Source organism: Xenopus laevis, chromosome 8L, assembly GCF_017654675.1.
Source record: "Xenopus laevis strain J_2021 chromosome 8L, Xenopus_laevis_v10.1, whole genome shotgun sequence".
Classification (NCBI taxonomy): Eukaryota; Metazoa; Chordata; class Amphibia; order Anura; family Pipidae; genus Xenopus; species Xenopus laevis.
The window spans coordinates 86,396,403-86,457,350 of NC_054385.1; the positions used below are offsets into that span (position 1 = coordinate 86,396,403).

The 60,948-nt window shown below is 38.8% G+C and overlaps 3 protein-coding genes across 3 annotated transcripts in view; 2 read left to right on the forward strand and 1 right to left on the reverse strand.

Annotated features, from left to right (window-relative positions):
• wdhd1.L (WD repeat and HMG-box DNA binding protein 1 L homeolog) overlaps positions 1 to 17,766 on the reverse strand; it is a 54,188-nt gene extending 36,422 nt beyond the window's left edge. Inside the window, 14 exon segments of the mRNA NM_001088026.1 lie at positions 933 to 1,174; positions 1,295 to 1,479; positions 2,604 to 2,788; positions 4,001 to 4,187; positions 6,656 to 6,797; positions 6,988 to 7,094; positions 7,667 to 7,759; positions 8,570 to 8,665; positions 9,326 to 9,376; positions 10,182 to 10,293; positions 12,771 to 12,922; positions 14,592 to 14,703; positions 15,230 to 15,309; positions 17,640 to 17,766. Coding sequence (NP_001081495.1) covers positions 933 to 1,174; positions 1,295 to 1,479; positions 2,604 to 2,788; positions 4,001 to 4,187; positions 6,656 to 6,797; positions 6,988 to 7,094; positions 7,667 to 7,759; positions 8,570 to 8,665; positions 9,326 to 9,376; positions 10,182 to 10,293; positions 12,771 to 12,922; positions 14,592 to 14,703; positions 15,230 to 15,306 — 1,741 coding nt within the window. The 5' untranslated portion in view covers positions 15,307 to 15,309; positions 17,640 to 17,766.
• An 8,791-nt stretch (positions 17,767 to 26,557) lies between these two features.
• socs4.L (suppressor of cytokine signaling 4 L homeolog) lies at positions 26,558 to 35,182 on the forward strand. Its single transcript, XM_018230528.2, has 2 exons — positions 26,558 to 26,984; positions 33,279 to 35,182. The coding sequence occupies exon 2, from the start codon at positions 33,349 to 33,351 to the stop codon at positions 34,654 to 34,656; it is 1,308 nt and encodes a 435-aa protein (XP_018086017.1). The 5' UTR covers positions 26,558 to 26,984; positions 33,279 to 33,348; the 3' UTR covers positions 34,657 to 35,182.
• An 18,755-nt stretch (positions 35,183 to 53,937) lies between these two features.
• MGC99269 (uncharacterized protein) lies at positions 53,938 to 60,176 on the forward strand. The gene is made up of 3 exons (NM_001095799.1): positions 53,938 to 54,163; positions 57,176 to 58,555; positions 59,735 to 60,176. The coding sequence occupies exons 2-3, from the start codon at positions 57,354 to 57,356 to the stop codon at positions 59,778 to 59,780; spliced, it is 1,248 nt and encodes a 415-aa protein (NP_001089268.1). The 5' UTR covers positions 53,938 to 54,163; positions 57,176 to 57,353; the 3' UTR covers positions 59,781 to 60,176.
• Positions 60,177 to 60,948: the final 772 nt, after the last annotated feature.

Below are 60,948 nucleotides of genomic sequence, written 5' to 3' on the forward strand. Positions count from 1 at the left end.
GAAAGAGTATTACGTTTTCCATTGAGTAACGCAAGATCATTTAGATACATAAAATGGCCACAAGGGAAGCATTTATTTTTACAGAAGGAGAGGGAGAAGTAAAATAATGGGCTATGCGTGTAGAAGATCTATGTGAGATTTTTGAGGGACACATTGTCAATATTAACTGCTGGAAAAGTGTTGATTTCGACTAAGGTAAATGAAAAAACAGTATCTAGGTCTTTTTAATTTTAATATTTTTCTGTCTTTTTTTTTATCTTATTAAAGAATTGTCTTATACGATATTATTTCTTTCTTTTTTTTTTTAATACAAGTACCTTTATCAGATCTGTGGGAATCTGAACAATACCATATCTATCCAGTCGGTATGCAACAGCTATATTGCAACGGACTGCAATATTCCTACCCTTCCACTTACAGGGTTAAATCAACTGCTTTGCACAATTCAAGCTCCAATAAGTGAGCTGCTCCATACAAACACATTTGAAGTAGTTTAGCTGCTCCAGGCACTTTAAACACTGAATACCCAAAGAGGAAGCCTGCCCAATAAAATAAAGGCTCCCACATATAATAAACGTGGACAAAATAAATATACAGAAATGCTAAACTAATATGTGTATTAAAATACATTTAGCCGACTATAAACATTGATAAAATATTCACACACAGACAGCACGAGAAGATTCACTTTAAGTCCATTGAATGAGCAGCTGCCCACCACAAGAAGTTAGGGCACAATCAGAGAGCTACAACAATTGGCCAGAACAACACACAATATACACTGTTCTCAGGCTCACTCTAACAAACGTAAACTGTTTTTCTGAGCTACAAATTCAAGCATCTTTAGCAAGCTATTGGCTAGCTTCTTGTGAACGTATCATTAGATATTAAAACAGATATAGACAGATATTAAAAGTAAATACTGGACTAACCTCTATGATAGACCACAATCAGCTGTTCACCATGGCTGGCCATGCAGACAACAGGGCCAAAAAGACTGATCAGCTCCTTCTGAACACCTCCAACTGAGAATATACGGATTAAGAGTGCACTTGTGGCACAAGCCACCCAACCCTGTCCAAGGCAAATGGCTTGAATGTTTTCACCCTTTGGCATGTCCACCATCCACTCCTTACTAGTGTCCCAGGAGCTGAAGTGTAGGCACTGCAATTTGCTGCATTAAAAATAAAAATCCTTAAATACAGTTTGCCATAAAAATTTACTCCACTTCTTGAATTATATATTATTTTTTTTATTCCAGTAATATGGCACTTTACTCTTAATAATTACTTACCTGGCTAATTCCTCTGTGCTCTCGCAAGCAAGAAGAACTGCTTCTTGAGAAACATCAGCTAGGGTATGGTTTAGTGAGTTTGTCAGGTGAATGGCATGATGTATGGAAGTGTCATGAAATTCCACATCAATTGCATTGTCTTGTTCGTCATTATAACATCGGATAACCCCAACTGAATTCCACACCTAGGATAGATTATCATAAATTGTCCTGCTATATGCTCATTTAGGTTTTAGTTTATGGAGGCAATCTGATCAAGGCCAATGTCACACTTGCTACAACAAATTTTTTTGTAATTTCCTCCAATGTCAACAACATTTTTAATACCCCAAAACACCTTTAAAAGTCCTCAAGGCTAAGGCCATGCTCTCAGTCTGTATATTTTTTTTAAGGCTGAAAGAAGTGGATCCACTCAGTGCAACATCTCCATTGATTTGAATAAGATGCACTTGTGTTTCTGGGAACTAAAAAGTAAAAAGGTCATATATTCTTACAACAGTTAAATAGTCTAAATGTTGGGATATGGATGGGCAATTTAGCAGTAAAAATCATTCCCAGTTTTGCCAGCAACAGCAAAATGGTGCATCCCTGTCAGTTTACTATTACGTTTATCTAGACTACAGTGGCAAGAGTGCTGAAGGCTGATGTCTGGTTGCTTTTTAATGCACTTCCCACTGTATAGTCCACCAAATGGCAGAATCCAGAACTATTAATATAAGTCAGGGGCTGAAGTGAACATATCCCAACTGCATAACGTAAGCAAATTTTCTAAACTGAAGTTTTAAGTTTAATGTTCCGGTCTCTGGAGTTTGAGTCTGGCAGCTCGGTAATCCAGGTGCAGATTCTGAACTGTTACAATTTGCTACATGTCTCAGCATCTTCTGTAGAAATTAGCATCTGTTTTATTAACTATGACAGTTGCCTTTAATGAAACTCATGGATTCTTCTCAGCAGGAACAAAGATAAGAAATGTATCATCTTATGTATCAATTTACAACAGTTTACAGATTCAGCAGCCTGCTTCCCAGAGCTGCTTCAAAAAGACATAAGAAGGTAAAAAAATTAAACTTAAAAAGTTCGATAATAGAAAAATGGTCACTGACAGATAATAGAAAGTAATTTAAAAAAGTCTATTTCTGGTGAACTATCTGAAAACAACTTTACAGAAAAAATGTTGGATGGTTAACAACCCCTTTAAATAACACTAAAAGATTAAATAGCAACATGCACGTTTTAGTTAAAACATTTTTAAATCCTATGTTTTAAAGTAAACTGTCTAGATTATGTGATCAAGGTATCTGAAATTTACCATGAATCTGTGCATAAGGTGCACAGGGGTAGAGCCAGACTGGAAAGGCTTTTGTTGAGGTGTGGGCATGGGGCCATTATAAGAAGGCTTAACTGAAGCAACAGATGTAAAGTTTTGCACACTACTAGCTTGATCATCCTCCACTACTGGATTTTCATTACCAACTAGCTTTAGAGATGGAACATCTAGTAAAATAAAAAAAAAAACAGAAGAAAATATTAGCATAAGTAGAAGTATACAGCCATTAAATCACCATGTAACAAATGTTATATATTCAAATGTTATATATAAGTACAGAAGCTACAAAAGTACACAAACATAATTAGCTAGCAATATGGGGTCAGATTGAATCTTTGGAAAATCAAATAGTACAAAATATGGATTCTTTGTGTTCAGAATTATCAGCAAACAATAGTTTAGTAGCCCTTTTGTCATTGTTTTATATAGTCATACTACACTGTATAGCACTCTTTTTATTGAACTGTTAATAAACTGGGACTATGCTTCATGCTTCGGTGCCTGGGAGGCGAATTCTTGTCCATATAACACCCACATGGGGACTGCATCACAAATATTAGTCTAGTACAGGATTATCTGGAATGCATGGGATTTAGGGATTTCTGGATAAAGGATCTTTCCAAGTCTGCTTAAAATTAATTTAAACACTAAATAAACCCAATAGGATTGTATAGCCACCAATATGGATTCATGCAACTTTGTTACTATCAAGTACAAGGTGCTGTTTTATTATTTCAGAGAAAAGGGAAATTCATTTTAAAAATTAGATTTATTTAGAATGGACTCTTTGGGAGATGGCCTTGTCATAATTTGGAGCTTTCTGAAGAACGGGTTTCCTAATAAGGGATCCCATACTTGTAATATATCTTTGGGCGTATTATATTTGCGTTGATCAAAGATTCACCCATTACACGTTTTTGGATTGTTTTTACCCTCATATTTGGTCTGTCCAATTACCTAATAAGTTCAAGTAGAGGGAGAGGTTTTACAAGGTAAAAGCTGGCATAAATTGGTAGTTCACCTTAAAATTTACTTTTAGCATAATTAAACAATGGTACTGTGCACATGCCTTTTACGTTTTTCCGATAAGGATTAAGTTTTATTTTTCTGTAATAATACTGTATTTAAAAGTATTATATAGATCTGAAATTCCTTTAAGTTGAATAAGATACAAATCACTGAAAAACAGACCTTAAAAAATGGTATCTGCTCTGTGCACATCTATATCACGAAATTTCTCAATGATTGGCAGTCGTTATTCATTTACGTGCCATCTTATTACTTTTTGCAGCTTACCTACACAAAATTGAAGATAACTGAGCAAATTCTTATTAAAAAAAAATAATAAATTGACTAAACACCAATCAGCTGTTTTCTACCTGATGAAATATCATCATCAAATATTGCTCCTCGGTTTCGCGGACGTCCAGTTAAGGCTGTGAAATTGTCATCATCATCTTCATCATTTACAGCCCCTTCATGTCCAATCATGTCTCCATTAAGAAAATCTTCATCATCATCACCATCAAAGAGTTCATCATAATCCTTGGTTTCTGCACTTGAAACCTAGAAAAATTGCGCACATTTTGGAATAAGGAATATTGAATGTCTAAAGCACAAATAGACTGAACACTATAAACAGTATAAATTATAAAGCTTTCCATGTGTTTAGTATAAGAAGACTTATACCACCACTGCTCAAGGGAAAATATCTGTAAAATATAATTTAAGGCTAAGACAAATGATCTAAAAATAATTTATAAACTTTGCTTTGACCAAGCTTTACAGTCTTCATTAACATTATACAACCATTGCATTAAATGGGTTGTTCACCGACAATTTACAATTTGTTTTCATTTTTTATTAATTGTGGTTATTGAGTTATTTAGCTTTTTATTCAGCAGATCTCCAAAAAAAAAAAAGTCCCAATGGCATTAAATGTGTAACCTTACAAAGCATTTCTTTTTTACAGGGGGTCAGTGACTCCCATTTGAAATCTGGAAAGAGTTAGATGAAAAAGGTTGCTTAGTATTCAATAACAAACTAAAAGTTAAAGGTGAACCACCTCTTTAAACTACACAAACACTGTCATTGATATTTCTGTTTACTACCTAATGATTCACTAAGGAAACATCAGAAATATATATCAGCTGAAGGCTTCTGTCACATCCAGCTGCAATGGCAATTATAAGCATTATGACCAATGTGCTTGCAATGCATTGTAAGTGAAGTACAGTGCATTGGGAAAAATGACAGGTGAAAACCTGTAAATGAAATGTTATTAGAACGGAGCTAATTATTTTACATGCCCATATTTGTAATCATAATGAACAGACTGACAGCACCATTTTGAAGTTAATAAAGCAAACGTCTAGCCATTATTAAGGTTAAAGATTTAGTGAATTATCAGTTATTATTATTGTTATTATTGTAGAGCTAAAACAATTGCAATGCTATCTAAGTGGATTTTTAACAGATACTTGATAGAGCATAACAAATACTTGAAAGAGCATAAAACATGTGTAATAAGCAAAAGCAACATAAATCGATGTTCTGTATTCAAAGTGACAATTTGTTAAACTATGCCTTTACTGTGACTGATTTAAAATACCTTCATCAGTCCAACACATCAAAGTTGGCTTCTTCAGGCAAATGACAGCTAAGATTTAAGTAAACTTGAACTCAAAAAAATGAATTTTGCTTTATTAAAGACAGCATAATTCTAAGCAACTTTGCAATATACATTCATTACACATTTTCTATGGCTTTTAAGTTATTTGTATATGTATTGCTACTGAAAACAGTGTTTGTCCCTTTCTATTCTCTGCCCTGATGGCTCAGACTGTTGATACAATGTAATAATGAAATTTACTGGGGTAGGGGATAACGAAAAAATCCAATATTGCAAAAATGGTGAGTAGTAAGGTACACTTACCAATACTAACAGGGGGTCCTGGTGCTCAAGCCCCAGACTTTCAGCTTGGGGGGGGGGGTAGTATCAAACATGTAGAATTCAATGGTAAGCTGGCGCAGAAACTGGACTTCACTCCAAAATAGATGCAAATAAAAAGTTTTATTACGCATCTCTGAGATGTTCCTTTTTGCGTAATAAAACTTTTTATTTGCATCTATTTTGGAGTGAAGTCCAGTTTCTGTGTCAGCTTACCATTGAATTCTACAATGCAAGACAAGCCAGCTGATTAACAGATTTGACTTTGCAGGGGAACTAAGACTTTTGCAACATTGTTTAAATAGGAGTTAACACAAATGCTGCTTTCAATAGCAATTGTCTTTACAAATAACTTTAAGAACACTGAAAATTTGTAATAGATGTATATTGGAAAGTTACTTAGAATTATGTATTTTTTTTTATTACCCACATTTTTATTTTGGGGTTGACTTGTCCTTTAATGAAACCTATATGCTTCCAACAGGGGATGCGGGCTTGTGGGAATCAAAATAGCACTGAACAGCAATTTTATATGGAAAGTGACCTCTCAGTTATGTGCACTTAAGGGGGATTATTAAAATTGCTGTCCTCACTACTACTATTCAGCAAGAAGTGGGTACCAGAGCAGAGACATAAGAATAATACAAATTTCCAGTGTGAACATTCGGTTGGTGAAGTTACTAATAAGCAAAGATTTACTGGCCAACAGCAGAAAGACAGAGGTTTCCAATTATCAGTTGACTCATGCTCCAAGCAAGTAGGTGTCTAATTTTATTTGTTATTATTTACACTCACTCTACTTTATATGACCATCTTATTACACCATAATTAAACTTCTTAAATCATTTTTTTTCTAAAGAAAACAAAACACCATTTTTGATTAGACCATATCATTAAGCCGACTACTGCCACTATTTGGTAAAGTTATTTGTATTAACCAAAGGGGGTTATGAAGAACTGTGTGTTACAAGTTATATTGTTCAAACCACTGTTTCCTCTAACGTGAATAAATTAGCAGTGTCATTTCATTTGATAGTACAGCTGCAGAAGGAAGTTTAATTATAAACAATGATGAATACAATACTTTGGCACTGGGCTGTTTTACATCTCCTTGACAGACATCTTCCAGTAGTCCTAGGTTCCCTTCATTGTCTGTATAGGCAATCTGTGGCAGATGTGGATGCCAGGCAAGAGCACAAATCGTGTAACCTTTTTCATGTTTAATTCTGTCAAAAAAAAAAAAAAAAAAAAAAAAATATTAGCAACATAAATCACCCACTATTCACAAAAAGAGTCAAAAGCTTTAATTCTTGTGTTCTTATGCCAAAGATGAAGGAAGAACCCCCCACACACCTGCGCAGATAGCCTAAAGAAAATAGTGAACTGCTGATACCAAGGAGGGAAACACTAAATTACCTTTCCAAACATGCTTTGGTTGCTATATTCCAGGCCACAATACAACCATCCACACTTCCAGCCACCAGGTACTGTCCACATGGAGACCAGGCCACAATGTTAACGGGCTAGAAGAAACAATTATATTATCAGTAATGAGAGAAACAGATCCAAACATTAAAATGGAATTAAGAATATGGTACTAATGCAGGAAACAAATACTGAACAGTAGCTGTGACAACTCAGCAACAATTTCCCCACATATTTGAGCCTGTTTTTACATCACATAGGTAAATCTATAAGGCTAGCAAAAGGCATCTGTCTTTGAAATAAGTGTTTCGTTTCTTTACCTTTAACTATTCTGATTTGCAGTAATTCAGTTTTTGTGAGGCATATCACTTTTTGCTCTAATTATTTATATTTTCAGTCATATTTGGAAGAAACTTTTCAAACAGTCTGAAAATTCCAATTTCTTCACAAAACAGCATGTCCCTTTACAGGGTTATAAAAACGACTACGTGGTTGCTTTGCTGGTACTTTTTGTACGCTTCTGGTTGACCAAGTCTGTTGGGCTTAGACCCCAAGCCTACCAAATGTGTGATTGGCTATTTAGTAGCTATATTTAGCTATAGACTTGTCTTCATGTCTCCAAGACTTGTCAATAAAACAAGAATTTAAAAAAAAGAGCACTTGAACTTACCTGTGTTATAAAATCATCTGATAGGGTACAGATATTCTTTAAACTGTCTCTGTCATAAAGATGGACTGCTTTTCCAACAGGAATGGCAACAAACTGTAAGGAGGACACAACAAAAAAGTTTTAAAAAACTAGAAAATAGAAAACTAGAAATGTTTAATAAAATATGTTTTAAGGATATTTTATAAAAAATCTTTGCAAGTGATATATATTCCAGGGTAACCTGTCTGTAGTCACCTTGATATAGTTTACAGCTTTCTTAAACATGCTTTATTGATTGTTTCTTATACCCATCTTTGAAGTCAGAAAAGTTAGGGATTGGCAGACATTATAAAACATCTACATTATTATAGCTTTTACAGGTGTCTAACCATTTTAGCCTGTAAAGAGTAAACCCAGTCACAAGTGCAAGCCTTCAATTTGCTCACTTCCTGACTCTCTCCTTTTCAACTGTATACAAGTGTTAAACCACAAGTAAAAGGAATTTAAAATACTGAGCAAATTCATTGGGGTGGAGCAAGTCATCAGCAAAACTCCCATAACTTATCAGCAAGATAAATTGACAAACACTAACTAACGAATCTGCTGCAACTTACATAGCCCCAAAACATTCACGGTAAGGATACTCTATAGTAAGGTTTACCAACTGTATAAGTGGTGTTAAAGTTGCAACACTATGGAGAAGTTATTAAAAAAAAAGTTTTTGCACTGACACAGGATTAATGGGTGTAAACAAGGGTAGCATTCAGTCAAGTGTAGCCATATAAAAACTGAACTGACCACTAAATGGAAGGATGCATTTAACTTAACATTTTTAATTAAATATATTTATTGGTTCTTTACCTCATTATTTTATCAACTTTATGTTGATTTATATTGGTAAAGTGCAAAAATTTAATTGCCCACCTTTCCACTTTTAGGTTGCCAGGCTAGACGACATATAGACTTTGCATTAAAGACATCGTTGCACTTCTCTAACAGAGGCAGGACTGCTTCACAGGTCTAGAGAAGGAAAAGCCAAGAATAAAAAACAATTTTTAATAACTCTCTTATTCATATTTTTGCCACCAAATGCCTTTACAGCACTGCAACTATTCTTACAATAAAACCTACTATTTTAACTATTTCTTTTAATCATGAAATCAAAACTGTCTGCAACTAAGACAAATAAATGAAGACATACTAACATACAAGTTATTTTGTAATAAAATAAAGCAATGGAAGAAGGAACTTAAAGTGATACTGACACTAAAAAAAACGACTTCAAAATATGAATGTACATTAAAGGCTACCTATAGGTCATGTTGATCATTTTTCACCGATAGGTCTGCTTTTGTAAGTAATTGTAGATTGAAGATACTAAACCTGAATGTCCCTTATCACCCTGTCAAATAGAATTTCTAATGAGAAAGGACTGATGCACAAATTTCAGCCCCCTCATGGAGGAACATGGGGATCAGATCGCTAATGTAAAAACATAGAACAAATCCTTCTATAGCAAAATTATAAATAACATGAAAATACAATGTTGATGTAAAGAACGGTTTAATTCTGGTATCAGTATCTCTAAGTTTTATAGTTAAACAGTAAAAGTAACAAAAGCCTAGAAGTAACCATTCGACACTGTGTACCATTTACTGCATTTATACACCTCAGTCATACCTGATCTGAGATTTTCCAGATCCTCACTGATCCATCACAACTTGCAGATGCCTTGTAAGAGGAAAAAACAAAACACACAAGTAAGTTAAAGATTTCACATCTATCTCATATTTTGCAATAACACTCATAACATTTGAAATTTAAGACTGTCACTATCAGTGAAATCACTTAAAGGGGTTGTTCACCTTCCAAACACTTTTTTCTTCCGTTCAGTTGTTTTCAGATAGTTCCCCAGAAATAGACTTTTTTCAATTAATTTCCATTATTTAATTTTTACAGTTTTTCCAAAATCTAAGTTTAAAGTTGAATGTTCCTGTCTGTGGTGTTTGAGTCTGGCAGATCTGTAATTCAGGCAGACTAATCTGTTACAATTTTGCAACATTTCATTGATACATTTCTCAGCAGCATCTCTGAAGTATTAGCAACTATTAGTATCAATTCCAACAGCTGCCTGTAATGAAACCCAGAGATTCTGCTCAGCAGGGACAAATCAGAAATGTATCAACTAAATGTACCAATTTAGAACAGTTTACATGGTCGACGACCCACCTCCCAGAGCTGCTTTAGAAGCTTACTTAAAAATGTTGGGACAAGATACTTTTTTTTTGCCCCAAACCTTTTCAGGAAGAAATGCCTCAATTTATCAAAACAATCAATACTACTGATTAAATTCTTTAAACCCAAAACATGACCACTTCATATGGTAGAACTATCCCTCAAAAGATATGTTTTCATTCCAATGTCATGCGATTACATATACATCAAAATCCTAATTCTGTGATTAATGTGACAACAGAAGGACTTTATATAGGAGTTTAAAAAAAAAATTATATATATATCATAAATATATTATTACCAAGTAGATATCCTTTGGATCGAATGAAACACTTAATACAGGTGCACTGTGCCCTCTGAGAGTTTTTTGCTGAGTGCTGTCCTCCACCTGCAAAACCTTTACCAAGAAATCCCTTAAAAAAAAAAAATAATAAATAAATGAAAAAAGATCTTCTATCAGAAAAACAAAAGGGATGCAATCTAGTACCTGTATAATAATCTTGGCCAAGAACTATTTTCAGCAATAAAGACAAAACATCAGTCAATTATATGGGGGTTATTTACTAAGCTCCGAATACCCGAAAAATATGTGATTTATTTTATAAAATCGGACTATAAAAAAAAATCAAAATTTTTTCGGAATTTATTAAACCCGAGGGCTAAAAAGCCCAAATTTAAAAACACGACATCTCAAACCTGTCGAGGTTGCATAAAAGGAGATTTTTAGTATAACTTACCGTTAAATCTCTTTCTCTCTAGGCATCGGGGGACACAGGAACCACGGGGTTAAGCTCCTCCTCCAGGAGGCAGGACACTGATAGCAAAGCTGAAACTCCTCCTTCTCCCTCCTCTATATACCGCCTGCTTAACTCCCCTAAATCAGTTAGATAGCAAGCAGATAACAAGAAACTATATACACGCAACAAAAGTCAAGGCCACGGGAGAACCTTTCCCATGTCTGGCCAACAATCGACCTGTTTCAGGGTGGGCGTTCCTGTGTCGGGGGACACAGGAACCACGGGGACTTACCAAAGCAGTCCCATTAACTGATAATTCAGGGAGGGAAGAACAGAAACCAAATGCCTGCTTCAGTCTGAACAAACTACTGATTGCAGGACTCTTCTGCCAAAACCCGCTTCAGCAGATGAAAAGGTATCAAAACGATAAAATTTAGTGAAAGTGTGTACTGAGGACCATGTGGCAGCCTTGCACAGCTGATCAGCGGAGGCCTCATTCCTCCAAGCCCAGGAAGTGCTTAGGGCCCTAGTCGAATGAGCTCTGACCCCCTCCGGGGGGCTCTTGCGGGCCGCTATGTAAGCCTGCCGAATAGTCTCTTTGATCCACCTTGAAATGGTGGCCTTGGATGCCGCTGTCCCTACCCGAGGACCTGAGGGAATTACAAACAAAGATTCGGACTTCCTGAACGAAGCTGTTCTCTTCACATATGTAGATAACGCCCTGACAACGTCCAGGGAATGTAGACGAACCTCCTTCTCGTTCCTTGGATTCGGACAAAAGGATGGAACCGCAATAGGCTGGTTGACGTGAAATGCAGACACCACCTTGGGTAAGAAGGATGGTACCGTTCGCAAAACGACCTTGTCGGAATGAAAAACCATGTATCGTGGATCTATGGAGAGAGCACTCAACTCAGAGACCCGCCTGGCCGATGAGATGGCCATCAGAAAAATGACCTTCCAGGTCAACACCGGGAGCTCAATCGACCCTATAGGTTCAAACGGAGGATCCTGAAGGGCTCTCAAAACTAGGTTGAGATCCCATGTCGGAACCGGTCGTCTGAAAGGAGGCACTACATGGGCCGCCCCCTGGAGGAAAACACGTATGTCGTCCTTTAGTGCCAATCTCTCCTGAAAGAGCACTGATAATGCGGAAATCTGCACCCTGAGGGAAGCCAACTTTAGACCGCCCTCAAGACCCCCACCGTAGAATCACTACCAGTAGGGCCTCCTAGAGGCCTAGTCCCTACCTCCTTGGAAGCAGGACACTGAAAAAACTGATTTAGGGGAGTTAAGCAGGCGGTATATAGAGGAGGGAGAAGGAGGAGTTTCAGCTTTGCTATCAGTGTCCTGCCTCCTGGAGGAGGAGCTTAACCCCGTGGTTCCTGTGTCCCCCGAGCCGTAAGAGAAAAGTTAATCGGAGCTGTTCCCGCAAAGCAAATTTTCGGGAAAATGTAATAAATAAGCTTTAAAAACCCGAGCAGGTTAGATCGGAGTTTGTAGCAGCCGATACTGAGATAAATTCGGACCTTGATAAAGTGTGTGTGTGTGTGTGTGTGATCCAAATGCTCATAGATAAAACCAAGTATGGAAACAGCTAGCTCATGTGTTTACATGTGCTACAAAAACTTCACATGACCTGTGACTAAAAAAGTTTGCAGCACAGTCTCTGCATTTGGTGTACCTTGTTTGCACATGTGCTATTTTTTATGATAATATAAGCGTCAGTGGGGACAGAAAGAATAGTGAAGGTACAGGAATTTTCGAAGATATTTTGCAACGGATCAAGTTCTTTTACAAAGCTTTAACAGCAACCAGACATTTTACATTTCAGCCTATAGAGAAACAGATTATAACAAATTATTTGAAAAAAATAATACGGTATATAATAAAAAATAGACAAAATGCAAACTCTCTCAGGATATCAGAATCTACATTAGAGGTCACCCTTTTTGGATTCAGGTCCCATCCTGTGGTCCAACATCATCTAATAAAGAGGTTACTGGGCAACAAATAAGCATTTATCCATGTATGGGTCCCACTGCTCTACCACTTTTCAATGCACTCAACTTTGAAGAAGTGGCAGTGCTTTACTGTAGAAGGATACATATATGATAACCCAGTAAGACTATTTTAGGGCTTATGAAACCTACCCTGAACCTGCTGCTATCCTGGTGCCATCAGTGTTAAAAACAACATGATTAGCATTGGTTGTAAAACGGGTTAGAATTCCATCAGGTTCTCCATCCGGAAATGTATGCAACTGAATTGCGTTGTTAGAGGCAGCTGTGACTACTTTTCCATTCTACAAAAAAATTAGGGAGAGGCACGAGGTCAGAAACAGAACAGAGCAGACACATTAACTTGTCCATATAGTTATCTATGCATAATACATTGTTATTTCATGTTAATTGTGGCACTCTTTTATGGAAACTAGACACACAGAAGTCCACCTCTCATAGTCCAATTAAAGCAAATAATTTTTCAAAATTACTTCCTTTATCTCTGTAATAAGGCCATACACTGTACTTGATCTAAGTAAGGAAGCATTTATACTAGCTGCAAAACTATTCCATTGGGTTTAATTGTTTCCTTTTGTTATTTTTATTTTTTTTTAAAAGTAGACTTTAAGGCAGGGTCATCCAAATTACAGAAAAAAACACATTATCTGGAAAAAACTTGTGTATTAAAGGAATTGTTCAGTGTAAAAATAAAAACTTGGCAAATAGATAGTTAGTTAGCCAAAAATGTAATGTATAAAGGCTGGAGTGATTTGACTTATAACATGTCAGTCAGAACACTACTTCCTGCTTTTCAGCTCTCTTGGTTTACACTGACTGGTTACCCTGGTTACAAGGCAGTAACCAATCAGAGACTTGAGGGTGGGCACATGGGTCATATCTGTTGCTTTTGAATCTGAGCTGAATGCTGAGGATCAATTACAAACTCACTGAACAGAAATGTACCATGTGGCCCCCCTTCAAGTCGCTGACTAACTCAGAGTTATAGAGCTGAAAAGCAGGAAGTAGTGTTGTAGCTGTTTTATTAGACATCTGTTCACTCCACAGCCTTTATACATTACATTTTTGGCTAACTAACTATATTAGAAACACTTTTTATTTTGCACAGCCTATCTATTTACAAAGTTTTTATTTTCACAGTGAACTATTCCTTTAAGTATTCCCATACCCGCACCCTTATCTTAGCAAGTTTATACCGTGTTACAAACATGATTCTGCCCATGCACGGTAGCTGGCTGGAACTCTTCCCATATGTCTTTTTAGCTGAAAATGGTGACAGTCCCATGTATTTGAAAGAAAATTCCTTTATGGAATCAATGCTGTGAGAAGAAAAGCCTAGTGATATTGCTCTGCCTAAATTTTTTTTGAATAATTAAGACATTTCTCTGGCCAGTTCCAAGCGGTGCAATATCACAAGATGTTCCTTTTCTTACAATTTTCAACTGACTGTAGCCAGATGAACAATAAGACCAGCAGATGGCTCTGTTGTTTTAATTTCATTATACAAGCAGTTAAACAAAATCGATAATACAATGAAACCTCAATTTTACATGCTTTATTTTCCTGCATTTTTGTGCCCGCTCCCCCATATAGAATGTATTTCTATGATTTTACATTTTCCCCAGATTTTTTTCTTGTCCCCTTAAAATCATTAAATGGGGGGGGTGGTTTCTACTGAATCTTAAAAAATAGGAAAAACTATTTATGGAAATCACAAACGTAAGGGCCCTGAACAATTTTATTTATTTGATTTAGGGTTTGCATTTCCTTTAAGGTGGTATACAAGCAATATGTAGCTAGAGGCCTGCAATTATAATTGATTAGAGCCATTAACATGTCCCCTGAAAAATGTAAAGAAAATATACAGCCTGGATGCACTTAATGTGTTAAGAGAGAGCAAAATAACCAGATATTGATGGAAATTGTTTTTTTTTTTAAATAAAGTGAGCTTACTTTTAAAGCAAATGAATAAGCCTTTTCACCAATACTAATTGACTTGGGATCATCATCATCTAAACTTTCCCAAATTCGTATATCTCCATCACTGCCGCAAGTTACCAGAAAGCTGGAAAAAAGAACAATTATGAAAAAATTACAGTAGTGTAGAGATATTTTTTATCATTCTCAATCAATAACAATGCTGAGCAGTTCAACTTTGAAGTTGCGCACTTGTGGGGGCACGCATTACATCATTTCCATCACCCTATGTAGTACTTGATTAGATGCTACCAGCATGTTTGCTATCTCTTTTTTGAAAAAGATCCCACAAAAGATCCCACATGCAGAGAGCCTAAAGAATTTAGAGGAAACACTGATTATATCATGCATTGTGTTAATCAGACAGGCCATTACATCAATATTCTCACTACAGAGTTGTGTGTATGTCATTTATCTCTCGGAATCCCATATGAAGGAACTGTATCGCAACAGCAAGTTCATTTTAAATATGAGTGCTAAATTTAGTCAGACTGCACAGAATTTGCAGTGTAAACAGGGGCAAAGTTAAAAAAATTGTATTCTGCTTCTATTCAATTTTTATACTGGAAGAAAACCAGTTGTCTAAAACTGAAATATAGAGAAATAATGCTTACTTTCCACTATCATCAAAACAGACATCTGTATGCCCCTCTGGATGGCCATATCGCATATTCTTCTTTATAGCTGGCATCTTCTATAAAAAAAAACATAAAGCAAGTAAGTATTTTAATGGTATTCCCTATTATAAATCTAATATTTTCATCCCAAACATCCGTTGGTTGCTATGGGCAGATACCCATAGCAAACAATCAGCAAAAAACATAGTAGCACAGAGCAGCTGGCAAGCACCTTGGTCTTCTCTTCCTAGATAACTTTTGCTCATGTGATCCAGTTTTGGGGAGGCACAAAGAAGCAGAACCTCTCCAAGGGCACTATCTTATAAATATGCCTAATTCTCCTTTATGTCACTTTACATAACAATGCCTTGTACACTAAATTTTACAAATTTCTTTTGAGTAGGTTTAGCTACTATTTTTGTGTTAATTTCTTGAACTGAACAATCTTAGTTTTGCTTAAGCAAAGCCTCAACACAAAGCCTCATTATGACAGCAAGTGAAGTTGTGCTAAAATTAGGGATGCACCGAATACAGTTTTTTGGATTCGGCCGAACCCCAGAATCCTTCGCGAAAGATTCAGCCGAATACTGAACCCTAATTTGCATATGCAAATTAGGGGTGGGAAAGGGAAAAATTTTTACTTCCTTGTTTTCTGATAAAAAGTCACAATTTCCCTCCCTGCTCCTAATTTGCATATGCGAATTCAGATTCGGTTCAGCCGGGCAGAAGGATTCGGCCGAATCGTGCTGAAAACGGCTGAATCCTGGATTCAGTGCATCCCTAGCTAAAATGGACACAATAGTGTGTTTGTTCACACCAGTTACTAATGGCACTTGCATTCATACAGATCCCTGCAATTCTTTATATTGAGAAACCATATCTGGATACTAACTTTGGTCTAAGCCCAGGGTAGCAATAATAAGACAGACAATAAGAAATTTTCTCCTTGATGTTTATTTTTAAGATGCATTGTCAAAATGTATACTTTGCTGTATTCCTGTTTTTTTTCACTTTCACAATAAATCTTCTTTGAGCAAAATAAAAAAAGCCATTTCATCCATCCTTCCTTTGCTAAATTGTGTGCACGTGTTCCTATTGACAATGTGGAACCCTTGAACTACTGCTACCCTGAACATGGTGGTAAATCCAGAGTTCCCCCAGCAGGTTGCATCAATAGTTGCACCAGACTTGACACCAAAAGAATAACAAGCTAATGCAGTTTTAACACGATGAGGGAAGTGACAAAATTCCCACTCTGAAAATTTTAGTTGCAACTTTTACCCAATTTGCGAATGCACAATTAAGGTGGCCATAGATGCAAAGATCCGCTTGTTTGGTGATGTTGCCAAACGAGAGGATCTTTCCCCGATATGCCATTAACAGGCATGGCTATATCGGGGGTAATCTGATTGTTCGGCCGTATGGCCGAACAATCAGATTACGATGTGCCATGAGCTCCAGCGGGATCGGTTGGGTCAAAATCAAACCTGACCGATCGACCAAACGACCGATCTCCGCCGGGCGAAAGATGTCGGCACACGCCACACACGATCCGAAAATCGTACGAATCCTCGATTTCTTACAATCGGATCTGTCTGTCTATGGCCACCTTTACATGTATTTTGACACATCAAGCGCAGTTGTGCAGTAGCCCAGTGGCTCAACTCTGGAGTGGGAATCTTTGTATGTAAATTAAATGCAGGGGCTGAACCAGGGAAGTATACTGAAGAGGGCTGGAAAGAGGACATTAATGGTACGAGTGGTTCTCATATGTATGGATTTCATAGAAAAAATCTCAGCTAAGAACTTCTCATGCTTGGTCACACTTTCTGCAAGTCTGAAGACACTCTTTGGATAAGTTGACTATAGTTCAGTACTATTGACATTTTTATGCAAAAAGATGCAGAGGCAATGTTCTGTGCAGCAAGCCCACTCATATAACAAAATAGCTCTTCAGACCACTTTTGTAATATTACAGATTTTTTCAGTTTTTCTATTGCTAAAAAATGTTACATGTGCACCCTCTGTTGTTATGTCCACACTGGGGCTGGACACAAAGGCTTCATTTAATTGACTGATGCAGGACTCCACGTAGGACACTGGCCTGCTCAGTTCTATCTCTATTTGTGTGACAGGAGAAACAGAATTGAGCAGAGCAGCTGCATAAGCAGTTTACTAATGTCTAGCATCTAACCATGCCAATACATATGTCTATCTATAGAAAATGACGCCACAAAACGGGTGAGGTGAGATGTCAGTATTTAACATGTCCATTACAAAAAGATTATTAAAAGACAACTGATAATTCATTAAATATGACATTTATAACGCAGATCAGGCCATGATAATCTGATAATGCTTTAGACAATTACAATTACTTTACATTACTGAAATGAGCTGCACTTACTTGGATTACTGTCAGTGTGCTGTACACAGTCCCGGCAAGAAACTTACACCTCCCGCCAAACTACAGGCTCCTAGACAATCCCACCGCCACAAGTCTCATCACGCGAGACTGGCGTCACGACCACACGTAGCTGCCTTGTGGGAGTGACGAGTCGGCGTAACTCAGCGTTGCGTGCTCAGAGGGAGATGCTGCTGTAGCTCTCTTCCCAAACTGTGTTCGCGCCAACTCGCCAGGCCTCCGCTACCTCAGCTCCAATTTTTTTAGAAGCCATTCAGTTTTCTGCTCAGAGTTGTGTCCCTGTTCCAGGGAACTAAAAAAAAAAACATTTTTTCCTGGTTGCTAACAGTATCTGCTGCTATGAGATCACTTCACCCAATTTTACCAAAAAGAACGTTTTTAGAGCCAAGTGAAATTGTCATTTTATTTTATTTTTTTTGCTCCACATCTATTGTACATTGTCAGCTACAGTAGTGATGTCACGTACAGATCAGCCGTGCGTCATGAAGCTATTAACGTCATAAAGTCCTTTATGCTTATGTATTGTATAGTAACATTTTTCTTTTCCAATATTTATTGGTATTTTGAATGGACAATAAGAGCAAAAACAGCAAGCAAAAGTTCATCATAGCTGTTGTCACTTTAGATAGTAAGAAGAAAAGAATTATTACATCATTCATTACAAATAAAACATCAAATAACGAATATTCATCAAGAGAAATAAAGTTATACAAAATAAGATAAAATAAGATCTTCCTCTCTACCAACCAAATAAACAAAATATATACCAAATTAATGGACAAAGTTATCACATCTTCAATCAATCTATCTCGGAACTTCAATGTGTATGCAAGGAATACATACATAACCTTCTCAATAAAGACTCTATCCTCAAACTCCAGAATTTGAAAATAGGGAGACCAAAGCCTTAGAAAATTCTCTCTAAAGCCCATGTTACCATATCTAAAACCATATCTAAAACGTATTGCTTCATCTATGCAAAGAGACTTAAGATAAGATAAAATAAGTAACGTTTTTCTCAGAGAATCATTGGCGAACAGATTAATACTTTGATTAACCAAAAAAGAAAATAAATGAAAGTAGATATTACGTCTGTTAATCAAACAAAATAATATTTGAAGTGGTTCACAAGCAATTCATAACACACTTATAAAACTTGCTGGTGTTTTCATTAGCTGGACTGGACAATTTGTTGTATTATAATTATTTCCACAAATTGCACTGGCTAGAGATCATAATGGTCTCTCCAGGGGCACCAAACTGTGTTACATTCATTATATTAAAGCTGTGAGTTCCTCCATAAGACATTTAATTTATTACTTTAAAGCACCAGTAGTATGGGTAAGCTGCGCCCATGAGGAGAGTTGAAAAACTCACCGCAGGCGTCAGCGACGAGTAGGTTACCAGGGATGACAAAAAGTCTCTCCTGGTACCCTTTAAAGCCGAATTTCCATTTTTTAAAAAGTAAGTGCTGGGGGCAAGTGGGGTCAGCATTGCAGGACCTTGTATCAAAAATGCCACTGCCAGTTACACCAAAATATATTAATTCTTAATTCCCCCCAAACCTTAACCGGACATTAGCTTCACACACTACACCTTTAGCACCTAAGATTTTTATCAGCGTCTCTTATGCTCACAACATTAACCCCAAAGCTGTCTGAAGGAATAGAATATAAGGATATTGCTGAATTCCAGGCAATGATTCATCTGCGAGCACAGCAGCCTCACATTTTGCTAGATCATAAGGCCTCTGATATCTGTGTTGTTACACATAGATACCAGCAGATATTCCATACATATTACATATACAGTAACAGAGGCAACAGGCGGGATCACTGTTGTGTTCCATTTCTAATATTGAAAGGCAAGGATAGCATATTATTGAAACATACTTTTGATGCCCATACTAGTTTTTGCTGATTTAAGAAAGTCCCAATTGACTTTATCAAACTCCACTGCATTCATTGACTGGAGCAGAGAATGTGTTCAAAGTTTTATTTTCTCCACATAATCCAGTTTAAGACAGGGACCAACTCGGCCCCTGTGTATGCACCTTGGGGAAAGTGGCTTGAGTCTCTGAGCAAGTATTTTTATGTAAATCTTTAAATCTAAGTTTTATGCTGGCCATAGACATGCAGATTTTATCCTTACGTCCGACAGATGATCCTTTGTTGCAATTTCCCGACCTACAACTAACCATTCAGATTAAATAAAGTAGTGAAAAGAACAAATCACACAATGTTCTGGCCATTAATTGACATACAGCAATTGTATGAAAGTTATATCCGACAAATAGTAATGACAGTCACCCATTAATATCATCAAATATATTATAGATGTTGTTCCTTCTGGATAGAATTAATGTAACTTATAATTTTCATTTTTCATTAGAAAAAGCATAACGTAGTAGCATGTTCTGTACAATCTTTTCATTTGTTTCTAAATAAACACTATGGAAGTTTGGTTACAGGCTTATGTACATTGCTTAGTATCATGTCCAAAGGTATATGTGGTGGACTGTACATAGATCAATTGATAAGTAAACATTCAAATAAAACTCAACAACAAATGAAAAGAAAAAGAAGGAAAAAAGAAGGGGGGATAGAACAAAAGTGGTAAAGAAATACAGAATGCTGAATATAACCATCACTGCTTAGCCATTAATGTGGTTATTTTTTAAATTTTATGAATGGAGCCAGGGTGTAACCAGGTCAATTGCTATATTAAGACTATGGAATTCCATAGCACTAGGGTTCAAGTAGCTAAAAAATAAGTTCTGCTGAGATTTGCCATTTACATCTGAATCCCATGGTCTACTGTGTACTGTATTCCAGGACCTGCTCACCTGGTTGACTCAAAACATGCTCTTTTAGCATTTATACATTGTCGGTTTAAGTGGGTTTATTGTTAGCTAGTTCAGGAAATTCCATTTGTTAGTTATTTTATTTTTATTATTTTATGTTACTAATGTAGATGAACTTCATTATACAGTAGATTAGTTAACAACCTGAGTTAGTTTAAGGAAATCCTCTTTGTTGTTTTTTTTATTTTTTAACTTTTTGTAGTGGTCTAGTGCATGTGAACAATTGAGTTAATGGTTGGGTTTTGTATTGATAATTTTTTTATGAGAACTGATCAAAGCATTTGTAGTACCATTGAAGGAGTCATAACATTCACAATTTGAACCAAAAGTCTGCAACTTTTGTTTCGTGTTTACACAGAACTGCCATTTCCGTTAGTCCTCCACTTGGGAAGTTTGTGAGAGTGTTGTATTGTTCTTACTGTGCATGTGTGAGTGGTATGCTGGTATGCTTGTAAGTAAGTTTGGAAAGTAGCTTTATAATTAGCTTATGAAAACCTTAGAGCTCCAAACAATTATGGCAATGATAAAAAGCCCTTATGAGGGGGGAGAGGTTGAAGGGTACGACAGATCTAACAGAGCTCTTTGTCTCTATTAACTATTAACGTTTGCTGGGTCCATCTCTAAAGGAATGGATCATTATAAAAATAAAAACAGGGTAAATAGATAGTCTGTGCAGCTATATAGTCTGCTTTTCAGCTCGCTGGTTGGTTGCCAATCTGAGCTGAATGCTGAGGATCAATTGCAAACTCACTGAACACTTATGTCCCATGTGACCCGCCCTTCCAGTCACTGACTAATGCAAAGTTAGAGACCTGAAACGATAAGTATAAACTGGTGTTATGTGAAAAACAATGTAAATATTCTCATCCACAGTAAAACTGCAAGAACAAAACAGCTGTGTATCAAACAAAATAAGAAGCGATGTCTGCCTTCCAGTTAGCTGTTACACAGATCTTTTCCTGTCGTCACCGCTCACTCAAACATTTAAAATGCATTCTGTGGGTGGGACAATAGGAAGGAAATGAATGCATAGAGCTGGGTCTATAGGTCACATGGGAATTAAATCTAAAGAAATATAATGCCCACCTAGCCTGCCAAGAATCTTTTGGTACTGTGTTGATATTCAAAGTTTCTGTGGTTAGAATGGACAATAAAATGAAAAGCTCCTTCCAAGAAGTGGCACTGCTTGATTGCTAAGAATTCTCAGTCTCCAACATAATGGTTTCTTTCAGAAGGAGAAAGCTTCCTGGAGAAAAAGTCTACTGTATTAAGACATACAAGAGAACCTATTCTTTGTGAAAGGATTGCCCCAGTAGCAATCTCAGAAGCATCCACTTCACTGTTGAGAGAGGTCAGGGTATATTCTAAGATAGATGCAAATGTGAATCTCTCTTTGACCATTTCAAAGGCAGTTTGTACTACTGAGGTCCAGAACCATTTTCTTGAATAAAAGTTAGCAAAGCCAATAATTCCTTAAGGCACTCTACAATTAGAAGGTTCTGGCCAGTCCAGGATTGAACAGATTTTACAAGGATACAGAGAAGTACCTCGGACACAATGAACCAAGAAATTCTGTTCTTTCAAACATGCACTTCTTAAGCTTAGCATAACTGATGAGTGCCTCGCTTAAACACTTTTTGGAGATGACTATGATATTCTGCTGGAGAAGAGGAGAAAATTAAAAACTCTCTAAAGATGTCATTCAGGAAGTGTTGAAAAGTAGCAGGGTCTTATGGGGAAACATGGCAAATAAACTTTTCCTCGAATGCTTTAACTTTATCCACTGTCTCATAATAGCTATACCTCTACATAAATATTTTCCTAGAATTACAAGTTTAGCTGACAAAACTATACACCTGGTTGAGTTGCTTCTCCACTCAGCTGTCAGCCTCTAGTACTCTCATTTAATACACATTTTGGGACCTCAACAGCATCATCTAATCGTATGCCAGCTTGTATCTTTTTTATGTTCATGCTAACTGTCAACACTTTAATTTTTTCACTTTATGCTCTCTTTTTAATTTTTTCCAACCCAGAGAAACAGAACTGTTTTTTTCTTCTTCTATCCTTTTCTTTTTCCAACAGATATGTTATGCATATATCAGTTACATTTTATCTACTTTGTATAAGTTGAAAATGCAAATAAAAACTATTTAAAAATAGCAGGACATAACATATGTAGTCCAAAAGGCATTACTATGTACTCATGCCCATAGCAGGTGCAGGAATCTGTTTTCCAGAATTAGAGTGGATAACAATTCGTAATCATGACTTTATAGAACAATCAATAATCAATGCAAGGATGGACTGCAGCATCTTCCTTTTTGACAGAGATGATCCACAAGCTGAAGAGGTTGAAAGATCTAGTAAAAGAAAACCAACCAATTAACTATTTTAATACCTTTAGTTCAGGTTCCAAGAGAGACACAATTGATTTTGTCCCAAACTCACTCTCCTGACTGGGCTGTTAACTGTGAGTGACAGAGTTACTGGTTTAAATCAGGGCTTACAAAATGTAGGCGAGTTGACATATCTGCAGGCCGTCTAAAGATAATTAGGATGAAGGCAGACTGGCAGTGCAGAGGCCAATCAGGACCATAAGGTAGTGGCACATCTTGGTAAAAAGGACCACTGGACCAGCTTAGGGTCAACCAGGATTTTTCCTGATACAGTTCAACTCTGGCCAGCTTTAGACTGAATATCATATACTTTGCTAATTTTTGAATTCAGTCCCAATTAAATTTTAAATAAAGGCAGGCAAGTTTTAGTAAATATCATATTTTAAGTTTTCCACAGGGAGCTAGGAGTCATCACATTGCTTCCTGGAATAATTTCTACAATGATTGATACTTATATAACATTTATTATAGTATATTCAACGTCTGTCGTAAGCATACTGTATATCCAGATATGGGGTCAGTTATCTGGAAGCTCATTATCCAGAGAGATCCAAAAAAATGGAAATTCTATTCACCACAGATTATGGTACAACTTTAAGACCATAAATGCTATAGAATATAAATTCTTGTTAAAGGACAAGGAAAATGTCATGTCCCCAGCCAGAGTGCTTATCTATATATATAAAAAATGAACCATTCTGGGTACCATGCTAGGGACCGCAGGCAAAGTCATTTTAATTGTACTCCAGTGTCTTCCTTGTGCAGGTTTGGGGTAGGCTGTACTCCTCAGACTTTTTCCTCTGAACTCCTAGGTCAACACATTCTGGTACATATTATTATTATTATTATTATTATGTATTAAACCACCAACATATTGTGAAGTGCTGTAAAATAAATGTGTTTATACAAAGAAATCACACAAATTACACACATAGAACATACAGTGTTACATACATAATGACCAGTACTGGTACAAAATGTGAGGAAGGCTCTCTGCAAAAGAGCTTGCAATCCAAAAGGGGAAGGGAATGAGAAATAAGTTGCGGAAATGGGCAAGATCAGAAATAAGCAAGGGGAGAGATGTATGCAGGGCAGCCATCGGGGGGGGACAGGGGGAAGAGTTGTAGGGGGCCCCCGAGGGTAAGGGGGGCCCCGGCCATGCCACACTTCTGACTGACTTTGGTATGGCATGGACGTTTAAGGGGCCTTGGCCACTAATTTTCTCATAATGTGGGGGGGGGGCTGGCCACCACTTTTTTTTTCTCATGTGGGGTCCTAGCCACCAATATTTTTTAATGGGGGGGGCCTGGCCACAAATATTTTTTTGGTTTTTTACTGTGTGGTGGGGGGCAGACCTGTGGTGTGTTGAGGGTGGACCTGGAGGTGGGCCCAGGAAATGTTGTCGTATGGGGCCCTGCGATTTCTGATGGCGGTCCTGGATGTATGGTATTACATTTGGTAGCTAAATAGAGTGAGGGTAGGCTTCTCTGAATAAGTGTGTTTTAACAGATCTTTTGAAAGCAGAAAAGTCAGGAGAAAGTTGGACAGACTGTGGGAGGGAATTCCAGAGGAGGGGTGCAGCCCTTACAAGTCTTGAATGAGAGCATGTGAGGAGGTAATGACAGAAGAGTTGAGGAGCAGGTCAGTAAAGGTGCATAGTAAGCGGTTGGGTAAGTATCTAGAGATGAGTTCAGAAATTTAGGGTGGGGAAGAGTTATGAAGTGCTTTGAATGTCCTGTTCATTATTTTGAATTTTATTCTCAAAGGTAATTGAAGCCAGTGCAGGGATTGCCAGAGTGGTATGGCAGAGGAGGAACGTTGCTGAGGTGTATAAGCCTGGCGGCAGTGTTCATTGTGGACTGAAGAGGTGACAGTCTCTGGCGGGGAAGGCCAATTAATAGAGAGTTACAATAGTCTAGATGTGATATGATGAGAGATTGAATAAGAATTTTCTATGGCATTTTAGAGTAGCCCCTCTGGCATTTGCCACAATTCACAGATTGCCAGTCCAGGCCTGCCCCCTATACTAAAATATAATAATATTGAGTTCTATCATCTAAAGAAGCACAAGGCCAAAGGCTATGTGGGACATTCACTAAGATTCGTTCACTAAGGTAGCGTTCAGAATAATTTGAGCGTCAGTGATTTGCGTAGTTAAGTCCGTTGCGCAAATTCGCCAGGCGCAAGGGTGCGAAGCAACACTAGCGAATTTACACCAGCGTCCGTTAGTGAATCGGCGAATTAACGAAAATGCGATACGCTGGCGCATTCACGCTAGCGTTCGGCGCTTCGTCGTTTAGTGAATTTGCCCCCAAGTGCTTTTATACAGGTCATGGAACTCTGTGGTACTTTTTTGTGGATTGTTAACAGAGCCAGGACACCGGGAAAAAACCTGGTCGGCCCCGACCTGGGCCCCCGCCGTGCCAGACTCCTGACATTCAGTTTTTCCAACCGAGCATCGCCTTCGCGTCACAATAGGGTCCCTGGACAGCAGTCCCGGTGGGCCCCCCAGTCCGACCCAGAACAGAGCTGTGAACCCTCTATTTAGCTGATTTAGCGCTCTGTCCCTACCGTCTCCCGTTACTCCTAAGCATTCCCCCAAGTTTCAGAGATTTTCCACAATTTCGGATGATATTTGGGCAAAAGATCAGATCAGCAAGAGAGATGTGCACATGTACAGCATGAAATCTGTGGCTTTGCGATGGGTCGCGCACATGTGAATGCCGTCACTTCTGTGCCGCAGTATCCCCCGACCACGCAACTTGAACGTTTGACAGCTCTGCTTTTAATATCCTCATATTTGACAAAAGAAGGTATGTTATTTATTATAATACACAAGTAAGTAATGTGACGGAACTTGCATCATTGAGCACCGATTTTAACTAATGACAACACTAAGCATCATTTATGGGGATATAATGTACAGGATATTTTGGATCTTGTGTAATCAGGCCCAGATTTCTGGAAAGACCATCAAGGCCCGGGCCTAGGGCAGCAGGATTTTAGGGGGCGGCATGAAGCCCAACCATACCCACATTGGTTTGGACGCTCTGGGGCTGATCATGAGATACAATCGTTTTTAAAATTTGCCATGCTCCAATCCCCAGTGCTCACGACCAGGGGCGATCCTGCCCAATTTGCCACCCGAGGCGGCCCTTTATTTTTGCAGTCCCCCGCCTCCCCATCACACTCACCTTGAGAGCCGTACGGGGGTCGGGGGGTCCACGTCGCAGTTGCGCTCTCTGCACTAGTTTTCAACCAGGAAGTTCAGCTCTTAGTTACCAGGAGTGGCATTTTTGCTGCCCCTGGCAACCAGGGGGGCGCTTTCGCCTGAGGCGAGTGCCTCAACTGGCCTTATTGGCGGAACACCCCTGCTCACGACCGGATGATGAAAATTTGTGCATATGCACAAATGAAAGGGAGGGGACAGGGGTGACAGCAGCGGGGCTAGGGGCGTCCGCTATGTAAATCCAGCCTTATGTGTAATATGTATGTAAACATAAACGTACTGATTTATGAACATGGATGTGGAGTTATTTGTGGGGACATTGTCTGCAAATAAATTAATTTTACATTCACAAGTGATAATATTCCTTTCCCCATAAGTGAATTGTTTGCAGCTGAAAAACTCATTACATTGTTACCATCTACCTACCCCTCCCCATTGCACATGCACCACACTAGGGAAACGCTTCATGAAAGCAACACTATTCTAATTACTGATGGTTTTTATTATGTCTAGCGTTCTTCTATTACATCCACCCCAGCTCCTCCTCCTCCCCTGACCCTGGCTCTTCTGCTGCACTGGAACCAGAATGCGCTGAAAGAAACCAGAGCCTGCAGCTCGCAGAGTGACTAAGGAGTTAAGCAGAATAGCCGCTGCCGTGCATGCCGGGAAGTGCCTGAGTCTGGGTAATGTAGTTGTGCACAGGCAGGAAATGGCTGCTGCCTGCTCCGACTTCTGCTACTTCTCCCGTTCTGCTGCCACAATTAGCACTTTCTTTCTTTCGATGGCTCCATAGAATCGGTCAGGATTGCCAGGCTCTGTCCTACTGCCAAGGAAAGGTAAGGAATGGCTCCCTCTCATGCCTGTCAGTGAGTCCTTTTCTGGGCTATCTTTCCTCCCCTGCTCCCTGGGAACACAGCTGGGCTCGGTCCTTTTGTGCTGCAATTTCCTTTGCCTTAATTATGTCCGTTCTGTTCGGATGTCGTGTATGTCTCATTATTGTGGATTTTAGCCTATTTTTATGTATATTCTCATCGCCAGCAGCAGTGCTTCTTTGTGTCCCAGACATGATCAGTCATCCCTACAGCTGGACACTGGGTAGATAAACATTATCAGACTACAGAATATATTATAATATAAATATATATATATATATATATATATATATATATATATATATATATATATATATACAATCACAAATTAAAAGAAAATCACTCTACAGTTATACTAGTTGATCTTGAGGTTTTATAGTCAATGAGACATAATCATCTCTGGCAATACCCAGAGTTATGAGTCTGATAATATCATTACTTTCACTTTGCTGGGAATAAGCAATTGCACTTCTCTTATTCTTATTTCTGCTGTTTGTGATAGAACTACAATATCGTACAGGTTTGGGATTCCTTGTTCAGAAACATTGTATCCACAAAGCTCAGAGAAGTACATCTATTTTCAGCAGTTTATTAAAATGCTTTATTTTTTTCTCAGTAATATTAACACAGTACCTTGTACTTGATCCTAGCTAAACTACATGAATCATAGTAGCCTTACGGTATGGTGATCCAAGTTATGGAAAAGCTACTACCCCATTACCCAAGCATTCTGAATAATATATCCCATACCTGTATTTTGTACTTAGTTAAATAAAATTGTCACTGTACATTATTCTGATGTAACTGATATATAATGGATGATAATTACTTCAACTCTGGGTGTCTTGCTCTCTCCAGCTGATTTTTATTATTGAAATCTCACCATATCCTCTAAATAGCTTGCATCTGAGGGTACATATAACTAGTTCAGCATCAGGGTTGCAGAAAATATAGATTCCAGTCACATATAGGGCCCTCAGGAGGACCTCTATTAAACTATATATACAATGAATACTATACATTGCAAAGAAATCTGCTGATGTCATTATGCATACATAGTAAATTGTTATGGTTCAGCTGTAAATAGGAATTTATTTTTTACTGCAACAGTATTTGCCAGTCATATTCTGTGCCCCACTAGTGGGGAAATAGATGAAAGTACACAAATGGTTCAGAATGTGTACCAGAGTTTTCCTGCGCATCCCTCAGGGATATGATGGACTGTTATGTGACTGTAGATATTCAGGAGAGAATGTATTATGCAGAAGCTGGAAGATGTGCTCCTTGGCAGACAGAAAGTTTCTGAGCGTACTTATTTTAATTGATGAGTATTACTTAAGGTGATCAGTAGTCACCACACTTCATTCAAGATAATGTCTGAGCTGGCGAGTCTTCTAGTTCACTTGGCACTTATCATGAAATCGATAGACCTCATGTTTGCTGATTGTAATTTAAGAAGAGGGTAGTACTGTATTAGCAGTATAATAAATAAGAGAGTTAAAAACTGCCAGCTGGCAATGCAAGGGCCCATTTCCATGCAAAGGATTGCTTGCACTTAAGCTGGCCATAGATGCAAAGATTCGATAGTTCGAATCTTCGAACGATCGGACTTCCCCATCTCCTGACCTGCCATTAACCATTCAGATCAAATAAAGTAGAAAAGAACAGATCAGCTGATGTTCTGCCCCTGACAGCAATCGTATGAAAGTTATGTTCCGATAAAGCTGGTGACAGTCTCCCACTGAAAATCGTACGATCAGCAATACATGCAGAGGTATTATAGTCAGCCGACAGAAATTTTCTAACCTGTCTGATCGACCAAATGACCGATCTCTGTCAGACGAAAAATGTCGGGACTCGTATGATCGGATCTTTGGGTCTATGGCCAGCTTTAGGCCATCCACATACTGTAGATGCATCAGATTGCACAAATTAATTGCAATAGAAAGTAGAAGAAAAGTCAGTTGCTCCAAAGGAGAAATGTTTGGCCAATTCAGTTATTTAAGGGCTATTCATCTACAGATGTCATGATCTATGCAACATTTCAAGTGGTCTTTTTTTTTTTTAAATTGATTAGGCATCCTCTGTCCTCTTTACAAAAGCAGCTATCATAAACACTTTGACTGCAAGGCTTTCATTTTTCTTTCTGTTCATACTGTCTCCAATTTATCTTCCATTCTGCCTTCCAAATTCTGCCTGGTTGCTAGGGAAATAAGCTTTAACAGCTGGATAGCAGTCTTGTACTACTACTTTTTCAACTACTGGATAATATAGTAATCTTAATTTGCACACATTCCTGTTTGGCTAGCCTCAAAGTAGGGGTTTGTCATCTATTGCTCTCCAACTGTTTATGAACTACAACTCAGAAACCTGAAAGGATCAGTTTAGAAACCATTCTGTTCTCTGCCCTGGTAGGTCAAACTTTTGAAACAATTTAAGACAAGGAAGCTGATAACAGACCTGTCTTTGCTGGGGAACTAAGACTTTTGCAACATTGTTTAAAAAGTAACAGCCAGGAGTTAAAGGGGTTGTTCATCTTTAACTTAACTTTTACTATGATTCAGAGAGTGATATTCGGAGAAAATGTGCCCATTTGTTTTCATTTTTATTTGTGGGTTTTGAGTTAATTAGCTTTTTATTCAGCAACTTCCCAGTTTGCAATTTCATCAATCGGGTTGCTAGGGTCCAAATGACCCTAGCAACGATGCATTGATTTGAATAAGAGACTGCAATAGGACAGGTCTGAATAGTAAGATGAGTAATAAAAAGTAGCAATAACAATAAATGTGTAGTCTTACAGAGCATTTGTGTTTTAGATGGGGTCAGTGACTGTCAGAAGAAGATGGCAAATAATTCAAAAACTATAAACAAGAAAAAATTAAGTCCACTTGAAAAGTTGCTTATCGTTATTGTTCTATAGTGTAAAAAAATTTAACTTAAAGGTGAACCACCCCTTTAAAAAATTGGGTACATGCATATTGGAAAGATGCATCTACCTGGACTAAGCTTACTTCTTGGTGTAGTTTTGATATATGCACAGAAATACACTCCTCTCCCTCTTAAATTAAAACACGTATTTATAAAGCGCAAACATATTCTGCAGCACTGTACAATAAATGGATGTAATCATTGGTTACTTAAAAACAATAGCCAGTACAACTGGCAAAGAGGGCCCTGTCCAAAAGAGCTTACAGTCGCATGAAGACTTAAGATAGGAATTGTTTCATGGCCATGGCTAATGCAGATATTAAGCCTTTAGGTGATAATTGTTTTTGTGTGCTACAGGGGTGTAACTACAGAGGAAACAGACCCTGCCACTAGGGGGTATAGTGGGGCCCACGAGGCCCTAATTAAAAGCAATTTCAACATATATTGGTAAAACAGGACAATCTCTGGATATGTCCGGGGCACTAAAATTAATTTGCTCTGGGGCCCAGTAACATCCTGTTTCGTCATAACCACCGTGTTGGCAGTATTTTTCTCTATACTTTAAATACTGTCAAACTAAGTTCACTTCAGAAAACAAGTCTGTAGTTTCCACAATGAGTCAATTTGCTCTATCTTTTTTTAGAGCTATATGGTGCTACTACAGTAGCCACAGTTTATGGTAATTGTAATTTTATGATAAATGTATTTGTAGAATCAAGCAAGAGAGCAGTTCCGACTCAAAGGTATGCAGGTAAGTTTAGAAGGATTGTTCTTTTACATATAATACGCTATAGCAGGTTTATGCATCCTACAAGGATTTTACAGGGTTCCTTCATGTGTTGTAGAGTTAGAAACCTACAACTTATTGGATAATGTTTTCAGAATTGTAGGTCTGCTATATTGAAACTTTGGGCACCACAATGTATTCTGAAAAGTACTAAAATAGTTTTTTGGATTATTAGTCTCCCTCTCTTATTAATCTCCCTATTCTTTATTCTTCATAGACCTAGCATGTAACTGAAATGGTTGTTTGGGGCAAGTAACCAAAAAAAACATTACATTTTGCTGCCCAGTTGCTCTAGATTTACTTCTACTAGATATACCATGACCTGAATAAATGGAAATCTTCATAGACATTTTTCTGTTCTCCATATTGATATTGGTTATTATGTTATTCAGCCTCTCTCTTCGTCCATTCTGATTTCTTGACAGTTTGTGGTTGTTAATCTCTATCAACAAGTCAGCAAATTATATTCTGTTTACTGATGCAGCACAAAAAAAGTAAATAATTAAAAAACAAAAAACAAAAGGAGGACTGCAGATTGTATTCTGTCTACACCAGGGTTGTAAAAGTGAAAGCTTATGTGCCAGTGATTTTTATGCCCCCCAGTTGTTTAAGGCCTATATACCGAGTTTATTTTAAGATGCGCTACTCCATAAAGTCCTCACAATGAAGTAAAGTGTCACTTTGGCTTAGGTAAATTCTTTTCATTGCACGGTATTCATCTTCTCTTACATTTTCTTGAATAAACTGACACAGAAGGATTTCTAACCAGTTATAAGCAGCTGTTTTCTAACCTATCCCAGAATCACATGCCAGCTTTATCATGACAAAGCCTAGGGAATCTAATGGATGTTTCCTCTCGTTCTTTAATACACTGGGTAATATCCAATAAATACAGGAACATGTCAAATAGATCAGCAGGTTTAATCTTTCCTAGCTAAACATAATAGTCAGCAAAAAGCAAAAAAAAAAACTAAAAAAGAAAAGCTAAAAACTCTTAGTTGATTAAAAACTGAGGCACTAAAGCAGTTTGTTAGAAAGCTGATAATGGATTGTGGATTTATGAATGAGCTCAGCTCTTAGTAATATTTCATGAGCTTTCTATACTTTCAGAGGATTTGCGCCACAGTGCTGAGGTGTTGATTTCATTAGCTTGAAACACAATATTCACTCACAAGGTTATTATGGAAACAAGTTTGCCCATGCCCGGTTTTTAAAACACACCTACCTTAAATCACACCTATGTTATCACAAGTGAAAAATTATTGTAGGCAATAATGAATAATATATAGTATTGGTTTTACTTTGGGCTGTAATATTATATTGTCTTCAAAAATGGCCCTATAAATTTGCTACTGTCCCTGTTTGTTTCAAATGAAGGGTGGGCGTGTCCTAATAGTTCCTGCAGAAGCACAGTAGGCAGGGTTAGCCAATCACAACCCTGCAGTCACACAAGCAAAGACAGCCTTCCGTTCCCTATTAGGTCAGCCTACAGTGCAGTGTGCGCCATGAATTCTGCCGGCTCCCCTGCAAACCCAGAGAATTCAGCCAGCAGGAAGTGGAACAGAAGGGTGGGACTAGTAGAGTGTTTGATTCAATTTTAAATCAATCCAAAGCATATTCCTTCAATATTTAAAAGATTATAATACCCTGGCACATTCTTGGTTTTCACACAATGCAGTGTAGGGCAGGCAGTGCATGGCAGGCACAGACCGAGTAGAGCAGGAGACAGGGATACCTATAAGCCTCCCACTGAATATTTACTTGTCTGCTTTGCCCCAGTTTGTCCGGGTTGAGAATTTGATGTGGAGACTGGTGAATACTGCTGTACTGTATTATAGTATATTCACCAGGCCCTTTTTTGCTGGGCCGAATCGCATGGCTCCCACCACGTTCTCCATGTTAGAAATTTTCATCTCAAATTCATTAAGACTGCACACTTTATTTGCAGAAGCACTCCTATTGGCTTCTGTTAAAACTGCGATAATTGGAGAGGTGGAGGAGGCACATATTTTTGCCTGCTGGCTCAATTTTTTTTCTCTGCTTGCCACTTTTTTTTGTGTGTGTGTGTGTGTGTGTGTGTGGGGGCATTGTGTATTGTGAAGCCTGCCATCAATAAAAAGGTATAAAACCTAAAAAACATAGCAGCTAAAGCATGATTTTTGTGCTGGCTGTGATTTATTGGTTGTTTTGTATGTAATTTGTGTGTTTATTGTACGCCCATGTATAGTACAGCACTGCTGAATATGTTTGTGCTTTATAATTACATGTTAATAAAGGGACATTATTACAATTCATTTTTGTGTTTAGAAGATAAAATGGCTAATTTGCAGACATAGCTGCTAAATTATACTTGTGCAAATTAGCTTTTAAATATTGTATACATTGTGGATGTGGATCAGACTTATGTTGAAGGCAGCTATGGAGCCTGCATTATTAATAAATTATAAACAAGTAATGTTGGGTAAATGTAGAAAATATAAAGTTAAAGTATGTAAATATGTAAAGTATTATATCAAATTACATTCTGGATGTTCTCTTTCCAGTTCCCTAATTGAAACTAGAGCAGAAGAGCAAGTTCGCCATTCATCAGACGGGAAGGTCTCTTGGTTTATCATGGCTGAAAATATTGAGGATAAACTCAATGATCTTGATGTCAGGCCAAAGAGCAGCCGCAGTCGAAGTGCAGACAGAAAAGATGGGTATGTCTGGAGTGGCAAGAAACTTTCTTGGTTGAATAAGAGTGCACACTCATCTGATGGGGATGCCATAAATGTGCTAGAAGATGAGGATTGTTCCTCTCGAAGCCAAGAAAGAAAGCACAGCTGCACTTCTATTGAACTTGATTTGGATCGATGTGGACATAAAATGTTAGGGCGGTCTCTGAAACAAAAGTTGCAGGATGCTGTGGGACAGTGTTTTCCCATCAAAACTTGCAGCAATCGACACGCCTCTGCTCTGACTTCCAAACGAAAAATTCACATAAGTGAGTTGATGCTAGACAAGTGCCCCTTTCCCCCCAAGTCAGATCTGGCTTATCGATGGCATTTAATTAAAAGACACACAGCACCAGTGAGTCAGAGTAAGGAGGAAAGGGTAATCAATGATGGCTTCGATCTTGATGGCAAGGAAATCCAGGTTCAAGACCAGAATTCCGATGGTGGTGCGGACTGTTTGTTAGATGGACATGCCACATCTTGTATAGTGAACATTGGTAATGTAGAATCACTTGCTACCAAAGGTGCTAGAAGCATCAAGGAGGACAGTGACCTTGATTCAGATGATGAAGCTGTCACATTGTGTTCTAGTTCCAGAAAAAGGTACAAGCCAAAGTGGGAAACAGATGATGAGAGCTTTCAGGCAGAAACTCCTCCAAAATACCATACCCAGATTGACTATGTCCATTGTCTTGTCCCAGACCTCTTTCAGATCAATAACAATCCATGTTATTGGGGCGTAATGGATAGGTATGCAGCAGAGGCTCTCTTGGAAGGGAAACCAGAGGGCACTTTTTTACTTCGAGATTCTGCACAAGAAGATTATTTGTTTTCTGTTAGTTTCAGACGCTACAGTCGCTCATTACATGCTCGGATTGAACAATGGAATCACAATTTTAGTTTTGATGCTCATGATCCATGTGTATTTCATGCTCCCAATGTTACTGGCTTGTTAGAACATTATAAAGACCCAAGCTCTTGTATGTTCTTTGAACCTCTCCTTTCTAGCCCTTTAAACAGAACTTTTCCCTTTACCCTTCAGCACATATGCAGAGCTGCCATCTGTAGCTGTACAAGTTATGATGGGATTGATGCTCTCCCCGTCCCTTCTTCCATGAAACTGTATTTAAAGGAGTACCACTATAAGTCCAAAGTGCGGGTTCGGCGAGTGGATGTACCAGAACAACGAAACACGAAACGATTTTAGAGCTTTCATAAGCAAATAACACGATGTATAAGAATATATTATCTTCATTTTTTTAACCCAACCCTGTTGCCAAGGTAGCCTGTGAATGCTGGCTTCCAAAATAGCAAATGGGTTTATTAAATACATTTCTCGGCCTTGATGGAACTCTGCTTTGCAGTGGTCTTCCCATAATCCTTTGTAACTGCTACCTTATTTTAATACTGAACTCTTATTTACCTGAATGGTAGTTAATATGTTACTCAAAACTGAAACCCTTTTTAGAGAGAGGGACATGCAAAATATATTGTTCGTGTCTTTGTTAGCAAATGTATAGATTATGAAAGACACTGTCTTAGTTAGTTACCTTAGTTTACAAATCGGACTTGTTAAGAAGCTGTTTTGCACTGTCCATACAATGTTCTTTTCCAATACCTATGCACTTTAATTTCCAGTATCCACAGTTTCTATACATGGTGATGCATCAACACAATAGCAGTGTATAACATATAGTTTTCCAAAGCAGAACAAAATAAATAATCTCAACATATTTGTGTTTCCTGACAATTCATCTTGTTACTGGAAATTATTATGGATTTTTTTCCAGCTCCTTTTGTGATTTTTGAAAAAACACAAATTTTATTTACACAAAATGTGTAATTATTGTTTTGTTTATATAAGAAAGAAGCTGCTGCAAAATGTCCTTGGCACAGATTTGCTAACATTCAGAAAACTCTTTTTCAGAAAATGTCTTTTTCCCCCAAAATTTTCAGTCCTGAGCATGGATTATAATTTACCCCTCCATCAGGGCAGAAGAGCAAAACCCAGACACAAATTTGAAAAATTGTAAGAAAATTAATAGTGTGAAAAAAAAACAAAAAACCACAAGGAAAATTGCCATTATTGCTCAGATTCCTAAGGGGAAAAAATCAGCATAAAAGTTTTTCATGAAAAAAAATGCAGAGGAACTTGGCATAACAAGGATGAGGTTTGTAGCTGGCTTATTAAAAGGATTCTGTCATGGTTTTTATGGTTTACTTTTTATTTCTAAATTACACTCTTTACATTTCAAACAATTCACTCTACCATTTAAAATGTTATTCTTTAACCAACAAATGTATTTTACTTTAGCTATAATATTGGAATGGGGGCAGCTATCTCAGTGCATTGAGCCTGATTCTGAGCTTTGAGAAGTAGTCGGCACTTCAGGATGGAACTGCTTTGAGTCAACTATTTTGTCTCCCCTTCGCATTGCATTTCACCACAACCCAAGTCATGCTTCCTACCCCACATAGTGGTAGACATGAGAATAGCACCCAAGCTGGAAAAACTACTTTTTCTACTTTTTATCAATGCAAACTAATCCTTCAGCAGAGGTGTCAGCTGCTTTCTGGTTATCTGCCATTGTTCTGTTGAGGGGGGGAGGGGTGATATCACACCAACTTGCAGCGTAGCAGTAAAGAGTGACTGAGGTTTATCAGAGCACAAGTCACATGGTTTGGAGTCACCTGGGAAATGGACATCATGTCTAGCCCCTTGCCAATTTTTCAAATTAAATAAAAATCTGTTTGCTCTTTTAAAAAAAAATTCAGTGCAGAATTCTACTGGAGCAACACTATTAACTGATGCATTTTAAAGTAGAAGGAAAGTGATATTGCACTTGGGGGTGCCAAATTTTAAGCACCCCCAAGTGATTGTATTGACTTACCTGAAACCCCGGGCCGGTGCTCCTATCAGCAGAAAACTGCACCGGCCTGGGGTTATACCAGTGAGCATCACAGATCGATCCACTTCCGTCTTCCTCGGATCCCTAATATGCAAATGAAGATTTTAGTTTAGGATTTAGGACAAATCTATAAAAAGTGGATTGTGTGCATTCCTAAAACTATGTAGCCTTCCTCTACTAACGTATGCAGTTATGCTAAAAATATTCTTCATTTAATGAAGATGAACCTAATCCTAGGTTTTTTTTATAGCACAGTTCATCCAGTCCTCTGCTCTTCAACCCATCATTCTCTGTGGGACAGAGCTGTAGAATTTAACTTAGGGCAGAATAATAGTTTAATGATTTATAAAACGCCCACATGTTATAATAATGTCTAAAGGAAGGAATAATTAAAAAATGCTTATCTAATTTTATAGCTCCAACTCCTTCTTCAATATTATATGTGAGAAAAGCAGCAGTTGTGAAGAACTTTTTGACATGGGCTCATTCAATTGGCTTTTGTTAAAAAAAAAATGCATAAACACTATCTCAATTTCCAAATATAAATAAAAATGTTTCACTCAGACATACCTAATTCCACAGATTGAAAGGAAACCATGATATGATCTCTGTTCTCTGGGACCAGTCCCCCACCCTTTTAGGCGCACAATGTAATGCTCTCAACTTGTTCCATTGTGAAGTGATAGATTCTGGGACCGAAGTCCCTCTGCTATCCAAAAGAAAAAAAAATATGTGCACAAAATTTATCACTTAACAATAGACCAAGGTGAGAAAAGGGTTGCATTACACTGTGAGCATAGGGAGGATGGAGAACTGGTACCAGTGAGCATGGATCCTCACTGGTTTCCTTTCAGTTTGTGGAATCAGGTATATCTGCGTAAAAAAAAATAATAATATATAAATATATAGATTTATATTTATGTAGATTTATTTTTGCAAGTTCAGATAGTGTTTATTTGCCTTTTCTACATAAAACCAACTGAATAACCTCATTTCAAAGGAGTAGTCATATTTTCCATCTAAAGTACAAGAGGGTTGTGGGAGCATTCTAGGGGCTTAATAAAATATTGTGGGAATGCTATTGATCTGCATGGCCCATGCTTTTCTAATTATGATTTATTTGCTGTGAATTTTTATAGTTGAGAGGCCTCCAAGACCAATGCACATTTATAAAGACATTAATTTGGGAGGTGCTGTAACCCCATGGTGTTATGACATGCATCAATTAAAAAGCCTCAGGAGGGAGGATCAGCCACTTTTCACAAGATAAAGCAACCAGACAAGAGGTGCCAACCTATAAACAAATAACCAGAGGCATTTTCTTGGGAACTTATGGGGTTTGCCTTGACATGGATGTAGTGCACCCATGTAGTATCATGAATCTGTTTTTTTAAAAAAACAAAAACATTTCTTTTAAATGGTATGCACCTGCAAATAATGAATTACTTACTACATGGGTCCTATCTGAAAAAGACATGAATCACATAACATGAAGGAATTATGTTGTTTATACCACTGCAAGACACCGCATTCAGTAAAGTGCTGTAAGAAGTCACTTGTATGACAGGGCACTCTGGGAAATATATTGTACCTTGCTGGGCATTTTTATGAACAGAATGCTTTGTGCTCCTTTCATATATTAGCCTAATATATATCAGTGGGTGTATGCGACTGAGATCTAGATCCAGACTGTAATAATGCATTGTCTTAACATTGTCACATATAGTTATTCAAAAGCATGTCACTTTGGCAGTAATGCAATAAAATTAACAAAGTTTGACCGTTTCCAAGCCTTTATAAACCTTTTGTCTAATAACACTAGACCAATAAAATAAAAACATTTGTCATTCTGGGCTTCTAGACCTTAATTTTGCCCATGCTGCCTCAAAACCAAGTATACAGCTCCGAATTACAGAAAAGCTGTCTCCCATAGACTCCATTTTTTGTTTACATGATTTTATAGTAGACAATGTATGACGATCCAAATTAAGGAAAGATCCGTTATCCAGAAAACCCCAGATCCCAAGCATTCTGGATAACAGGTCCCATACCTGTATCTTGTTTCATCAGGGATCAGGTGATCATAGCATGGTTTTGACAACTGTCAAATAATCCACATAGAAAGTACCTATCCCTTTACAATACATTATTACAGGCTGTAATTCCTTTGCAATGAAATGTTATTTTAGGATGATAGAGAGGTGCCTAAAACTAGTTCTGCCACCTTTCACTGGCGTCAGTGGAAACTGCCTGTTACCGCTGGTGCAGGTAGTTCACAGTCCGCGCATTAGAGAATTTTTAGTCCATTTTTTCTCTACTACCAATGTCGGCTAGTAAAAACACTTGGAGAAAAACCCTATAGCACTTATATATGTATTTGTAAAAGGATAAATGATGCCGCCTACCTGATTATGGTACCCCGTGTTGCTACACATTAAGAGCACTGAAAGAGTGCCTCGATTACGTGTACCTTGGTTCCTTTATTCACAACAGAAATGTATTCTCAAGGATGAGGCTCAATGAATTTGACTGGGATGCAATCTATAAATGAAATCCTATAGTCCAAAAGAAGGAAATGCACAGTGTCCCAGAGCAATGGATTTATTGATCCAGTGAGCAATTCTTTCCTGAATTTAAACCTATTAAGCAATTGTGGCTTTTAAGAATGATGTCTTTGTTTAATGATTTTAAAAGGAGTTGCAGCTGTTGTCCATCAGAGAGGAAACAAGTCTGGCTTACGTCACAAGCCTTGTCTCAGACAAGATGTCTCTGAATGATTTCTAAAAAGTGGAAGCATTGCATTTCTTGGATCCTTCTTTTAGCTAGAGACAAAATCAGTCCTTTATTAATTGGCATCATTTTGATGTTTACTGCAAAGTGCAGAATCCTGATGATATGAAAGAGTACAGATCAGGGGTGGGCTGTCTATAGCCTCCATGACAGTGGCGCAGCTATAGAGGAAGCAGATCCTGCAGTCGAAGGGGGGCTCCAGACTGCACAGTCTGCTTCCTCTATAGCTAAGAAGAGCCCCCTCTTACCTGCAGCAAGTCGGCACGAGGTGGTGAGTGGGTGGAGGCAGGGTGTGAAGTTGGCGGGAGGGTTTGCATAATGGAAATCGGAGTACGCTGGGCCCCTCTGAAGATCTTTTTGCAGAAGGGCCCGGTGCACTCTAGTTACGCCACTGCTCCATGATGTTAAAATAACCTCAAGACCAATCCTTTGTTGCTGGGTATCATAGTATATCATCATAGTATATCTTATCAAGTGCAATGCAGACATCAGGATTATAGTGTAAAATATTTGCTCACCAACCCATTCACTGTTGCTCCCAATTGCTTTAAAGTAGGTGTTTATTTTTTAATTCCTGGATTGAAGGCACGCTTTAGATGCAGAAAAACCATGAGTGTTGCCAAACAGAACTGCCTGTAGGCTGACAATCCACATTGAGTCTACCAATAGCCATTCACAGCCCAAAATCGGCAACCCCTAGCAAATTTACTTAATTTGCTCTCCCACTCTCTTTTCACATTGGAATGTGTGTCACGGGTAACAAAAGTTCAGAGACCCCTACTGTAAATGCTGGAAAATGGCAGCTTTCTCCAGCTGAGTTCAAGAGTTGAATTATTTGTAGTTCTGCAGGAACCAGAGTCCAAAAATTGCCTATACTTGGAACAAAGTAACAAAATGACTTTGAAAACTACTAGAAGCTGAATCGCTTTTTCTAAATTACAGATTTGCAGCCTGATATTTTTTCTCTTTAGTGTGCTTTAAACTACAGTTTTTAGCATGCTCAAGATAGCGGAGAATTGTGAAGATTGTGTAAGGGGGTCTTTTGGCCACAAAATTACTTCAATAAAAATACATTAAACACAAAACACAAACACTTTCATTAGGCTAAAAGAGTTACATACATTTGCAAGTAGTCTAATCAGCTTTCAAGGGGTTGTTCACATTTGAGATATTATCATCTGATGATGTAGACTGTAGAGAATGATATTCTGAGATAATTTGCAATGGTTTTTATTTTTTGTGGTTTTTGCATTATTTAGCTTTTTATTCAGCAGCTCTCCAGATTGCAATTCCAGCAATCTGGTTGCTAGGGTCCAAATTACTCTAGCAACAATGCAATAATTGAATAAGAGACTGGAATACTAATAGGGGAGGGTCTGCGTAGAAAGATGAGTAATAACATGTAGCCGTACAGAGCACTTGTTTCTTAGAAGGGTTCAGTGAATCCCATTTGAGAGCTGGAAAGAGTCAAAAGAAGAAGGCAAATAATTGAAAAACTATTAAAAAATGAATACAAATTGAACAGTTGTTTAGGACTGACCAGTGATTTCTATAACATATCAAAAGTTAACGTTAAGGTGAGCCACCCCTTTAATGCCATGGATTTCCAACCTCTACCCCTTCATTAACAAACTATAACTTCTACGATGCTTGTTAGTGCATTTAGTTCTCAGCAATTGCTGAGGCCCCAGGTTGAATATTACTGATTTACCCAGTTGAGGAGGGTGACATTTGTGAATGGGGAGGCTACCAAAATTTCTTTCCATGAGAAAACTTTTAAACTTATATATTTAAAATGCTCTGTGCATTCACAAACTATAGTTTGCATTACTACTTGTACAAACAATAGAAAATTATACTTGGTGCTTTATAAATACAGGTATGGGACCTGTTTCCAGAGTGCTTGGGACCTGGGGGTTTCCGGATAACAGATCTTTCCGTAATTTGGATCTTCATACCTTAAGGGCCAGATTTATCAAGGGTCAAATTGAAAATTCAAATTTTCGAGTTTTTTTATGGTCAAAACTGTCAAATTCAACTATGGAGTTATTCAAATTCGATTTAAGTTGTTTTACAAAATTTCGGGTTGATTCTATTCATCCGAGTTTTGAAAATTCTATTTTTTTAATACATTTCGATTGATTTAATAAATAATACTTTTTGATTATATTAATAAATTTCGATTGATTTAATAAATAATACATTACGTTTTGTTTGTTATACGACTTAGGGTCCAGAAATTTAAATAAATGTGCAGTGTCTGCTGTTTTAAATGTGCATGTGTTGTCAGAAAGCTCAAATTTCCTGGTGTAGCGTATACCCCAGTGGGGTTGTTAGTTGGCAGTACAGGTTTATCCAGAATCTTGTAACCTGGGGTTTTCCAGATAATGGATCTTTCCATAATTTGGATATTCATACATTAGGACTACTTGAAAATGAATGTAAAGATTAAATAAAACCAGTAGGCTGGATTTACCTCCAGTAAGGATTAAGAATATCCTAGTTGGGGTCAAGTACAAGACATTGTTTTATTATTACAGAAAAAAAAGGATTACTTGGATAAAATTGAGTACATGGGAGACGGCTTTCTGTAATTCTGATCTTTCTGGATAACGGGTTTCCAGATAAGTGCAGTATGGAGAATACAAGGAACATAGGAGAATCAGTGGAGCAGTTTCACATCTGCTTCAGGGCTATACTTACAGATATGACAGACCGTTGTCTGTTTCTAATAAGTACGGAAGCCAACAGATATCTTCCATAGACTCATTGAATGTTCTTTCTCTTTCAATTGTTTTACAGGAAAGATAAATAGCCTCTGCAATTATTTATTTATGAACCACTTCCATTAGGATGATAAATCAAATTATCAGCTTCCTGGCTTGCCACTGCTCCACTCGTTTTTATAGATCAAGTAATGTAATGACAATTTCCTTCCTGTGAAACAGTGACCTTTAGAGACCTTGCCATTGCAAATGTAGGCAGATTTCCTTTCACCTCACAGCAGGCTCATGTTATTTTTCTTTCTGACAATCCTATCTCTAATAATCCATAGAGACAAAGCACTTCTATATTTCTATAAGCTTTAAAACATTTTAATATTCTGAAGAACATTGACATTTGCATTTGATATGGAACAGAGATATAGAAACATCCATGTAATAGCTTGGTATTCTATTTCATGATTAAACTGTTTTCAGGAGATAACAGCTATGTTTCTATGATTGACATAAGAATTGTAGAACATTATGGTTTGAATTGTTTGTAAGCAATTGATACAGTTTATAAAATTACTCTTGCACTTTTTTCCCTATGAAGTTAGAGCACATTGAGCACAGATGCTATGGGTAGGTATTCCTTCACCTTGGCAGGCAGGACAGAATAAGTAAAACTACTCCTCCCTTTATATAAGTTGAAGTTCGCCTCAACTCCTCAGTTGCTTTACTGTCCTGTGGGGGGAGAGAACAGGAAAAATAAATAAATACAATTCATTTTATTTTATGTGATTTGATTTCTGCACAGCACCTTCTTGCTTCAGGTCTGCAACTGTGCTACGACTAACCCTGATTTCATGTTCTGACAGTCTGCATCACTTCTCAGGACTGGCTTGGCTTATAAAGGATACAATGTGACTTTAATGAACAGCCGCCTCTTAGAGCCAGGGACTCAGGTACCCACTATGGAGTCAGAGCAGGTATGTGTTGTCACAGAGACTGTATGTAGCCAGGGGATAATAAGTGCGCATGCCATTACCATACACTTCAAAAACAAAGAGAAGTTCCAGTCAAAGCAACTTTGCGTCTGATGTCACTTCCATCCACTCCCCACTTGTTTAGGAATACTTCATCTATGTGCCTGTCTTTACTTCCACGTACTTGATACCTGGAAACAGAACACTGCAATTGACATCACTCGTCTCGACTTTCATACAGCACTTTCTGCACAGAAATAATGCAACTGGCTTGCATTACAGCTATAGAAATAATAAAATAGTGCAACTGGCTTGCATTACAGGGACTGACCAGTACACACTATCTATTTTACACTGTTGTGCAACCCCCCTTGTGTGGCCCCCCACATAAAAGTCTGCCTGCTGTGTCTGCTTACCTTGTGTAAACTTTAAAGGTATCAGTACAGCGAGTAACTGGCCCCTGCATTGTTTACACCTCAAATTCAGATAGTAATCCAGTGTATTGTTCACACATGTAATCCCCCTGCATTATTCACATTTGTAATACCTCTATTGTTCACACCCCTAAAGCCATGTACTGTTCACACCTCAGACCCAGATTGAAACTGCCCACATTGTTCACCTGTTAACACTCATTCAAACTGCTGAAGGGGAACCAGCACTGTGTCATTGTACGTAGTACATCTTAGAGTGGTCCTGATAGGTTTCCCTGTCTCCTGCTCTGTTCTGCTTTCCCTTTGTGTGCCATACTCTGTCTGCCCTACTCTGCCTGTATGTGCGATACTCTGCCTGCCCTATGCTCCCTGTGTGTGCCATACCCTGTCTGTAGTATGCTCTATGTGTGTGCCATACTATGCCTGTCCTATGCTCCATGTGTGTGCCATATTCTGCCTGTACTGTGTTTCTTGGGTGTGCCATACTCTGCCTGTCCTATGCTCCCTGTGTGTGCCATACTATGCATATCCTATGCTCCCTGTGTGTGTGCCATACTCTGCCTGTCCTATGCTCCTTGGCTGTGCCATACTCTGCCTGTCCTATGCTCCCAGTGTGTGCCATACTATGCCTGCCCTATTCTCCTTGGGTGTACCATACTCTGCATGTCCTATGCCTGCCCTATTCTCCTTGGGTGTTCCATACTTTGCCTTCCCTATGCTCCCTGTGTGTGCCATACTTTGCCTGTGTGTGCTCTGCTCTGCCTATGGAATATAAGCCTTGTATTTGTTATGGGGGTTTATTAGCATTTGAAAATTATTGTTAGGGGCCCTTAAGGTCCAAAATCCCCCTATCAAGAATATGACTGACTATGTTTTCACATATCTGTTATCAAAACCATAATTTGGACTGTGGCAGGGAGTAAGGGCTTGAATTCACAAAGTCTCTGAGTACCTGCTGGTCTATCACTACAAAAGTTTATTTTAGTCAGGAAGAAACACTGATAAGGAAAGTAACAAGGATTATGACTAGGAGTTAAAGGAGAAGGAAAGGCTTGCAGCACTTGGTGGTGCCAAATGTTAGGCACCCAAGTGATTGTAGTTACTTATCTGAAACTCCTGACCGGTGCTCCTATCAGAAGAAAACTGCACCAGCCCGGGGTTATATCAGTGACAAACGCATGCGTGGAGGAGGAATACTGAAGAAGATCTCTCCTTGGTGCTCAATGGTATAACACTGGGCCGGTGCCGTTTTCTGCTGATAAGAGCACTGGCCCGGGGTTTCAGTTAAAGGAAAACTATACCCCCCAAACAATGTAGGTCTCTATTAAAAGATACTGAGTAAAACAGCTCATGTGTAAAACCCTGCTTCATGTAAATGAACCATTATCATAATAATATACTTTTTTAGTAGTATGTGCCATTGGGTAATCATAAATAGAAAATTGCCATTTTAAAAAATAAGGGCCGCCCCCTGAGATCGTAAGATTCACTGTGTACACATACAAACCACATGTAAGGTCACATGAGCCAATTAACAGACAGAGTTCTGCCTTTTGCTTCCTCACTTCTTCCTGTTACAGTTAGTGTTGTAGTATTTCTGGTCAGGTGATCTCTGAGGCAGCACAGATAGAGTCACGAAATGGTGGTTCAAGGCAAAAGATGTAAAAGGGCAATATTTATGTAACTATATATTCCAGTTTGGTAAGATTCTTTAATATGTCATTCAATTTGATATAAACTATCTGTTGCTTAAGTATTCATTTTGGGGGTATAGTTTTCCTTTAAGAAACTACAATCACTTGGGGGGGGCCTAACTTTTGGCACCCCCAAGTGCTGCAAGTCTTTACTTCTCCTTTAAGTATGACAAGGGTTAAGCATTTCAGCATTAATGTTACACTGTGGGGGGGGGGGGGCAAGACCTCTGTGACAGTCACATGCACAACCTAAACCAATAAGTGACTGGTGCATGGCTGTATGAAGTGCAGACTAATTGGACTTGACTATTTACAGACAGAACCAAGGCAAAATATGCATCTGCCTTATATTTTAAACCTTTTAATTTCATTAATAATAACATTTACAGAGGACAAACAGTTATTTTTGGGAACATCAGGACAAAAGTATGGTATACAATCTTAGAAACAAAATCAGGGAAAACACCCACTTAAATGCATTATACCTTTTTAAAAGAATATACTTCAGGATATACTTCCTTTTCCTCTAAACTTAAATTTACCCGGTCTCTTTTGTTCCAAACCATCCCTTAACCACTACCCACTCCACCCCTAACTTGTGAAAATAGACTCATCTGTATCCTAGTAATTCAGGTTTTTCTTGTACTGCAGTGACATCTTGCAGTTTTGTAATGTAATTGGGAAGTAAATGATGTAACATTCTTTAAAATAAGTCACCAAGGACAGGTGAGCTGTTTTGTAACTAGCTGTGTTACAGCAGACCCGATGCCACCCCAGTCACCCTAACCCACTCCAAGCTTATCTCTCCAGTGTTCTGAGCCGATCGAAGGGGGTTGCATTGCTTTTGTAGAGAGTACAATTTAATTGACAAATATTTATAAAACCACCAACATATTCCGCTATGTTGTACAATAAATGGGTGCAGCCATGCAGTAAATAAACAAGAATACATATACAGTAAAAAGAAACAATAACCATTACATGAAGTAAAGAGGACCCCTCAACAGCACTAAACTTAGTCTTGACCTATTTTTTTCTGCTTTCATCACTATTCATAGTTCTGGGTTGCCATGAGGTGGAGTGCATAGGGCAAATACATTCACAAGCCCTTGTGATTACATATCCTTAGCTACTAATAAACTCATATGAACCCTGTACTGGTACTAGCTTTTTTTAGACTGCTCTATAGGTTTTGTCTACCTTACAACCGTCAAATCAGATATTTTTCTCTGATTTATTTATGTGAATGGAAGAAATAGAAAACTTAATTGTGCGAAGGCATGCAAAAGCACAACAGTTTAAAGATTACATAATATAGTTGTCAGAATACCTCTCTTGCACGCCATTTTGTAGTCATATTTTGTCCCGCACTGACTGATTGGTTTGACCCTGGCCAGTTCTTTTGACTACCCATAACTTCTTCCCCGTTACTCGAGTGCCAACTTCCGGTTCCCTTGTCAGCCCAGAATTTTCACCTTGGTTCTCCCAATTTAAGACCTGGCATCATCCAAGTAGCAAAGGGCACCTCCTGACTTGAAAGGTGGCAGTTATAGGCAGAAGCGTAAGCTGTGACTGGAAGCTTGGCGTTTGTTCTGGGTTTGGGATACGGAAAATGTCAACAGTACAGGTATGGGATCGGTTATCCAGAATGCTTGGGATCTGGGGTTTTCTGGATAATGGATCTTTCCTTAATTTGGATCTTCATAGCTTAAGTCTACTAGAAAATCATGTAAACATAAAATAAACCCAATAGGCTGGTTTTGCTTCCAGTAAGGATTAATTATATCTTAGTTGGGATCAAGTACAAGGTACTGTTTTATTATTATAGAGAAAAATACTTTTAAATACTTTTTTAATACTTTTTAAAAATGGACAACAGATCCCATACTTGTATTCATAGTTTTCTTTTATTTGCTCTATATATATAATCTCACACAATTGGTTAAATGTGTGTTGCAAAAACAAACAGGAGAAGCTAAACGAGTTGGGGGGTCCAGTTGGTTCTCTTCATTTCCTGCAGGATCTGGTTCATTTAGATAAAACCACATTGTGTCAGAGAAGTGTTTCATTTCCAGACTATACTATACTTGCTGATATATTGGTCAGATTTTGTTGAAAGTGGAAATAAGGTTGTATGTGTTTTATCATCCCACTACAGAAATTACTCAGGGGGCAATTATATGTGACTGTGTGCAGCATTTTCAGTGCCCCACTGGGAATCAAGGGTCTAAGCAACTAAAATAGCACTATATGCCACTGGCATAACTTAAGGTACAGTACATGAAGTTGCACTCAAGGTGTTCCAGAAATACAACTTCCTACCATTACACAACCAGGCATAATGTTCTCATTCTACAACAAGTGGCATCAGGTTGCTTTGTATTGTTGTATATGCATTTGAAGATCAGTGGTCAATCAGCCTTAGCTCCCCTACTGTTAAGTCCATGGAAACCCAGATCGCCGCCTCAAGGAATTTAGTGGTCTTCACTGAATTTCATTTAGAAATGACTGTTTGCTTGAGAAATCAGATTCAAATGGCTGCATCTGTACCTAGAAATCACATTCATTCATTTATGCTGGGATCAGATGAGATTCCTGTATACAAATTAAAGTTTAAGCTTGCATTGTTTCAGTAAATGAATTCCGCAAGTGGTGACAGTACAAGTCAGCTTGCATGCAATTACACAAACTTGGATTCAAAATTCAACAGACATGACTTCTGCAGTATGGCTCTAAGCAGAAGGATGTTCAATATGAGTGGTCTGTCTGAATGCACTTAAATGGAAAACTCTGTGTACAAAGCCTTAATTGCCTTTCCTTGATGATCCATTACCTTCCACATTACTCTGTGCTAACCATTTACATTTTCAAGCAATCTCCACAAAGCAAAATCCGTTTGCACATGTATTACACATTTAATAACCAGTGTGAATGAAGACTCGGCACAGAAGTTTATTTATAATGTAAACTGCCATTGAGGATGTAATAATAAACTATAGCGCATAAACATAGTAGTAACATGAGCTAGGTACAGCATTCTCCTATAGCAAGAAAAGGAAATAGGCAATGTACAGTTATGGGACCTTTTATCCAGAATACTCGGGACCTGGGGTTTACCAGATAACGGATCTTTCCATAATTTGGATCTTCATACCTTAAGTCTACTAGAAAATCATATAAACATTAAATAACCCCAATATGCTGGTTCTGCTTCCAATAAGGATTTGTTATATCTTAGTTGGGATCAAGTACAAGTTACTGTTTAATAATTACAGAGAAAAAGGCAATAATTTAAAAAATGTTGGATTATTTGGATAAAATGTAGTCTATGAGGGAAAGCCGTTCTGTAATTTCGAGCTTTCTGGATAACGGGTCCAATACCTGTACTATTAATTCATCTTAATTAACCTAAGCATAAATCCTACTTTAGCAACTATCTGCACTCATTGAGGAGACCTTTGGAAAGCTCTTTGGCTTCTCAGCCATTTGTCTAAATTAGGGGTCTTGAACTACCTGCTATCCGGCTTCTTAAAGCCAAAGAATGTGCAGCAGTCAAAATGCATTGTGGGTCATATCCCTATGAACCCCTTAGTAGTACAAGAGGCATAGGATCTATTATCCAGAATGCTCGGGACCTGTTTTTTTTTTTTACAGATAAGGGGACCTTTCCGTATTTTGGATCTCTATACCTTAAGTCTACTAAAAGATGATTTAAACATTAATTGTACACAATAGGATTGTGTTGACACCAAAAATAATCAATTATATCTTAGTTAGGATCAACTACAAGATACGGTTTGGGCTATTCCACACGAGGAGATTCGGGGAGATTTTGTCGCCTGGCGACTAATCGCCTCGTCTTTTGAGCGACTATCTCCCCGAACTGCCTCAGCGTTTTTCCCCATAGGTTACAATGCAAAGTTGCCTGCGCTAATGCACATGCGTCGATGCGTTTTCAATAGTCGCCCAAAGTTGCCTTGAGGCTCTGGCACTGTCATAGACACCAGACCACCATCTGCCCCGCTTCACAAGTCGGTGCATGTGCTGATTGCAAAAAAGAGGGGTACTGCTCCTTCCACACAGCTGTTACCAGAAGTGACTGCCTGGGGGGAGTAATTTATTTCTACAAGTGTTTTTATGTTCTATAAATGTACCATTGGGCCATCCCCTAAAGCTGCCATGTGCCCTTGGGTGTCAATATACATTGTAGAATCCCTCCATTCATTTTTGTACCTCACTTTAAACACTACAAGGACTGAATACTATACATATGTCTGCAAGACCCAGTGAAGCATACTTAACCATAAAGTCCCAAATTATACAAATAAAGATAACATTTATCAGTTTCAGCCTCCTATGTAGAATGTAGGTCTCCACTAGAGGGCGTAGGTCAAGGCTCTGAACTCTAGGGAGTGCTTGCTATACTTGGAAAGTGCTAACGCAGGTAAGTGATATTTTCCTGTGTTAAAGAAAAATGTATGAGAATTCTCTTCTCTGTGATACCTTAGTTGTCACAGGTTGCCAAGTCCTAGCTTACATAATATATTCAGCAAGCTGCACCCAGCAGGGGCTGAAACAGTCACTACCTGGATAGGGGAGGAGTGAACAGGATGGTGTCAGCTCGACAGATTGCATCCTACAATTCTGAAGTAGTTATACGAGTCAGAAAATAATAGGACAAATAAATAAAACTGTGTAAACTACATATAAGATTCCAACTCGATGCACCTGTTGGAAGGGAATGCTGCCTGCTGCGTCTGCATCCAATCTCCAAATCTAACGGTGTCTTTTTTCTCATTGAAATAAATTTACTGTCAGATGCATGAACAAAACACACCATTTGGTTTTATCTGATCCAGTTAACATTACAACAGTGGGGATCAGATTTTGTAGTATGACACTAAAACCAGTGCTTATTTGTGCTGTTGCTTAACAAGATTTTTACCTTGACTTTATCTGACCCACAAACTCTGATCAATATGGATAGTGCCCTGGTTCACTTAGGACTAGGGATGGGCGAATTTGACCTGTTTAGTTTCGCCCAGAATTCGCCACTGGCGAAATGTCGCCCGACGCCCATTAAAGTCTTTTTTTTTTCACGCGCGTCTTTTTATTTTGACGCACAACACCATACAAGTCTATGGGCGTCATTTTTTCGGCAAAACAAGGCGAAAAAAATGTGCCCATCCCTACTTAGGACCCCAGAGCTGCTACACTGTAATTCTTGGTTGCTCGTAAAGGACAAGGAAAGCCCACTAAACTTGTATTCTTATATTAAATAACTTACTGTAATACCTTCAGGCCATGAGCACAAATAGGTACGAAACATGTTAGACTTCCTTTATGTACTAAATAAATTGTTCATTTTTATGACTACAGCCATTTTGACTTTTTTAGATACATGTATTTTTCTATATGATTCTTAGTAAAACCATCTCCATCTTTACTCAGTCCTGTGATAGGATTACTTATACACTTTAAGTGTACCCTAACAGAGGAATTTAACGTTAAATGCTGGCAAAATCTATAAAGGCTGAACTGAATCTTACTGGAATGCAGAGAAAATATTTATATAATCAATAGACCTTTGGTTTGTGTATTTGTAAACCCTTGTTGTTGTTGGATGGTGTAGTGATGTGCAGGTCGATGAGTGGAAGAGTTGAACCGGAACCCTCACACAATCGCAAACTAAGTCATCCCCACCCTGTCGACCCACAGGTTTCAGACTGGCCCGCACATCACTAATGGGCAGCATCAGGGCCAGACTGGGAGTAAAAAGCAGCCCTGCAAAAAAAAAAAAAAAATGTGCAACATTGTCGACCAGCCTCCCCCCCCTTCAAATTAAAAAAAAAACAGTGGTGGGCAGGCCCCCCCCCATAAAACTAAAAAAACAAAACATTGATGGTCAGGGACCAACACAGAAGTAAAAAAAAACCTTGGTGGCCAGCCCACCCCAAGTTAAAAAAAACATTGGTGGCCAGGGTTCTCCCATTAAAGTAAAAAGAAAAAAAAGACCATTGGAGTTCAGTGGAAACTTACTCTTAAAATTTGGCAGGCGGTCTTCTTCCTTCTAGACAACATAAGCTTCTTTGTTCTCCTCTGCGACTTCTTCTTCTGCTCTTTTCAGAAGCTTTGGCTCCTATTCGGCTTAGGCTCCCTTCAGCTTCAGCTCCCGTTCGGCTACAGCCCACTTAACTACAAATGGAGCAGCCCACCGGGCATTTGCCTGATCGGACAGATTGAAAGTCTGAACCTGGGAAGCATAGCTTTTGCTACAAGCAGTTTGCGGCAAAATAGTTTGTTTCCCCTAACTGGAGTGGCTCTTTTAACCCACACCTCATGTGGGGGAACAATTTTCATACATGGCATTTAAATTTAAAAATGCTATGTGGAGTGTTTCTATGGCAAGTCATTGTGACAACATGCTTGCAGTTAGATCCCAGCCAACTGTTATGGAAGCATGTTTGTATGGTCACACTCCTATTGGTCTTTCAGTAGTAGGCAATATATACATTTGGCTGTAGACACAGAAATAAGCTTTTGTGCAAATCACCTAACCAGGTCAGGAATAGAGTGCAAGGAGTTTTACGTATGAAAACATCTGGAAAAAGACAAAATATTACAGCAGATTATCTTTGTGCCTGTTAAATCATGCATAGCAGAATACTAAAGGGATTTATGACAAATAATCTCACACATGCCAGTACTACAGTACATTGGGCTTTTTGAATTATTGCAAACAAAGGCCAGCGGTACAGTGATAAATTGACATTGACGTTACCAGGGCCGGAACTAGGGGTAGGCAGAGTAGGCATGTGCCTAGGGCGCAAAGCTGGGGGGGCGCCAGGCACGTACCTCCTCTGTCGCCTACCCCAAGTCCGGTTCCCTTCTCTGCCCGACTCTCTGGTTATCGCATCTTTTCAGCTTCTGCGCATGCGTGCAAACTCCATTTCATGCACACGATCGCAGATTCGTTGCATGCGCGCGCAGATTCACGCATGCGCACACTAAGCAGGCGCAGGTACTGTCCGGCTTGCCTAGGGCGCCTGGCCAGCATGGCCCGGCTCTGGACGCTACACGTAGAACCCTTTGTAGTTCAGCAGAACAAGTGCAATGCCCACCAGAGCTGTTTTGCTGTAAGGCAAATGCCTTTCTGGAGTAAAGTATTGTGTTAAGAGAAAGTGCTGGTTAATAAATAATTTATGCTAAAAAAATACTTTTCACTAATTCAGTGTAGGGGTATCTAATGGTAATACTGACACTACAAATTAAAATATTAAAGGAGACATATAGGATAAATGAAAAAAAAACTAATTTTGTAGGCAATTATAAGTAATATATGGTGTTGCTTTTACATGGTGCTAAAAATTAATATTATACTTAAAAATAGCCCCTTTTTTGGAGTTCCCTATAGATAGTCGCTGGTCCCCGTCTATTTCAAACGAGGGGTGGGTGTGTCTGCCAGAAGCACAGCAGGAGGGGGACAGCCAATCCCAGCCCTGCAGTCACACAAGCACAGACAGGCTTCAGTTTCCTATCAGGTCCTGTTACCTGTTGATTGGTTCCTGTCCTACAGCACAGTGAGCTGAGAGACACCTGCTCCCCTACACAGCCTGGGAATTCAAGGAGCAGGAAGTGGAAGGGAGGGATTATTTGGGGATTTTGCAGAAATATTCAATAAATCACCCTGAATCACTACTTTTTTAAGCACAATTCTTCTATATCTAAATGAGTATAATGCACTGGTAATTTTTTTTTTTTTTTTTACACAAAATGTCATAGGAAAATATAGTTTCCTATGTTAAAGTAGACCCGTCACCCAGACACAAAAATCTGTATAATAAAAGTCCTTTTCAAATTAAACATGAAATCCAATTTCTATTTTTTATTAAAGCATTCATAGCTGCTGTAAGCTCATTTAAACATCTCAGCTGTCAATCAAATATTGTCTGCCCCTCCTCTATGCCAGTGGCATAGAGGCAGGGCAGACAATTACTTTCACTTTCAATTCAGCACTTCCTACATGTCACTGCTCTCCACACATTCCCCCATTCTCTTCACCATTTAATTGTTTAGCCAGGGCATGGAAATGGACATCAGGTCCCCCATTCTGGTGGACAAACAAGATTCTGAGATGATACAAGACTTGCCTTAAAAACAGTGTCCACAAAATGGCTCCTGCCTACTTGCTATCATTTTGAATTCCCAGACTGAAGGAAACAACATTCAAATAATTTATATAGTGTAATTAAAGTTCATTTTGCATGACTAATGTGATAAAATAGGATTTTGAATAATTTTTTTGGGTGACGGGTCCCCTTTAAGGGAATACTGCAGCACAGTGATGGCAGCCCCTCATAGAGGAACACTGGGGATCAGACAGGTAATGTAAAAGCACTGGGCAAAAGAAACTTGTATGGCAAAATTACAAATAGCTCGCAAATGTTATGCTAAATATAAAAAAAAAAAAGTCTGGTGTCATTGAAGTCCCCACAGATAAAATCCCCAAAACTGCTAGAAGACTAGTTAAAAATCACATAACAAAAACATGCTCCAAGAAGCCATTTTTGTTAAAAAGCCTGCTGTGAATCCTCCCCCTCTCTCTCTCCTATTCGTCACTATCTGTTTTGCAACTGTTCCTTATACTATTACGTCTGCAGGAGTGTATGAATGAAGTTCTGTTGCTGGCAGGCCGCGCCTTGAATAACAACATTACTGCCGCGAAAAGTTGGTCGCACCCGACGTTTTCATTTCAAGCCTCGCCCTTTATCCCCACCCACGTGCGTACGCTCCGTACGTTCTGCCTCACTGTCTTGTCCAGCCAGCGCTCCGCCTCCTTCCACGACGTCAGACGCACGCAGCTACGCACTTGGTCCTGGCAGATTGGACGCAGCCGCCAGCACTAGTGCTCGGAAGTAAAGCAAGTGTGAGGTAACAGTCAGCGGAGTTCACTTATTAGCCGCTGCAGTCCGAGCGCTGCGGGTTACCGGGTCGCATCTCGGCACCATTTATTTGTATGGTACATTTTGACAGTTTCTGAGTTTCTAACGCCTAGAGCGTAAGCACGTAAACAGTCTATACTTTTAGCTGTGTAATATGAGATGTAGCAGCTGACGTCTCATATTTGAATTTAAAACAACATCTTAAATCTGTTTTCCTTTTGGTTTTCAGAACCATGTCTGCAGATGACTTTTCGGTAAGTTATGTTCTTCCTCAGCGCTTAGTATTAGTGTTTATGTCCTATAATCACATTTACTTTACAGTGGTACGCAATATGTTGGCGCTATATAAATACATGTTAATAATAATAAAATAATAATAATAATTCCCAATCCTTCGAAATGGACAACCTGAATATTCAAGATACTCTGGAAGTTTTACATTGACAGTGCCACCTGTACAGTGAAAGCGATATAGACAGAGTCCCTGTACCAAACTGGTGCTGCCATTAGAAATCACAGGGCCAGCTCTGGACTGAGAATCAAAATAGGCCCTGACATTTCAGGTACCCAGAGGCCCAAACAGCCCCCCACCAGCCCACTAAATACTGAGTGTCTATGGCATCTTATGGCAACCTCTCTGGCATTTGCGAGAACCCACAGATTGCCAGTCTGGGCCTGCACAGAGCCCTGTACAATGATATTATCATGCCCCCAGCCCAGTCTAGAGGTTAAAATCAAAACACACATTTGGGGCCATGCGTCCTAATTTACTCTGATTAACCAGTCCCCCTGCTGTCAGTGAGCTGCAGACTTGAAGGGAGGGCAGGTCAGGTACCTGCATGGGGTTTCCCCTAAACATCTTTCTCTATGCTGGTTGTTTTTTTGGGGGGGGCTTATGGAAATCCAAAACATGCTGCACTTGGATTAGCTGAAACCCCCAGATGTCAGTGAGCTGCGAACTAGGAAAGGGAGGGTGCCTGCATGTCCCTTCCTTTACACAGCTGTTTGTATGATTGTTTGTCACTCAGGGTAGGGATTGGATGTATTAACGATTAAATTTGAACTTCCTCTCCAGCCTAGCCAATCCCTCATGCGGCTAACCCCTATCCCACCTAGACCCCCTCCTTCCTCCTCCCCCCAGCCTAACTGCCCCCCCCCCCCAGGGAAGTGCCCCTAACTTTTTACTTACCCTTCGCACAGATTAAGGCATCGGAGTTCACCGCAGCCATCTTCCGGGTCTTCGTGTCTTCTTCCCGCGCTACAGCAATTTCCATCCATTTTGGCGCTTACACAGTTGTCGCGAACCGGTAAATTGCTCAAACTGTGCATGCACGGTCTCCGTCGAAGACCCGGAAGATGCTTGCTTGGAACTCCGATGCCTGAATCTTCGCCGAGGGGTAAGTAAAAAGTTAAGGGCATTTCCCTGGGGGGCAGTTAGGCTGGGGGGAGGGGGGTCTACGTGGGGCAGGGGTAGGGTTTTTTTTTTTTGCTAAAGGGTTGAATTCTCCGTTAAAGCAACAGTAACACCAGAAATAAAAGTGTTTTAAAGGAATGACAATGTAATGCACTGGTACAACTGGTGTGTTTGCTTAAAAAAAAAAAAGACTATAGTTTATATAAACAAGCTGCTAGGTAGCCATGGGGGCAGCCATTCAAGCACAGGATACATAGTAGATAACAGATAAATTCTGAAGAATCCCATTGTATGCTACAGAGAAATTCTGAAGAATCCCATTGTATGCTACAGAGATTATCTGTTACCTGCTGTGTATCCTGTGCCTTTTCTTCTTTTTCAGCTTTGAATGGCTGCGCCGATGGTTACAGAGCTTGTTTATATAAACTTTTAGAGTTTCTGAAGCAAACACACCAGTTTTACCAGTGCAGCACGACAGTACATTATATTTCTTTTAAACATCTAGTTGGTTTCAGATAGATCACCAGACCTTCAAACAACTAGATGGTTTCAGGTAGATCACCTGAAATAACTACTTTTTCCATTGACTTTCTGTGTGTGACCGTTTTTCTAATATTGAAGTGTAAAGTATCATTTTTCACCTTTTGAAGCAGCCCTGGGAGGGGGGGTCGCTGACCCTGTAAACTGTTCTAAATGGATACATTTAGTTGATACATTTATTATATTTGTCCCTGCTGAGTAGAATCTCTGGGTTTCATTAAAGGCAGCTTTTAGAATTGATACAATAGTTACTAATACTCCAGAGATGCTGCTGAGAAATGTATCCACTAAATGTTGCTCACCAACCCCATTGATGTTGCTCCCACTGGCATCAAAGCAGGTGCTTATTTTTTGGAGGCAAGTTTTGGTTGCATAAAAATATATTTACTGCCAAAACAGAGCATCCTGTAGGCTACCAGTTCATATAAGGTCTACCAATCAGACAATCCCAGTCCTTATTTGGCACACACTGGAACTTTTATGCTTGTATTGCTCTCCAATTCTTTTTAAATTTAAATGGTTGGGGACCCTTGTTTTAGAGTCTGCACCTGAATTACTGAGCTGCCAGACTCAAACACCAGAGACAGGAACATTCAACTTTAAACTTACATTTTGGAAAAACAGTAAAAAAAATAATTAATGGAAAGTAATTGAAAAAAAATCTTTATTTCTGGGAAACAATCCAGTTGAAAAAAGTGTTTGGAAGGTGAACAATCCCTTTAAAGGAACAGTAATACAAAAAACTGAAAGTTTACCAAAGTAATTAAAATATAATGTAAAGGAGTGCACACAGCTGTAAGAGAAAAGAAGATGCAGGTACCAGAGATCCCGCACTCCCAGTCTGCAGCCCACACACAGCAGGGGGCCAGGCTAATCTAGTAAATGCAACATGGCCCCTTAAAACCCAAAAACCCACTGGACCCAGGAAGACTTTACCCCCTGATGGTGGCCCTGGGTGTTGGACCAATAAAGATATCCACTATTTACTAAGATAAGTGGCTTCCCTTTTTATGTGAAAAAGTCTGCAGATCTTGTATAAATATATATTTTAAAATATTTTACTACCTGGGGACACCACAATTTGCACCATCTCCTTCATTGGGTTAAATGGCCATTAATATTTATTGAAGATATTAAATTGACTGATCCAAGAACAGAGTGTTGAGGTGCTTCACTAGCAATATGGTTTTAACTAGAACATGCCATATTTATTACCACTTCATGAGCTATTTTTAACCCATTTAATATGTAGGTGCCTGTATTTATCCCCCTCCTGTGCTATTTACCTTTATATTTTTGTATGTTTTCTCAGTTGGCAGATGCTTTAGGGGACACTACACCAGCCAAGAAAACAGCTCTAAACAACCCAAAAGGTGCCCAGCAGCAAAACAGTTGGCCAGGGTCTAATACCTGGGGTTCAACCCCCAGTTCCGCACCGGGTTCAGGACCTCCACCTTCTGCTCCTGGTGCTGATCCATCTCATACACCATATGGACAAGCACCAGGAGGAATATACCCTGGTTTGCCTACAGGACCCCAGCCTGCCACACCAAATGTCCCTTCAGGCCCAACTGCACCATATTCAGGGGCTCCTGCTGGAAATTACCCAGGAGCACCTGCTGGGCAGTATCCAACAGCACCAAATGCCCCAACTGGACCAGCTGGTCCCTATCCAGGAGCACCTGCAGGTCATTACCCGGCAGCACCAAATGCCCCAGCTGGACCCTATCCTGGAGCGCCTTCAGGTCAATACCCGGCAGCACCAAATGCCCCATCTGGCCCAGCTGGTCCCTATCCTGGAGCACCTGCAGGTCAATACCCGGCAGCACCAAATGCCCCATCTGGCCCAGCTGGTCCCTATCCTGGAGCACCTGCAGGTCAATACCCGGCAGCACCAAATGCCCCCTCTGGCCCCTATCCAGGAGCACCTGCAGGTCAATACCCAGCAGCACCAAATGCCCCAACTGGACCAGCTGGTCCCTATCCAGGAGCACCTGCAGGTCAATACCCAGCCGCACCAAATGCTCCATCTGGACCTGCGGGGCCCTATCCAGGAGCACCAGCTGGTCATTACCCAGCCGCACCAAATGCTCCATCTGGACCTGCGGGGCCCTATCCAGGAGCACCAGCTGGTCAACACCCTTCAGCACCAAATGCTCCTTGTGGACCTTATCCAGGAGCTCCTGCTGGACAGCACCCAGGAGCACCTACAGGGCCTTACCCAACAGCACCTTCGGGCCAGTATCCACCTGCATCCTATCCTTCAGCACCATCTGGAACGCCAGCACAATATCCAAGCCCTGCTGGTGTCTCTGGCCCAACTCCTACCCCTGGTGGTCCATACCCTACACCTAATATGCCCTATCCTGCACCTTCTGCTCCATATGGTCAATCAGGTCCATCACCTGTTGGACCTTGGGGGTCTGGCTCATGGGGATCACAAGGTGGGCAGTACCCAGCACCTCCAAACTTGCCATATCCAGCAAGTGGGCCATATGCATCTCCTGGCCAAGGTTCTGGTGCTCTGCCATCAGTGCCGTGGGGAACTGTACCTCCAGGTCAGTGGGGACCAGGCCCCTCTGTTCCATTCTCTGGAGCTCCTGGATCATACCCAGCTCCTGGCTCATATCCCTAAAGATACACATGCCCCAGTGTTTTTTATGGACCTCTGGGACCAGGGTGTCATTATTAAGTAAGTAATTTCTTTGTAACATTTGTTTTTCATGCCTGTAAGAAACAGGACGTACAGCAGGAGAGACAAAGGGATTACATTGTTTTATTTGTATGTTCAATAACACATTGCATATAGCCATAAAGTATTGCACAAATATATCTAATGGTGAACTGTCAATTTTAGTTGTGTGTAAATAGCTTTTATGAAAAACAAAGTTGATTGCCATTGTTTGCAATTGAAATCATGTGGTTTTCTATTAAAGGGGTGGTTCACTTTTAGTATTGTGTAGATATTGATACTCTACAATTTGCAATTGTTTTTCATTTTTTTTATACTTTTTGTTTTTTAACCTTTTGTTCGTCAGCTCTCCAGTTTAATACATCAGCAGCTATCTGGTTGCTAGGGTTTTATTTACCGTAGCAATGATTTGATAAAATACTGGAGTATGCATAGGTAAATGAATGAATAGGAAGATAAGTAATAAAAATTAGTAATAACGATAAAATTGTAGAAAGCATTATTTCTTTTTGTCTGCTGGGGTCAGTGACCCCATATGTAAGATAGAATAAGGCAGAAGGCAAATAATTAAAACATTTATGTATAATCTAGACCGATTACAGAGTTGCCAGGAATATGGCATTCCATAACCATATTAAAAGTTAACTTAGAGGTGAACCACCCCTTTAACATCAGCTAGTGAGACTTTGGATCTAGTGTATGCCTAGCACACTCATGCTGTAGAGTTTTCATATGCAACCAATTTAGAATTCCAGAGTTACAGTATATCTAATTTAAATTAAAAAATCCTAAAATAGAGGTCTCCACAAAGGCACAAACCATGCACTAATTTTCAGTGGAAACAGCCTATCACATGCCAGCTTTTTTTCATAGCTTAATCTCTATAGGCTTTAGTATTGGCTTATTCCCTTAAAAGTATTTGCCTATCTAGTTCACTCTGGTTTAAAGTTTCTGATGAATGAAATATATGCTTTCCTAGAACACATTCTGTGTGATTGGTGCCATGCTTATCCAGCAGTTATTTTTATCAGGCGTTTTGTGCTGAGAGCCCAGAATCTGTCTAGATTTCATGACAAAGTGCCTATAACTGAGAGAACAGTAGGAGATTGTGTGCCTTCTTGCTATTAAATCCATACATGCACATTCATTTGATTAACTTTTTCTTTTTTTTTTTAATAGGTCATCTTTATTTAATCAAGAAATGCTGGAAGAACAGAGTGCCTAATCAAGGATTCACGTTTTATTCAGAAACATGTAGTAGCTTCTTTATTCTACCACTTTGGGATTTGAAAGTGTTTGTATTTGATATTTTACAGAGCGTTTGGCTTTGAAGATTGAAGAGGAATAGTCAACCAATTGACCTCTGTTTCTAACCTTTCTTTTGTGTAAAGAAGATAAACCTTATGTGAGATTTTGTATTCTTGGCAAGACGCTGTTTACGTGCACAGATTTTGCTATGCAATGCACTGTTCATTTTGATTTGTATAGCTGCTTTCTGGACATTTCTGCTTCTGTTGCATTCTTTTCACAAAAGATGGGAAATATATATTTTCATAGTCGACATACTAAAAAAACAGTTTAACAGCATGCCTTGTAATATTAAAGAATTGCTGGCACGGCACTAAGTGTTTATTTTTTTTCTTATTTTTGGGCTGGTTTATTAGGGAGTATGCAAAAATGCCCCAACATAATTTGCATAAAAAAAATCTGCAGCCCCTTTTGCATGTATAGGATTTTTGAGTTCTCTTGCAGTGAATCTTGTAGTTAATGCTCTGTTAACCCTTTGATAAAATATGAGCTGAGTTAAGTCTTGTTTCCCCCCAAAATGCATCTGACCTAATGCCAAATACCTAGTTTTTAAACCTGTCTTCAAGGCCTGCCCCTGCTTTTCTTTATAGCTATAAAAAAAACACTGATGTTTCATGGACCCTAAACCATAGTTTAAATTGAATCTTTCTAATGGAAATAATAGAAATACTAATATTAATTTATAGTGATATTTGCAATAAAATGCAGTTGTTTGCCTGTAGTTTTGTAATCATTATTACAACCCTCCTGTCAGTCAAAAAAAAGTCTAAAAAAAAAAAAGCATAAATTTAGTATTCCAATAGATTGGCGAGGAGTGGCAAAATGAACAAACACAAACAAACGCCTTTAATTTGGTAATACTTTTTGTGCCAAATATTGCTTCTCATTCACTTGAATGGGAAAAGCTCTGCTTTGATGTCATGTAAGGAGGAAACTGTTGGAAACATTCACAATTACCCCTCCTTTCATTACCTGCGTTTCCAACCTTTCCGTTTTTCACCCTTGAGTTAACTTTTGGTATGATGTAGAGAGTGATACTCTGAGACAATTTGCACATTTGTTATTATTTGTGTTTTTTGAGTAAT

What these genes read in the sequence shown, in the direction of transcription:
- socs4.L (XM_018230528.2), top strand. Translation starts at nt 33,349, where the DNA reads ATGGCTGAAAATATTGAGGATAAACTCAATGATCTTGATGTCAGGCCA.
- MGC99269 (NM_001095799.1), top strand. Translation starts at nt 57,354, where the DNA reads ATGGACAAGCACCAGGAGGAATATACCCTGGTTTGCCTACAGGACCCC. An exon ending in GACCAGGGTGTCATTATTAA is followed by an intron (nt 58,556 to 59,734) that starts GTAAGTAATTTC and finishes TTTTTTTAATAG; the next exon opens with GTCATCTTTATTTAATCAAG.